Source organism: Helianthus annuus, chromosome 3 (assembly GCF_002127325.2).
Source record: "Helianthus annuus cultivar XRQ/B chromosome 3, HanXRQr2.0-SUNRISE, whole genome shotgun sequence".
NCBI classification, from domain to species: Eukaryota; Viridiplantae; Streptophyta; class Magnoliopsida; order Asterales; family Asteraceae; genus Helianthus; species Helianthus annuus.
In genome coordinates, this window is record NC_035435.2 from 11,662,136 (window position 1) to 11,734,224 (window position 72,089).

The 72,089-nt window shown below is 36.1% G+C and overlaps 4 protein-coding genes, 1 long non-coding RNA gene, 3 other non-coding genes and 1 pseudogene across 13 annotated transcripts in view; all 9 read left to right on the forward strand.

The window, feature by feature from the left end:
- The first annotated feature begins 1,801 nt into the window (after positions 1-1,801).
- Positions 1,802-4,871, forward strand: LOC110927534. Its single transcript, XM_022171112.2, has 2 exons — positions 1,802-2,438; positions 4,685-4,871. Exons 1-2 carry the CDS (start codon positions 1,905-1,907, stop codon positions 4,847-4,849), a joined length of 699 nt encoding a protein of 232 aa, XP_022026804.1. The 5' UTR covers positions 1,802-1,904; the 3' UTR covers positions 4,850-4,871.
- A 4,080-nt stretch (positions 4,872-8,951) lies between these two features.
- Positions 8,952-13,337, forward strand: LOC110928634. Of its 3 annotated transcripts, none has more exons than XM_022171660.2 (4): positions 8,952-9,751; positions 11,768-11,932; positions 12,847-12,898; positions 12,979-13,337. In XM_022171660.2, exons 1-4 carry the CDS (start codon positions 9,504-9,506, stop codon positions 13,183-13,185), a joined length of 672 nt encoding a protein of 223 aa, XP_022027352.1. In that variant the 5' UTR covers positions 8,952-9,503; the 3' UTR covers positions 13,186-13,337. The 3 variants fall into 3 exon arrangements, with proteins under 3 accessions (XP_022027352.1, XP_022027353.1, XP_022027354.1); XM_022171661.2 differs by having other exon boundaries at positions 12,989-13,337; XM_022171662.2 differs by lacking the exon at positions 11,768-11,932.
- On the forward strand, positions 13,221-19,321 carry LOC110928635 (uncharacterized protein At2g34160). The gene is made up of 5 exons (XM_022171663.2): positions 13,221-15,986; positions 16,080-16,128; positions 18,739-18,801; positions 18,901-18,965; positions 19,030-19,321. The coding sequence occupies exons 1-5, from the start codon at positions 15,867-15,869 to the stop codon at positions 19,123-19,125; spliced, it is 393 nt and encodes a 130-aa protein (XP_022027355.1). The 5' UTR covers positions 13,221-15,866; the 3' UTR covers positions 19,126-19,321.
- A 4,134-nt stretch (positions 19,322-23,455) lies between these two features.
- TRNAS-AGA lies at positions 23,456-23,537 on the forward strand. The gene has a single exon. It is a non-coding gene; the product is annotated as a tRNA-Ser (tRNA).
- On the forward strand, positions 23,496-25,267 carry LOC110931214 (annotated as a pseudogene).
- Positions 25,268-26,057: 790 nt separating this feature from the next.
- TRNAS-AGA lies at positions 26,058-26,139 on the forward strand. The gene has a single exon. It is a non-coding gene; the product is annotated as a tRNA-Ser (tRNA).
- A 789-nt stretch (positions 26,140-26,928) lies between these two features.
- On the forward strand, positions 26,929-30,259 carry LOC110928636. Of its 2 annotated transcripts, XR_004888233.1 has the most exons (4): positions 26,929-27,324; positions 27,370-27,457; positions 27,777-29,696; positions 29,811-30,259. It is a non-coding gene; the product is annotated as an uncharacterized LOC110928636 (long non-coding RNA). The 2 variants fall into 2 exon arrangements; XR_002586519.2 differs by having other exon boundaries at positions 26,936-27,324; positions 27,777-30,259.
- Positions 30,260-31,330: 1,071 nt separating this feature from the next.
- TRNAS-AGA lies at positions 31,331-31,412 on the forward strand. The gene has a single exon. It is a non-coding gene; the product is annotated as a tRNA-Ser (tRNA).
- A 36,154-nt stretch (positions 31,413-67,566) lies between these two features.
- LOC110928637 (zinc finger CCCH domain-containing protein 11) overlaps positions 67,567-72,089 on the forward strand; it is a 7,283-nt gene continuing 2,760 nt past the window's right edge. The window contains exons 1-11 of one of the 3 annotated variants that reach the window (XM_022171665.2): positions 67,567-67,673; positions 67,780-67,849; positions 67,976-68,096; positions 68,786-69,078; positions 69,291-69,431; positions 69,544-69,632; positions 69,904-70,092; positions 70,686-70,789; positions 70,909-71,061; positions 71,154-71,207; positions 71,775-72,089. The exon at positions 71,775-72,089 is cut by the window's right edge and continues 2,760 nt beyond it. In XM_022171665.2, the coding sequence (XP_022027357.1) occupies positions 69,054-69,078; positions 69,291-69,431; positions 69,544-69,632; positions 69,904-70,092; positions 70,686-70,789; positions 70,909-70,930 (570 nt within the window). In that variant the 5' untranslated portion in view covers positions 67,567-67,673; positions 67,780-67,849; positions 67,976-68,096; positions 68,786-69,053 and the 3' untranslated portion in view covers positions 70,931-71,061; positions 71,154-71,207; positions 71,775-72,089. The remainder of the gene's footprint in view (positions 67,674-67,779; positions 67,850-67,975; positions 68,097-68,785; positions 69,079-69,290; positions 69,432-69,543; positions 69,633-69,903; positions 70,093-70,685; positions 70,790-70,908; positions 71,062-71,153; positions 71,208-71,774) is intronic. The other 2 variants (XM_035987379.1, XM_022171664.2) reach the window with 2 other exon arrangements.

Consider the following 72,089-nt stretch of genomic DNA (forward strand, 5'->3'; position numbering starts at 1 on the left):
TTTTCTTATGATACTCCTGACCTTGTTTTTTTAATTTACTTTTACCTTGAAAACTTATTTTACTTAAAACAACCCTAGAAAACATTACTTGAATGATTGCTAATATTATACAAGCAATATACATATATGGGTAAGTATTAAGCATTATTTTAGCATGTCCTTTACAAAGTTACTCAAATCCTAGTACGACGAAGAAGACTGAGACTTGAAGGTTCGTCAAATTAAACTACGGAAATGGTAAGAGTTGATCGTTATGAATATATGACGATGATCATGATGATCAAGCTTTTTAATACATCAGATGTTCGATAATGATGACTACGTTCTTGAAAACATAATAGCCCCGCTTGCGGTATGCGTATATAACGTATATATGCGTGGGCGCTCGGGTGACAAAAATGAAAGTGCACTAATTCTAACGTTATTTTACTAATTTCGTGAAAATAACGTTAAAAGAGGCGGATGGTTAATCATGCATCATGTGGTGGCGTTGATAGCCGATGCCGAAAGACAAGGGGTACATGCACTAATTGGCATTTGTCTCAATTGCTTGCTGAGTGTTATGTGCTTTATGTCTAAGGCTTGATGCAAAATTACTATCGAGCCCGGGGTCTCACTGGAAGCAGCATCTCTATTCCTATGGGGTAGAGGTAAGGCTGTCTACATCTTACCCTCCTCAGACTTTATCTTAGCTTTGCTATTGGTGGGATTTACTGAGTATGATGATGATGATGATGATGTTCTTGAAAACATAAGTAATATGTGACCACATCGCTTATGAATTACTAAAGATTATGACAAACACGACAATACCATTGTTCCCATGTGCATTAAAAATGCTAATTTTGTAAATTAATTGCGCTTGAACTACTAAACGCAATCGACGTTCATGTTTTGTCTCTAACTTTTTAGTTTAGCGTGAAATTTCCAACTAAATATAAAGTATAAGCTTATCATTGCTCCTAAAGAATTATAAAGTTACACATATGCTAACATATGAACCCACTCAAGTTGATCTTAGGGTGGCCGGGGCACTTCACGGGTAGAAGTGTGCAAGTAAGGTACCCGCATGGTAGCACCACCGCCAGCCCCTAGGGTAGGCCATACGGGTTCCGGTCACGGGTTTACTTACTCGCGCTAGAAAGGGTAAGGGTTTGAGGGTTGAGGTGTTTAAGGTTGTGTGAATGTTGGTAGAGTAAAAGAGTAGAGTCGAGTGTTTTGTGGTTCTAGGTTATCTTGGATGTAGAGTTGACATGGCAATGCGGGATTGGTGTGAGCTTAGGTAGTACCTTTGAGTGTCTCTTCATCCCTTAGAACAAATTTATTTAGTTAAACTACTGAATGGGTTTGACACCAAGCTTGACCAAACTCGTTTAGGCTGGAGTACTTGACCAAAACTTACGACTATTTTGTTAGATTCGTGTAACTAACATAACCTCGTTTTTGTTTTTTTATGACAAATATTACTCCTATACACCAAAAATTCTAAATTATTCTTCATTACCCAGGTATGCACCTAAAACCTCCCTTTAAAAGACATATACATCTATGACGTGGGCTACCCCGCATTGACCGCTACACCCCGTTTTATCTACTCACCAACTATCAACCCATAAAAAAAGATATTATGAGATTCATCATGTTCCCGCAATCTATAAAATATAAATATAAATATAAGTATAAATATAAATATTAAAGTTAAAATTATTAGATCATTACTTATTTATTTGACTCAATAGTGTATCAAGTCAAATATTTCATTTTTATTCTATAACATGTTATGGACACTTCTATAGTTCTATATTAAATTTGTCCATTTGTAAAATATATATAAAACAATTCTCTCTTCTAACCATCACATTCCACATTCTACAAACTCTCCCCTTACATTTTGTGCATCCAAAATGACAACCCACAAAAAAGGAGTAATGTATGTCTACAAACTCGACACCGGAAACCACCAACCGGAGCCTCATCACCACCCATCACCGCCGCCACGAACCGCCACCGCAAAGAAAACCATTACACATACCTTGGGAGCATTGTTCAATAGATCCAAAACCTACCAGGAAACCAATCACCATCACAACTCAAACAAACAAGACACACAAAAGGTCGTTTTCGACGGAGGCAGGCGGTCGGTTCCGGCGGTCCAAGAGGGCGAAAAATTGGTTTCAATGATCGAAAAAGGGCGAAAAACGGTTTCGGGGACGGGTGTGGGGAGAAAACCGGCGGTGGCAGGGCGGAGATCGGCGGAGAACAGGGCGGAGATGGTGATGGTTGATGTGGGGATGGTGGCGGAGTTGCTAGGGGTGAGGAGGGTGTTGGTGACGGACATGCCGGGGTTCATGCAAGTGCATGCATTCCGGTGTGCTAGACAAAGTTTGGGTAGTTTGGAAAAATTTAGCCCCAAACAAGTTGCTTTTAACATTAAAAAGGTATGTACTTTTTTTATGTCACACGTACAACTATTAATGCATAATGTACAACAATGTACTTATTTTTTCTCTAGAGTTAAATCTAGTTATTGTGGTTTGAATCATTTATTTTATAGTTTAATTCAAAGGTTTTATTTTTTGTTTGTGGGTCTAAAAAGTTTCACCATTGTCATTTTAGTATATTGGGTTAACTTCATTTATTTTTTCTGTTAATGAGAAGGGTAATTCGGTCCTCGCCGTCCGACGACCTCCCTCTTCTCCTCCGACCAGTTTTCCGGCAAACCGACCTCCCTCCTCGCCGTCCGACGACCTCCCTCCTCATCTGATCAATTTTCTGGCGACCTCCCTCTTCTCTTCGCCGTCTAATGACCTCCCTCTTCTCCTTCGACATCCCTCTTCTCCTTGCAGACAGTAAAAAAACAAACAATCTTATATTTTCAGCTTGCAGAGCTTCAGACCACATCTGTAGTTGCAAACATGAAAACAAATGAAATCACTTACTCTAAAATGTAAAACATAATTAAATAGTAATCAAGTTAATAACCGGTTTATTTGCATTTAGTTTTATAACTTTATACGTTTATTATTTTAAGATAAAAATAAAAACTAGAATTCAAAAAAATAAATTATATACATTATATGTTTATTTATGTGAAAAAAGAGTTGTAATATCATGGCGATTTGGTGGCATGTGCATCAGATTTGTTTAGATGTTAAGGTTCAATTTTATATATTATGCCTAAAAATAATTTCGTACGGTACCTTTGGTTTTTAGCTAGTTTTACAAATACGTATGAATATTAATCTACTTTTATAAAGTGATTTATTAGATAATTAAAAACAAAGAATCTTAAATACCATTAGAAATTCAGAAGAATTGTGCGAAGGGGCCATCAACAGGTAGAAAAAGCCCGGGATATTTAGAATAAAAGTTTTCGATTAAAAAAACTAATTTATTTAGCTTGATTGGGTGGGTCGATTTCAAACGGTATTACCCAAGTATAGAAAAAATAAGTTAATGATAAAAATACAATACCGAAACTTTTAGAAAGGTTTGAAGTGCTTTTAATTGAGCAACTATGAAAGTTGATTATTGTAAACGACAATTTTCTTATTGTTTACAATTTATAACTTATATGAATTTGTTGCAACTCTATTTCGCGACAAGAATGATTTAATTAGCTAGGATTAATCTCATTTAATGACTATACAAGACTAATCTAGTATTAGCCTAAAACATGAATTCAAAGAGTACAACATATATGATCATTTTTGCTTTGAATGCATAGTCATCAAACCTATTTTAAGGCTAAATACGTATTCATAGTCTTTTCAGTCATTTTTTTACAAATATGTTTGTCAGTCTTCTGACAAAGATTGAACATTGGTCTCCTCACAAAAAGTAATTCCTCTTTTAACACCAGGCGAGAGCCTAAATAATTGCTCATCATATTAAAATGCTAAATTTGCTTAGGTGTATAAAAGAGTATTGGTAGGCTTCCCATCTAATCTATAATCATGTGACATATGATTCAAACCTTGCTTTTTGAACAACCCATCCCATGTTATAATTTATATAAAAATATTTTATATAAGTTATTTGTTTTAAAAAGAAGCTAAAGAAAACATGAGAAATAAGGATCGTAGGTATGAGAGAAATACCTATAAAGTAAAAAATGTGTAAAAAAATGAAAATTAACAGCCATTGTTAACTTTTATTTATTTAATCTACTTTCATCAGTTTTTTAAACTCAAATAACCTTTACATACATCAATATCATTAAAAATGTTGATGTAATATACGTCTAAAATAGTTACAATGTGTCAATGTTGCTTCTTAAAAGTCCAGTTACAACAAACTTGATCCATCTAATGTTACAACCATACATCCAAATTTGTCCGAGGTGCATGAACGTATTGTGTGATTATAATGATAGGCTCAAATAATTAAATTGTATGTCTTAACGGATACATGTGTTTCTCCCTAAAAAAAACATGTGTTACGTCTCTATCAATGTGTACGCTTCACATGCAAAGTCACTTTTTACGAACTGGACTCTTATTAAATATACACACTTGCGTGTAAATATGTAAATATAACGTCAACTTAATATGTTTGATCTTTGATGTAATTTGATCCGATTTTTATTTCTACATTTAAATTGTATTTATTTTTTTAGCTAATTGTAATGTTAATTAAATAAATTTAGTTTAATATTTGTATTTAATACTTTTTTTCCTGGCAGGAATTTGACAAGGTATATGGGCCAGCATGGCATTGCATTGTGGGCTCAAGTTTTGGGTCATTTGTGACCCATGCAACCGGTTGTTTTCTTTATTTCTCGATGGAAAAATTATATATTTTAGTTTTCAAGACAAAAGTTCAGAAAACTGTGAAGTTTTCTCCTTAATAATAAGAACTAGATTTGTTGACGTCGCGTGTCGCCGCGAAAAAAAGTAATGATAATGTAAAACAAACGCTATTAGAAAATGAGGCATGTTGTTTAGAAAACCAAACCGTTAGAATCAGTTTAATTTATCATCATGCCGTTTTACACCATCAAATAAATAGTCTATTTTTAATACAACTTCATTTCAACAAAACTTGGAATGTTAAGAATAAAAATTTTAAACACAACCACGTACTTAAGTTTTTAAAAAAAAAAATTAACGAACTTAAGTTATTAGAGAAATTTCAAATTATGTGATAAAGGAAATATGATTTAAAAAAATAAAAAAAAAAGAATTATTAAAAACAAAAAATAATTGATAAAATATGGTTTTAAAAAAGTAAAAAAAATAATAAAAATATTTAAAACCTAAAAGTAAATATAATAATAAACTATTATAATATTAAATAATAAAATATATAAAAAAAACTATATATTATTATAAAAATAAAGTTATTATTTATGATCCTTCGATAACAATATATGTATATATATATATATATATATATATATATATATATATATATATATATATATATAGAGAGAGAGAGAGAGAGTAAGGTTAACATACAAAAAGCCTTATCATACATCACGTAGGAGACAATGGTAACCGTTGGATCAGGGGTATAATCACGCATGGGACCACATAATCACGCATGGGACCACATAATCACGCATGAGACTATAATCACGCACGTTCTATGATAATAACGCACGTTATATTTTTTGTCATGTATGTTAATGTAGGTTAAGCCCTGAAGTACATTATATTTTCTCTCTCTCTCTCTCTCTCTCTCTATATATATATATATATATATATAGATGAAAGGATAGCTCATAGTTTTTCTATACTAATAAATAAAAATCTTTTTTTGACACGTGTCAATCTCTGGTGCCTCCTTATCTTATTTTTCAATTTCTTTTTCCATTAAACGATAATTTAACTAAATATAATTTGGATAAAAATAATAACCTTTTTATCAAACTTTTAATTAATAATCTCCTTATCTTATTTTTCAATTTTTTACTATTAAACAATATTTAATTGAATATAATTTAGATAAGAATAATAACTTTTCAAGTTTTTATTATCATTTAAAATAGATTTAGTTTTTTAATATTATTGATATTTAATATTTAATAGGATACATAAATAAGAATATTATATTATATCACAAACTTCATGGATCTCTCTTATTTATTTACTATTTATTTTATTTTTTCCGTTTATTAATAATCATCTAATATTTCATTGGTTCTATCACATGTAATACACATTTTTCTAACCTAATAATAAATAAAAAATTAATTAACAATTTAATAAGTAAATAGTACATCGAATTTATAATTTAAATACATATCCTGACGACCATACGTGTTAATCGATTACATTATATTTAATTAACTCGTACAATATATGGGTATTTTACAAATATAACTATAATGTTTATTATATAAAATTAAATTTAAGCAACCCGTGTATAACACGGGGTTCTAAGCTAGTAAAGGAATATATATATAAATATAGTTAGCGTTGCTTTTCTTATTGTTTTAATTTGTTTATGATTAGGGATGACAATCAAACCCGAACCCGACACATTTGGGACGGGTTTGTGGTCGGTTAATTGGGTTTGGGACGGGTTTGGGAATAGTTTTTATTTTTTTTCGCGGGTTTGGGACGGGTTTGGGATTTAGTGATATACCTGTTTACCCGACCAATTATCCGATAAAGTGTAACCGTTTACCCGATTGTATACCCGATATAATTTCTTTTATATTATTAAATATGTATATATATGATAAATCCATTTTTTACACATAGAGATATAGAGATATTCTATTCCTGATACATTGTAGTTATTTGATATATATTTTTATAATGATAATAGAAAATGTAACCGGTTAGTAGTTATCCGATAGATACCCAATGGGTTTTGACATGAGTATATCCAACGAGTAATCTTTTTAAATTAACGGGTTTACCCGAAACCCGCGGGTATACCCGATACCCGATGGGTATTTACCCGCTAGAAACCCGACGGGTTTTTGGACGGGTTTGGGACAAGCTTATCTAACCAGGTTTGGGTTTGGGATTATTTAAACCCGTCCCAAACCCGACCCATTGCCATCCTTATTTATGATAGTGTATTTGTTATCAAGAAAGCGTAAAAGCATACACAATTACACACAGTGGTGGACCCAATAATTATTTTTTAGGGGTGCATATGAGGTGTTTAACCATATTTTCAAAGGGTACGGTCAGGTTTTTAACCTATAATATACACTATTTTTTTCAAGGGGTGCGGCCGTCCACCTTGGCCAAAGAGTGGGTCATTACACATGAAGAAAAAAAATAACAAGACAGTCATTTTTAGGTGTGTTAATACGTCAAGTCGACGATGCCTATGTTCGATAAGTTTTACATCTAACTAAGGTCATGGAATAGACATCTGTATATCATAATAAAAAGTATATATCTAAACATACAAACAATACCCCTATTTATTGTTTAGATGTTAATTTTGTTTCAAGTGTCTATTTTTAAGTGCATCTACTTTCCATGGATCTACTTTTCGAACATGTATCTCTAGCGTATTTACTTCTTTTTATAAAAAAAAGTCAACTTTATACATTTTAAAACATTCATGATGATACCTAAACAGATAGTGGATAACAAATTTATTTATGTTTTCCATCTTTATAGAAGCAAGATGTTCAGTGGCGGATCTAGGATTCACACCAAGCCGTAACGTGTTATAAATAAGCCGTAACGAAATCGAAAAAACATTAAATTTTTTCAAAATTTACACTAAAAACGTCAAATTTTTTCGAGCCAAGCCATAGCAGAGGTTACCCCCGGTTAAGGCTAGGTCCGCCCCTGAAGATGTTCTTTGACATGAACAATGGTGTGTAGATACTAAAAAACCAAATGTGTGAGTCGGGTTAAACTTAAAACCGTACCACGCCAAACTAAACCCAAAATTTCTAAAAAATTCAAAATTAACAACGAGACCGATATATGAACAGCACATAAAATTTAAAGTGTCTCATATTCAATCTATACCCAAACCGAATTCAAATTCACCCCAAAAAACAAAACCGATGATCAAACCGAATATGCTTAATCGATCAAGCCTCAAATTAGTTCAAGGTTAGGTATTCGGATTACCCGGTCCGACCAAATCCCGCTTAGTCTTCTTAGGGGCTGTTTGTTTAGCTCTTAATGGTTTAGACCTCTTACGGGTTCAGCAATTAAGCGTTCAGACTGTTTGTTTTGCGAGCAGATGTCCGAATGGTTCAGATATTTGCCTCTGAATGGTTAAGCATTATACTGAGTCTGAATGGTTAAGACCTCTAATCTGAATTGGTCAGACATTTGTCTCTGAACGGTTAAGCATTATACTGACTCTTAATGGTTCAGATCTCTTAATGATTTAACACTTAACCATTTAAAAGTTGCAAAGAGAGCTTAGTCTCTCTATTAAACAAATAAATTGTTTGGAAAAGTTAAACAAGCGTATTGAACACTTGACAAATTCGTAATTGAGTAAACTGCCAAAATGGTCGCTAAGGTTTGGTCACTTTTGCCACTTTAGTAAAAAATTCAAACCTTTTGAATATGGGTCCCTGTGGTTCTAATTTTGTTGCTATTTTCATCCAAAATCAAAATCTTGTCAAATTTTTCAGTTAACATTAAGTTTTTTTTTTTTTGTTATTTTCATCCCTTTTAATGAAGGGCAAAATGATCAGATTTTTTAATTTGTTATAATAAAACGTTAAAAAACCATTTTGCCCTTCATTAAAAGAGAGAAAAAAGACAAAAAAAACTGGATTTTAATTGAAAAATCTGACCAAATTTTAATTTTGAATGAAAATGACAACAAAATTGAAACCACAGACATCCAAATTCAAAAGGTTTAATTTTTGTATTAAAGTAAGAAAAGTGACCAAATCTTGTTAGAGACCATTTTAACAGATTTACTAGAAAAAAAGAAATTAATAATGGTGTTTTCTGTCCAATAAAGAACATTCTTTTACCCAAAACAAAAAGAAAAAACAAATCTGGTTGTGTAGTGTATGCACCAAACTGCAAAATCTACCTCTTTCTTTCTTTCCATCAGCCGTCGTCACACATAGACAGATCCCCTCTCTAATTTCTTCTCCATTATCATTATCATCTTTCAACATTTTACACCTTCAATTTTACAAAAATTAATCAAATCTTTTACTCAATTTCGACATTCAGGGCTGTTTAATCCTCAAAACCCATCTGGGTTTTGTTTTGTTTTTATCGACAAGACACCCAAATGATGGGTTTTTAGTTCACTTTTGTTTTTATCAAAGTTTTTGAATTTTATATGGGTTTCTTAAGTTGGATTCATTAGGTTAAAATCTTGGATTGATTCTTGAATTTCAAATCTCAAGATTGGGTTTTTAGCATTTTAGTTAATTTTAGCTTTTTTTTTTTTTTTTTTTTTTTTTTTGATACTGCTCCATTAGCTTCAACTAGAGTTCAAGATTTCAAGTTTTTTGGAGCAGTTGAATTAATATTTAATATTTAATATTAATATAATATCATTATATATTTATTATATATATAAGAAAAAAGAGAAATATGTCTGGTGGAACACCAACTGCTGGTGGGCTTATGAGGCAGAGGCATAGTCAAGGGTATGCTTCAAGTGGTGATGATCTTGAAGATGATGCTTGTTCGAGAATTCGGCCGAAATTTCCGGAAACAAGAACATGGACTGAGGTTTTAGAGAATGTGCTTTGGTTTGTTTCTGCAAGTTTGATAATATATTTGGGAGATTGGCATTCCAACTTGATTTATATCTTGTTTCATGATGCCAGGATTAGAAGGTAAGTAAGTTATCTCATATCATTATGTTTTATTATACAAAATTCTGATTTATTTTTATTTTTTTATTGCTCATTTTTATGCTTTATGACAATATGTGCCTGTGTTGGTGAATTTTGTTTCTATATGGTTTATGTTAGTTGGACTCTAGTTTAGTGTTTAAGATAATTGACACAAATAGATCATAGGTTATCTAGGGAAAGTCATGCACATGAATTTAACATAGGTTCTCTCGGTGAGATATCGGTGATTTTAATAAAATGCAGAATTTATATATATAGCAATTTAACACTAATAATTCAGTGATATATCGGTGAATGTGATATATTGGTCAAATATCGGTTATATCGGTCAATATCGCCGATAATATCAGTACCGATATTTTGACTGATATCTGAGACCGATATTTTACTAAGGGACTGATATGACCGATATAACTGATATATCACCGATATTAAGTGCATAGATAGAAAGGAGTCATTCTTAATGCTATAATTGAAGGAACCTTGGTTTTAAAATGGCGTGATGCGCCCATTGCGCTAGCTCGAGCACATCGCAACACCTGATGCGTTGCGTTTACATGATGCGATGATATTGCGACAATTTCGCATAATGCGTAAGTCGTAAAATGCGCAATTATGCACGCAATATGTTTTTTTTGGAACACGATTATCTAATTTTTAAATTTATAAAAGGCGTGAGGCGTTTAGCAGTTTAGGGTCCGGAAAAATGAGGTGGGAGACGAAGTTGCTAGCCTCGCGTATGCGAGGTGTGGTGTGTTAAATTATGTATAGCCGAATAAGGAATAGTTGGTCAATGGTCACTTCCTATTGGTTGAAAGGGGAGGTTGATTGAAAGTTCGAAGTTATAATTATTAGTTATATAGAAGTGTTTGGCGGAAATTGTTGTAGTTCTAAGAGGCCTATAGTTGAACAATATAAAACGACATAAAAAACTGTAATATTTTGGAATCTTTTAGCACGCTTATAAATTATCATCCTTCTCGTGAACACACACATAGGGGTACACACGTTTCAAAACCGATAATATGTTGAGAACCACAAAATACACTTGTACATAATGCATAAAAGAGAATTAGAAGCGGTGGGGCCGAGACAATGAGACACAGACATTCAAAGTAGATGCGGTTCTCAACATATAATTGGTTCTGAAACGAACGAAGGTAGAAAATTTTAGCTTTGTAAAGCTAAGGGGGCGCTTGGGATTGCTTATTGAAAATAGCTTATTTCACCTTAAGGGTAAATTGTAATTTTAAATTCATAAAAAAGCTTATTGGAAAAAAAAAAAAAAAAACTTATTTCACGCTAAAATAAGCGGAGAATCATAAACACTCTTCTTTATCCAAACACATTCTAAAGTGTTTATCTACTTTTAAAAAAGCGATAAGCAGATAAGCTGTTCAAGAAAGGAATCTTAAGCACCCTAAAATCTTGAATCTTTTCAAACCATGAAATGCATAATTGAAATTGCTGAATGTAGTAAAAGTTGAACTATCGAATGTTTTTTTTTTTTTTTTTTGGAAAAATTACAAGTTTTGTCCTTTATCTTAATACCACTTATCAAGCGGTGTCCTTTTTAACGAATTTTGACAAGTTTTCCCCTTTACAAGGAATTTTGTTGCACGTTTTGTCCTTTAGACTTAACCAAGTTAGATTTTCTTGTTAAATCTTGTCACCCAAGGGTATTTTAGTCTTTTACCCATTTATTTCAATTTTCAAGAGTCAACCCTAAAAATATTTTGTTTTATTCTTTTAAATAATATTAAATAAATGGGTAAAAAGACTAAAATACCCTTGGGTGACAAGATTTAACAAGAAAATCTAACTTGGTTAAGCCTAAAGGACAAAACGTGCAACAAAATTCCTTGTAAAGGGCAAAACTTGTCAAAATTCGTTAAAAAGGACACCGCCTGATAAGTGGTATTAAGATAAAGGACAAAAATTGTAATTTTTCCTTTTTTTTTTCTGGTTGACATATTGCTTATATATTTTATGCAGAATACCGTTGTATCTGGGGCTATTTGGTGTCAGCTTAAATGTTGTCTATTTCGTGTATACAAGTATGTTAGTATGGGGTGTCAGAAAGTCGAGTGAGAGGTGGGAATTATCAAGTACAGACGCCCTACCGTATGTTACCGTAGTCGGACTCGTATCTTTTTGTTTGTAAGACAGCTTCCCCTAAAACCCTTTTTTATTTATATTTTGTTTTGTCTAACGTGTGTGTTTTGGATGTTTTTTTCAAACCGATCATTGCGATGATTTTATGATTTCTTATCATTTGTCATACTAGTAAGATTTGGATAGTTAAGTAAGGGGTTGCTGTAAGATACTTGATTATTGAGATTAATGTGAAATTACCAAACTACCCCTAACTGTTGGCATCTGATTTCATATTTGAATATTTATGTTAAATTGCCTTCTTGATTTTCTATTTATTAGGGTAAAAAATTATTCATATTTGAATATTTATGTTAGGAGTTTATGAAAGAAACATCATTATGTAAAATTGTTCATATTTGAATAATTTTCATTTAAATACGTGTGAAATTACAAAAATACCCTTACCTATAAGCACTTTTTCTACTTATTTAGGGTCAAAATATCAGATTTACATTCATGCAAGCAAGGGCGTAGCTTTGTGAGGGCGGGAGGGGGCGGCCGATCCCCCCGAACTTTTCGCTCAGTAGTGGAGAGTATGTAGTTTTCGTATAGAAATTTTTGGGTATATACGTTTCTGACTCCCCGGTTTTATAGAAATTTTTGGTATATACGTTTTCGACCCCCCAGTCGGAAACCTCAAGCTTCGCCACTGCATGCAAGGATGGAAAACTGACTGTTGAATTAAGTGTGAAATTACTAAAATACCCTTAACTCTAAGCACCTCATTTCGGTTTTCTAGTTATTCAGGGTCAAAACAATCAGATTTGGATAATGACTTAAAAGAGTTTCTGTAGCAAAACCGATTATTCAGACAGATGTGAAATTACCTAACTAACCCTGCTTATTGAGCAAGTGATTATCTGATTCTGATTATTCAAATAAAAATAGTCACTTTAAATTTTCATGTTACTTTGCAGCTTCTGTTTTGCTTTGTGGCCAATTTGGAGTTTCTTGACCCTCCCACTTGTGGTAAACAAACATGATCTCACACGTTCCACGTCTAAAATAATGTGAAGTTACCAAACTACCCTTAACGAGAGTTTTCTAAGTTCTTTGCAGTTCACATTATTTATGGCATGCATGGTCATACTCCCATACATGGTTCTCGGGACATTCAAGCAGCAACCATCAGACATGTTTCGTATCGATTGAAACCCTTTGTTAATATTCACATTGTTTTGAGCATTTTGCATGCGATTAAAGGTTTGTTTGTTTTTTTTTCCCTTTTATCCGGTAATTATAGTTTTAGTTTGTAAGCGATGAATCAGTCAGCCAGCCTTGTTCCCTTTTTTTTTTTTTTTTTTTTTTTTTTAGATTCTATTTTTTTGTTTGTTAAAGTTGAAGAGATCTCAGGTCAGATAGAAATGAAACAAGTCTCATAGTGATTGATTGATAGTTTCTTGTGGTATTTGTTTATTTGCATTTCTTTAAGTAGATAGTCATTTATGCATTGGCACGATCAAAACTTATATGTCGGGGTCCTCATAAAGCTCTCTTCTGTATCGTTCACCTCATGCTTTTTCTTAAAGTAAAATATATATTTATTTAAAATAAAAATCTGACAAATTTCGGTGGCAGCGGACCCACTTGGTTCCTCCTATGATTGTTTATGATGAATATACATGCATAAATGGATGTGTGTGTATAGCTATAGATACAGATACATACGTTTTGTATATACATGTATACGAATATTTCATGGTTTTACTTTTATGATGGCAATCGGGATGAATGTACTATATTTATGCTAAAAGGCACGATTTGCGTAGCCTTTGGATTGTCACAAAGCATCTCATATTTCTATACAACTTCAGTTTTTTTGATGTGTAACTCATACAATACTTTTAACATAGCATACCTTGTTTTATTTTGTTTATTACCTTATGTATACATAGGAATACATTAAAAATTTAAGCTTGTAAAAGATATAAAACATACGTTTATAAGAATAAAAATAAAAATAGCTCTTAATTGATGAAAATTAACAAAATGGTTTATAAATGTGCTGTGAAATTTTAATTAGATTTGTAACATTAATATAAGAATTAAAATCTGGTTTCATCAATGTGCCTTTAAAATTTTTTTCATGATCTTCTCATTTTTCCACTTTAACCTCCTAAACTCTTTTGATCCCTACCACTTTATACAATTGTCACATTTAGTCCCCCAACAAATATAATAAATAAAAGAAAAGATAACGGATCACTCTCTCTTGCCGTCTTACTTTTCTCTCTCTCTCAGATCTCAACATACACATAAGAAAATACGAAAACGTGGCATGCAATTGGCAACACGTGGCAACTAATCCTAAATGAAAATGGACGGTTGTGATTAAATAACTATTCATTTCGATTTCTCTATTATTAGGTAATAGGTAAAGATTGTATGTTTTCTTACACTTTGAAGATCATGAGTTTTATAAGTTTGTTTATTTTTTCACGTGGTTTAAAACTTCAGTGGTAACAAGAACCCTCCAAGGATACAAATTCATTCACTAGGTCGTTTTGCGATAGCAATAATGTTGCTTACAAGTCGATCTCAAGCAAGGCAAGACAAGCTCTAACCTAATCTCGAAATGAGTCGGATTGGTTTGAGTTGATATACTCAACGACTCGACTTGAGTTGGTTTGGTTACCTCTTTTGATTCGTGTTCAAGTAAGATACTTGAGTTTTTATTTATTGAGGACAAAACCTTTAAGTTGCATGAAATCATCTTTTTGAGACTAGCATATATAGTGAGAAACGAGGATTGGAAGGGATGTAGGATAGCAATGCTATCGCGCTTCAAATTTCCAACCTCTTAGGATTTGAAAATAATTTTTCCCCAATTCCTTGAAGAGATGGTTAGTACCGATATTACTCGATAAAAAATTTCAATATCCTATTTAGATAGATTATACAAGCCAACGAGCAAACTCTCTTCAACTTGAGATTCGAATAAACTAATTTAAAGCAATTTCAAACTACCAACTATCTATCTGATCACAACAACACAAAACAATTAATAATTATAAGAGTAAATTGTAGTTTCCTCGCGTTAATAGGTTTTGTTCATCCTTAACACCTTTCGCCCTTAACGTTTGATCTTTTCACACTTTATATCCTTGGACCTTAACATTGTTAGTTTTTTTGATAGTTTTTGTGTGAATTAGGGATGAGCAAATCGTTCCTGGTACCGGTACCGAATTTACCGAACCGGGTACTTTTTCGGTACCGACTTTTAGCATTTTCGGTATCGGTATTTACCGGTTTTTACCCTCAAATACCGGTACCGAACCGTACCGAACCGGGTATATTCGGTACTGGTACCCACTTTTAAGGATTTTCGGTACCGGTACCTGTTCGGTACCGGACGGTACCAAGCTCATCCCTTGTGTGAATCATTGATATACCCTTAATTCCATCTTCTTCTTCTTCAACACATGTCTCAATCCACCCACCACCACCAAGCGCCATTGCCACCTGACCTCACTACCACCCGCCACCGCCCTCTTATCTTCTTGTCCCAGTTTTTATCTGGTTGTCGATAGTGTACCCGATTTTCGGGTCATCGCAGAAATTTGGGTCATGCAAGTCGTACTGAAGGTTTAACCCATTTATTGTATGTATGACAGAAACAAAAGGATTTATGGTCTGAGACATATGTTGAAAAAGAATATGAAGTTAAGGCTATATCAGTATTTTTCACAAAAAAGGTTGAACATTATTAAGGTCCAAGAACATAAAGTGCGAAAAGATCAAACGTTAGGGACGAGAAGTGTTACAGATGAATAAAACCTGTTAATTCGAGGAAACCACGTAAAACGAAAACTTTATAAACAACAAGTTAAAAGTAAAGGGGCTTAAAACAAAAATATATATAAGTGGTTGCTTATAACAACTGTGCGTGTATCTATCTCTATCTAGGGTTAGGGTTCGAGCAAACAAACAAACAACAATGGAGGAGATAACAGAAGCAGTTCAGAACATTAGTATCTCAAACGATTCACAGAAGAAGAATCGCATTCAAGTTTCCAACACGAAGAAGCCTCTCTTCTTCTACGTTAATCTCGCCAAGGTATAAATCTATAATCGCCGTTTTTTTGTGTTTTTGTTCTTCGTGATTTTTGAAATTTGTGTTCGGAGATTGATGATTTGTGGTTCATTTCAGAGGTACATGCAACAGCATAATGATGTTGAGCTTTCTGCGTTAGGAATGGGTGAGTTTGTTATTACTCTTCGTTCGTAACATAATATTTGTGTTGATACATTTACACTAGGAAGACGATTAAACAAAAAAGGAAATATGATTTGTGTTGGATTTTATGTGCATCTGTATTAAGAGATTCATGTGTTTTGTTAAGTAATTGCATGCTCTAAGTTTGCTGATTATTTCCTGAAATATGAAGTTTGTGCATTGTAGTTTTAGATTTGTGTATCTTATATTCTTATTGATTGCTACGCCCCGTTTGCGGTTTTCGCATATAATGTATATATGTGTAGGCCATCGTGGGGCAAAAGTGAAAGTGCACTAATTTTAACGTTATTTTACTAATTTCGTGAAAATAATGTTAAAAGTGGAGGACAGTTAATCATGCATCATGTGGTAGCGTTGATAGCTGAAAGACAAAAGGGTACATGCACTAATCGGTCTTTGTCCGGATTGCTGAGTGTTATGTGCCTTATGTCCAAGGCTTGATGCAAAACTACTATCGAGCCGGGGGTCTCACTGGAAGCAGACTCTCTATTCCTACGGGGTAGAGGTAAAGCTGTCTACATCTTACCCTACTCAGACCCTACCTTTGCTTTGCTATTGGTGGGATTTACCGAGTATGATGATGATGATATTCTAATTGATTACACACTTCTGACTTGGGCTTTGTTGTCTGCATTTGCATTGAGATTTTACTTTTATTTGCCTTAATTTGACAGTGCTTTGTTTTCTTCACTTTTGCAAAAATGAGTATTCTCTTTTAGTGTATTCCAAGAAGCTTATTGTTTGGAATATTGGTTTAAAAAAGCGCCTGAGGCGCGCCTAGGCGCAAGGTGGTCACAGTAGCAAGGGTCATCGCTTCAGCCTACATAAGGCGCGAGGCTTACAGGAAGCGCAGGTGAGACTGAGGTGTGCGTTTGGGCAAAAAATTGGCATAAGGCGACCTAGAGGCGCGCTTGTCATGTACATGACGTATTTTTATGCAGCAGAGTTTTGTACAACAGGCTTTTTAGGTTGTACATGACTACATGTAGGTAGTTTATCTATTAAAACATCTATAAAGCTTATTTGTGTCTAAATATTGGGTAAATGATGTTAGAAACCTATAAGAAACATAACAAATTGCACCTCAAAGTGGCGCGCTTTTAAACTTGGGGCTTCACGTCTCGGTTTTAGACCCTATCGCTATTGTGCGCCTCATGCTTTTTAAAACCAAAATTGGAAGCCTGATTGACTAAGAACAAATAGCATAGCATTGTGACAAAAGGGTAGATTGATGTTCCAGTTTTATGCTGTAGTCATCTTATAGAAGTAACTAGCTTTAAATATTAATGCTTTATTGCTTTTGCTTTACAGATTGTTTCTGGACAATGATTCATGAAGGCTTTGCATTATAGTTTTCGATATATGTAGCCTATTGAGTGTTGTTTATGTATGTCAGGAGTAAATGGTTTCTCTCTGTTAATATATGCTAAGATGGTTAAATAAGCCATTCTGTGAAAATATTAGGGGATTTATGCATGTATACTGGATATTTGCTTGGTTTGCTGTCGGTTTTGTTGTCTACATTTGCACTCAAGGTTTAAAAGAACGGAAACGAGTTTCGAGGCGGTTTTCCTTCGCCTCACGAGGCGTAAGGCCGAGGCGGTATTAATAAATAATATAAAAATTATATATACTTGTATAGAGTAAAATGCACGGATAGTCCCTGTGGTTTGGTGAAATTTCACCTTTAGTCCTTAACTTTTCGAAATTACACTCTTAGTCCCTGTGGTTTTACAAGTTGTTACTCGGATAGTCCGCAAAGCGGATAGAGGTTAGTTTTTCTGGTTAAGTGGGTGTGAAATGACAAGGACTATCCGAGTAACAACTTGTCAAACCACAGGGACTATCCGAGTATAACCTTCATCCGCTTTGGGGACTATCCGAGTAACAACTTGTCAAACCACAGAGACTAAGAGTGTAATTTTGAAAAGTTGGGAACTAAAGTAAAGGTGAAATTTCTCCAAACCACATGGGACTATCCGTGCATTTTACTCTTATATATATTATAAAAATATTAATACTAACTAATTTCATTGTCAGATTCATCAAAATCATCAAAAACACACTTAAAAAAGACATGAAATGCTTGAAATTGACACAAAAAGTCAAAAACAACTATCAAAATCCCTGAGGCTCACCTTTCTTAGCGCCTCAGCCCCTCTGAGGCGCATATACATTAAAAACACCGTGAGACGCGCCTCAGACTCATTTTTTGGCCGTTTCACCTCGAGGCGCGCACCTCAAACGTTTTTTAAAACCATGTTTGCACTTAAAAATGTTTCTTTTTTTAAAATCTTGTGCCTGAATTATACCATGTTCTGTACTTCTGTTTTTTTCACTTTCTAAAAGAAACAGAGTATATTTTTTAGTATGATTTTAAGGAGCCCCTTGGTTTTTAGCCGTGAACATGTAACACTAAAAACTTAGGATATTATTCTGTCTTTTAGTTTTGTTTTTCTTTCAGTTACTAGAGAAGGCATCGTTGGCATTTTTGTTGCAACAATATTTAGTAGCATATGTGCTGCTTATACATTCTTATATTACTGATAATTTATGTTGGTTATATCTGCAGCTATTGCCACTGTTGTCACAATTGCAGAGATTCTCAAGAACAGTGGATTTGCCGTTGAGAAGAGTAAGAATGTTTATGACTGTTATTCGGTATAATTCTAGCATGGGATGTGTGAATTGTATGTATTATTTATATTTATGTTGTTTCAAAAACTAATTGCAGAGATTATGACATCTACTGTTGACATAAAAGATGAATCTAGAGGACGAACTATTCAAAAAGCCAAGGTAAATTAATATATAGTTACACGTCAATGATTCAGAAAGTGATAATATGATGTTTGTTGTTTAGATCGAGATAGTATTGGGGAAGACGGAAAAGTTTGACGAACTGATGGCTGCTGCTGAGGAGGAAAGGGAGCTTGCAAACGGTGAAGAGCAGAGCTAAATGAGGTTTTTGCAAGTGTCGAAAACCGTTTGCTTTTGCCTGCTGTGTTTTGTTTTATGATAAAAGTGGTAGCTTTAAGAACAAATGTTTTAGTTAGAGATCTTGTCACATTACTTCTGTCTCTACCTGTTTGATGTTATTTTACTATGCTTTGTTTCTACTTTAGTAGCTTGGACCGAATTGGTGCTAAACTAGACAAGATTGGTACTGAAATTTTGAAAATAAAAGACTAATATCTAATTTTTGAATAGAATAGGACCGAATTGGTGCTAAACTAGACAACAAACAGATTTTTTTTTAAACTATGATGTGAGCACTGAACGGTCATTACTGGTCTGGTCCTGTGCGGTTCGAGTTCGACTGCTATAACAGTATAACCAGACCGGACCGTATTTGATGAAGATTATATATATTAAGAACTAGGTAATGGACTATGTGTATTACATGGGTTTTGAATAAAGGAATTATGTTACACAAGTAAAAGATGATAAATAATATAAAATAATTGCTTAAAACCACCCATAATTAGAAAATGTCAAATTCTTTGAAATTTAAAGAAAGCTAAATAAATTAAAATAATTTAAGATGCTAATATATGATAATTATTGTTATTTAACAATAAATACGTAAGAGTATTAAAACTTACAATTTATACAACTTGAATTATGAATAATTTGAAATGAAAAGCTACACATGATAAGTCTTCTAGTACACCTTAAAGAGTGTACGTTTCAGAGAATGAAATAGAATCTTGATGGAATTGGAATGTCAATTTCTCTTTATTTTGTTGATTTCAGCAAAAAAATGAATTGAAATTGAAGAACACAAGGAAATGAATCTACATTCAAATTTCATTCAATTTTGCAAAATAAACACACCTAAGTTATCACAAGATTTTGATACTTTAAATTTTAACGATTTTATTTCATTGGTTTTTTCTTTAGGTTGCTATACCGAGTGCCTGTATCGTAACAATCAAATTAATACCAATTGAAGCTGAATTCCTACCACATTGTGCGAGGGATTCCACTATTTATAACTTTAAATTATATATTTGTTATTGTTAAAAACCAGAAAAAGTAAACTCATCCCATTATTTTATCTCACTAATCAAATGTAAATTCAAGATGCTATGTAAATAGCTTCCACAATAATGAAAAATAACTTATACATGTGACTAATCAATATTAAATTATATTACAACAATAATTTAAATAGAAAATAACAATATAAAATTAAATAGTTTAAACCCGTGCGAATTAGATCAATATCCTGTATTATATTATATTATAGAGTGAATTTCAAAGATTGTTCTTTATCTTTATACCCATTTTCAGGCGCTGTCCTTTATATTTAAAATTGACGAGTTTTATCCTTTATGTTTTCATATCATACACGTTTTGTCCTTTAGGCCTAACCCAGTTAGTTTTTCCAGTTAAATTTGGTCATGTGCTTTGCACATAAGGGCATTTTTGTCAATTCAAAGGTTGCAGAAGCTTTGAGCTGTAAATCTGCCGTTGAACATACCTTTGAATTGATAAAAATGCCCTCATGTGCAAAGCATATGACCAAATTTAACTGAAAAAAACTAACTAGGTTAGGCCTAAAGGACAAAACGTGTATGATATGAAAACATAAAGGACAAAACTCGTCAATTTTGAACATAAAGGACAATGACTGAAAATGAGTATAAAAATAAAGGACAATCCTTAAAATTCACTCTATATTATATTACAACAAAGTATAATTTCCGTCCATGTGGTTTACACCCGTAGTCACATATAGACGCTATTCGTAAAAAAAAGTCATTCCAGTCTCTCTGTGGTTGTCAATTGGAATCAATCAAGTCCGTGGTAACATTTGATGTTAGTCAACTGTTAGTTGACCGAGGCATGTATGTCTTTTTACTTATATTTTGGAGGGCAATTTGGTCATTACGCTCTTTATATCCCCAAATGCACTTCCATATCTGCACATCTTCAATCTTTATACCTTCTTCATCTTTAGATCTTCAATCTTTATACCTTCATCACCAAATCTCACCATATCATCTTCAACACAACCATCCTCCAATCACAGCAACAAATTCGAACAAGGGAGTTGTCAAAATTAAAGGCTTTCACAACAACAAAATGGGCAAAAGTTATAGCTGAAAAGGATTATACTTCATAGCCGGATTACCCCTGGCTGTGAAGTACAATCCTTTACTATCCGATCTTCGGATTAAAGGGTTTGTAGAAGAAACCCAAAGAATTTCTACAAAGACAAAAGAAAGGTCCATCAAAATGGGCAGAAGTTATACCTGAAAAGTCTAATGCTCTATGACGAACATAATGAAGAATTTGATAGTCAATAAACAGCTATGGATGATGATTCTGCTGTTAGACTATCTCCAATGCATCCTTAACACCCTTCTTCTTAGAAGTCCTTACATGCCCTTACTATTGGAGCAATGGTGCCCTTTGAAGCTTTTAACAATGAAGCCCTTAATTATGGATGCATGTTTGTATTGGTTTTGGTGATAAGGTGGACCCATACTAAAAAATTAAAAACTTTTATTTAAGAATTGTGTGTAGTGAGTACGTGATGAGATGGAAATTTAGAAGAGTAAGGATATTTGTAGGGTTGGAGATAAAATGAAGGTTTTTAAGGATTTGTAAGGATATGATGTGGCAGATGATGTGACAGCTAAGGATGCTTAAGGGCACCCGTAGCGTTGGAGATAGTCTTATGGATGAATATGTGTCATCTTTCCCAAATTTTCGTTTTACATTTCATTCTAAACTTTGCGAGTTAACATGGCGTAACGTGCGTTACGTTTCGTTCTAAATCTTGCGAGTTTACGCAATGCAATGTGCGTGTGTGGTTTAACATTTTTACGTCTATTTTTTCCTGTTTGACAGGTTCGTCGCAACTCGTAGATCGACTTAGTTTTTCTTTTCTATGTTTTACGTGTCAGTCTAATTTCTTCGCATTAACATGACGCAACTTCAGTGTAAATAATCGCTGACGGTGATATGTTAATTGAAACTATTTGACACGGTTTACACCCCGTCGGGGTTTGATACTGATTTAAGAAAACACATTGAACATTACCTATTGAGTTAACTTCCATTTTGCTCCTTGTGATTTGGTCATTTTAATGGTTTTGCCCCAATAGTCTAAAAATAGTCATTATCCTCCCTGATTTTTCTAACTTATCGTCATTTTGCTTCCCGCCTCTAACCCCATCCAAAAAATCCATTAACTAGAAGGGTATTTTGGTAATTTTATAGATAAAAGTAAGGGCATGTAAGTCTTTTCACCTAAATAAACTTATAACTTGTTTCTGTACATGTATATAGTAATTCTTTTCTGACCCCCATCTTTCCAACCACTCTTTCTACCAGCCACCACCATCCACAACCATCCACCACCTGCAACTACCACCTGCCGACCACGACTACCACGACTTTTAACTAAACGTTTTAATTGAGTTAGAGCCAGGGAGTAAACTACCGAAATACCCCTACTTTTAATTGAATGTTTTAAGTAAGTTAGAGCCAGGGAGCAAACTGGCAACAAACTAGAAAGATCAAGAAGGAAAATGACTATTTTTAAACTACTGGAGCAAAACCGTTAAAATGAACAAACCACGCGGAGCAAAACGAAAGTTAACTAAAGTATTATTAATATCATACATTTTAATAATAACAACCATCATCACCCTGAGAATAATATACCCTTCCCACAATCTTCAACTTCTAGTTCAATTTCATCGAAACTCCCTCTCAAAATCCGATCATAACTCCAATTTTTCATCAATCAATCAATCTCAGGTAACTTCACTTATTTAACAAACCTACCTTTTTTCAATCACAATATTCAACTCAACATATGGACGGTAACAAAGATGAAGCCTTTAAATGTTTACAAATGAAAGGAGGGGTTAGACTATCCGCATCAGTGAAAGGCTATCCTTTCTACAAACGGCCTAATCAGCATGTCACATGAGCTTTTCACTTATTCTTCCCACAAACACTTTTTACCCACAACAATAACATATATATCCTTCCCACAAACAACCTTATTATAATTATTTTATTAAATTTAAACTAAATAAAAAAAAAGAAAGGACCCACCATTCCTCATTCTTCACCATTCTTCCCCAAGAATCCGTAAGAACGAACACCCTCCATGTCATCCTCTACAACACCCACTAATCCATCCCTCTCACAAATGCCCTCTACATAGGCCAAGAATCACCTACAAACATCCTTGATGTGGATAGTCTTATGATTATTACATTGAAAAACAACATAAACTAAATCTACTAGATTTTAACAAAGATGTGGACGTGCCGGAGTGGTTATCGGGCATGACTAGAAATCATGTGGGCTCTGCCCGCGCAGGTTCGAATCCTGCCGTCCACGTTTTTTAACTCCTTTTTTTTCTGTTAATGTAAAGAAATTTGACAATGAAGATGACCCTGTATAAGAGTCATCTCAAAAGTCAAAACAATCCAATAAGTCTGTGCTTGACATATGCCTAAGAAAACCAGAGCTGACCTAGTTTAATTTTATACCGGTTCAGTGTTTTCGACCGGTTTTGATGCCTGTATAGTGGATGGAACCAAGTGCTCAACTTATGTGCTCCTGGAACTAGTCCCTCGCCTCGCCTGCCCCGCTTGAGCCCCTAGGCGTGCACCTGGCTTGCCTTTGGCTGCATAGATTTCACCTATTTTTTGTGTTGGTGACATCTCGGTTTGTCATATGCACTTTAAGTGAGAAGCATACAGTTTACTACAGTAGCTAGGGGGACAATAAGTGACACAACCTAACACACAAATAATGAGATTTTGGCACAACTTTAAGCACCATATCGTATTCAAGTGGACCTGTTAAATTAAAAGGTTGTGCTTGAGATGACCTCTTTAATCCAATTGAGTAAAATGACTTGTCAACCCGTTTACAACCCATTTTATTACAACCTGCCTGCCCATTTAACATGTTTACAATTTGATTACGGCTCAATTACAACCGGTCAAGCCATTTACAAAATGCCAACCCGTCTTCCCGTTTCAATAAACGGGTTAGCTAAAAAGATTATACGACTTAAAGGACAAGGTATGTTATAATATGCATACTAAATCTAATTGTCTACACAATTTGCACGTACTATACAAAAATTTGCCCATGATTTAGGATTTCAAACATGGTATAGAATCAATATAGGTAACAAACTGTAGACAAAGACTATGCATATAAAAAAAAATAAAAAAAAATGAATAAACTCATAGTTTTAAATTAAGTGAAAATTTCTTACATATCTCTTCAAACTTTCTGGATATCATATATGTCCAAACTAATTCTAAATAGATTAAAGAGTAAAATGCACGGATGCTCCCTGTGGTTTGGTAAAATTTCACCTGTAGTCCCCAACTTTTGGAAATTACACTCTTGCTCCCTGTGGTTTGCTCGATTGTTACACAGGAGCAGATAACAATTGTGAGTGAAATTAGAAGGAAAAAAAGATTATTATGATGTTTTAGGGGTGGAAAGAAGCTGTAGTTTTGATGATGTTAAAAATGCTTATAGGAAACTGTAATTGAAAGTTCATTCTGATAAGAATAAGGCCCTCGGGTCAGACGAGGCGTTTAAGAAGGTTTCGAAAGCGTTTAAGTGTTTAAGCGATGAGGAGAGTCGAAAACAGTATGATCTTTACGGGTTTGGTAACGGGTCAGGGTCGGATGGGCTTGTTTACGAGAAAGAGAGTTGGCGTCGGGATGTTGGTCGAGGGTTCGGTAACGGGTTTTATTACGAAGGTGATGTTGACGCGGAGGAGATTTTTAGGAGCTTTTTTTTCGGTGGGGTGAACCCGTGGGCTGCAACACAGTTTAGTGCGGGTCATAATGGGTCGGATGGGTTTGATATGAGGACTTTGATTACGTTGTTACCGGTGCTTGTGATGCTTTTTGCCCTAGAACGAGCTTGTGTATTCGCTTTCTAGAACTTATGTTTATGATCACCGTTTGGTTACGCAAAATGGGGTTCCTTTTTTTGTGAAATCGCGTGACTTTGAGCCGAATTATCCGTTGAATAGTGAAGAAAGGTTGAGGTGGAACACGTGTGTTAGCGGTTGGTTAATGGGTCAAAATGGTTAACTTTATGTGTAGGTCGAAATGGGCTGGGTTAAAATGGGTTTGTTATGCTTACATAAGTTTATAAATATGGTATTTTTTAATATTTCAAAATTAGATATATTACAAATGATATCTTGTGTCATTTTATCATACACAATGACAATTCATAATTACAAGACACAAACAATTAACGTTAGGGCTAGTGAAACGTCATAGATAACAGTATAACCACAACTGGCCCATTTATTGTAGATGTTCAAGGTTTATTATCACTAAAACTTTGATATGTGGGAGTCGGTGATACAGACGGGTTGGGTAATGGGTCAAACTGAGTATTTTATAGTACGGGTCAAAACACATCAAATAATCATCGTGTTAAATACGATCATAAATATATCTCACTATACAATATAGTAATATAAAGGCTTTAGGAAGCTTTTTTCGTTATTTTACAATTCAGGCGACTTTCAATCATTTAACTCGTTTCCTTTTACTAATGTCTTTGATTTTCCGCATTCGACTAATTTGTAAGTTAACAAGTCAATCTATTCAATCTTAATCACTTTAATCTGGCCTAAATTTGAATGTTTATTTATTGTTTTTAAATTCCGTCATTATAGAAGTTGTTGCTTAATCCGAATCGAAAATTCGAAACATTAGAACCGAGAATAACACAGTGTGACATTCTCAATTGGTCTCATCTCTAAATTGAAACAACTAAATGGGCATAGAAAACTTGAATGAAAAGAGGGGTTAAGATTATCACATTGAAAAACAACATAAAATAAATCTGCTAGATTCTTACAAAGACGTGGACGTGCCGGAGTGGTTATCGGGCATGACTAGAAATCATGTGGGCTCTGCCCGCGCAGGTTCGAATCCTGCCGTCCACGTTTTTTTACTCTTTATTTTCTGTTAATGTTTCAAGACTTTTATAAAGCAAACATCTAACAAAAAGTTCATTCAGGTTATTTTACAATATGCAAAAGTTGAGGGATGTGAAAGATCAACTTATGTGCTCCTGGAACTAGTCCCTTGCCTCACCTGCACCGCTTGAGCCGCTAGGCGTGCGCCTGGCTTGCCTTTGGCTGCATAGATTTCAACTATTCTTGTGTTGGTGACATCTCGGTTTGTCATATGCACTTTAAGTGAGAAGCATACAATTTACTACAGTAGTTACGGGGATTTTGAAAGTAGTAATGGCAACAGATGCTGAACCTTTTGAAATTATATATTATATAATACTCTAATTTACAACAATTCTGTGCATTATAGGTTCTCCATTTTGCTTCCAATGTTGTACGGTGGTTTTGAGAAAACCATAGGCTACTGGCCAGTATGTGTTCTTTACTTCTGTATCTCGCTTCACCCTCATCACCACTCAGACACCACCCCTTCACCCCACATCAGCAATAACACTCATCCCTTCCCTTCATCCTCAACGACCTCTTATCTGCGATACAAAACCCGGCGAAGGAGAGAGAGAACCATGTTTGAAGAGATAGAGCGCCGCGAGAGTAGATGTAGAAAGAGGGAGCCAACGATCGATGATTAAGAAGGTCACAACGGTGGTTCTGTGTTCTGGCGATGACAGTGACTTCAAGAAACGAAGACCCGATTAGGTTGATTTTTCCTCGGTAATCTCTCGACCCCTTTGCATGTTCTCGTCATTGGGTGATTAAAAATATCGTCTTTTTGATTATTTATCACTGCACGAATCGGTTTCAAACAATATTGTAGGCAGGCATTTGCTGCAATCTTCCGTTATTATGTGCTGGTGGGGTTTATTTTAGTTTGGAATCAAAAAGGTTTTTCTTTTTCATATATAAGTTGATGATTGAACAATGGTTTAGTTTGTATTATACATGAATAAGCTTTTTTGTTATTTATGCTAGCGGATGATTTGAGTATATCTACAGGTTACTAATTTCAGTAGTTGGACTTTGAAACTCTAGCCTTTATCTGATTCTTATTGTATCGTTGTTTATCATGCTTGCAACTTCAATTCTTTATGGTGATATACCCTATGATTGAACCCTTAAACGAATGATCAATGATCCACTTCATATGTTTCAAGGGTAGGCTCATAGGCTTGAATCCTTTAATACTTTTGTAATATATAGATGCAGCCTCCTGTAGTAGCTACTTGTATAGAGGATGAAATGTCGGATGTCATGCAATATCCAAATCACTTTGCTATGAGTTATAATGGTGAGTGATATTCCTGCCTTCATTTAACACAACTTATTTAATGCTATGGGTATCCCTTTTAAGTGTTGAAGCTAACAGGGGCTCATTTACATAATGCCTACTTGATGTGAAGAAAATTGTAAACGGACCGTGTATGATGGATAAAATTAAATAGATGAATACAACATAAACTTTTGCATATTCTTTCACTCGCTTTCTTTATATACCTGCTTCATGTTAATGACATTCTTAAATTTATTTCTCTTTATAGAAAGAAGTTTTATGTATATTGGTAAATTAACATGGTTGGTTGGTTGGTTCATGTCTTCGTGAATGACAGAATTCACAACTATGGTTGGAGCTCAGAAGGTGTTTGCATGATCCTGTTAGTGTTATTTATAAAGAAAAAATTCGTGTTGTCATACCTGATATAACTAACACTTGCCGAAAGGAATCAAGCAATCACGTAAGAAGATCACCAGGTGGTTCTTCGTCAAGAGCTAAGTGCCTATACGAAAGCCGTATAAGATGTGATACTATATCATTTATTAATGTGCAGGTTTGCTTTTCAAGTATTATCGACGATTTACAATTTCAATGGTTAAGTTGAAACCCATACCGATAGAAAATTTCTATTTGGTATTGTTGTCAGTTAACCTATATATAAGTTATGAGCCAAAACGAGTTTATTCAGGTTCATGAGGCCTAACGGGTTTCTGCGACAAATTTTAAATTTATAAAGAGCTGACCATGTATGTACAGTGGACAAACCCGTCCTGCGACATTATGTTGACCATATTTCTGGGACATTTAGGACAGGATGTTACAACCAGAGATATATGTATTACATTTAGGACAAAATTTTGAGTTTACGAAGTAAAATACACAACAAATCAGTTGCGTAAAATTGCTGCAAAATAGTTTCCCTAGCCAGTTGGTCAATTTAAACAACATGGTAAGTTTTTAAAAACGAGCACCAACACTTTTTTATTTCATCATTTTAATCTTATGCTTAAAAACTTTTTTATTCGTGAGCTGCATTGTTTTTAAAATTCTACTAAATGGGTCAAAGTAGCCAACTTTTTAGAACGTGGCAATCGATTCGTTTTATTAAGTAGGTCACGCAGGTCCCTTTCATTGTACAAGTAAAACAATCATATTTTCAGAAATGGGTCTAATGTCATTAAATGGCCAGGTTTCTTACACGGGTTAGCTTGGTCACCTTTAATAAGCTGATGAGATGTTGGGTCAAACGAGTCTAGCTTTATAGAACCAGCCAATCGATTTGTTTTTTTAGATGGCTCAAGCAGATCAATTTTATTAAAAAGGTAAGTAAAACACTCATCTTTTCTTAAATGAGTCGCGTGGGTTATTTTCATTAAACGGACAGTTTTTTACAAGGGCCAACTGGGTCAATTTTAATAGGCTGATGAGTTTTTATAAAAGAGTATTTTTTTTAACGAAGCTCGAACCAGTGACAGGTCAGTTTTAAGCTGGTACATTTTTATTAGTGGTCACTAACACTTTTGATTTATTCCATCATTTTTTGTGTCTGTGCCGCATAGTTCTTAAGTTTTTATTACATGGGTCGAACGGGTCAGCTTTATAGAATAGGTCAACTGATTCGCTTTTATTAAAAGGCTCAAGTGGGCCAGTTTTATTAAATGGGTTGGAAGATCATTTTCTCTTAAACGTCGAATGGGTTTCTATAAACCGGGTCAACAGGGAAAGTTTTCCTACACAGGCCAACTAGATCAGTTTCTGTAACTTGGTGGGTTTTTATAAACGTCTAGAGTAGTTTTAAGATTGAGGGCATCCAAGCACCTACGCGATTGCGTAAAATACAAATGAATTATGGTTAATAAACATTGAATTAGATAATGGTTGCTATTAGTTTTTTTTTTTTGTTGGGAATTGCTAATGCATAGAGAAGGTGGGATAGACTTGATTCTGAGGTACATGAAATCATTGTTGGGTGTTCGATCTATATCTACTAGGCTTAAATTTATTTATATCAAAATCAACATACACTCAAGGAGCCTTGAGATGATTTATTGTTTATTCTTGAGATAATATGGTAGTTGTTCGTTTTGCATGATGTTTTTTGTTTTGCAGGAAACGTCTCTTAGACACTAAAGGCATGGCGATATTTAGCTTTTCGTTTTAAATGTGTTTGTGTAGGATGTTATCTAAATTAATCAGTCCCGATGCAACCAATTTATGTATCAAAGGTGTCGCTTGCGGCTGGGAGTTACATCATGTAACTGATCTATCTTCTCATTGGCTATTATTTGTTCAACCGTCTATTTTCCAACCACTATTGCAGCAGCCCTATGAACAACAATTTTATTCACAAATCCAATGATTCCTTCAGACAATTTGTACCGGAGAAGAACATGTGGAACAACAACTTTAAGCTTCATTGAGGCATATGGTCGCATACTGTGCAGCTTAATATCTCCGATTTCAACTTGTATTAGAATAGAAGATTTGCCCAAATACAATAGATCAACAATAAATCGCAAGCTCAAAAGCTTTTACAAGCACATATAGCTTCAATGAGCAACAACAGTCAATGAGGGAGCACGACGTAATATTAAGGTAAAGCTTGCGTATCATCAGTTACAACAACTACGGCAGAAAGAAGAAACAACTTAGGTGACTTTAATTCATTTCACTTGGATGTGGTGCTAATATGCCTTTGCAGATGATTTAGTTTCTTGTGTTTCTTTTCCTTTTTGCTTCCCTTGGTGTATTGTGGCGAGCTTCTGGCTTGTAGCTTTTTATGGGTTAATAAAAATGGTGTTTTGTTTGCCAAACGTAGCGGGCAATACATGTGGCCCCGACCGCAACGCGGCGGGTGCTATTTCTAGTTCTTCTCCATTTTCCACTTCTTGTTGGTCGGGTAACAAGTCAAAATGAGTAACTATAGAGTTGGTCATGTTGGGTTAGGCCCATCTAAGCTAGTTTTTTTTTTTTATTTCATAAATACTTGATTTCTTGAATATGATTACAAGAATCATATTATTGCAAAAAAAATTCTGACATTTTAACAAACATGATTTAGATGGTTTTATGCATTTGGAAACACCTGTGATGACTCTTGACCCGTTTGTCCCATTTAATCCGTTTTCATTCTAGTGAAGCGTCATAGATAAAAATATAATCCAAACCGACCCATTTATTCATAGATGTATTGATACATCCTAATGTTCTAGGTTGTTTTACATAAACATGTTTAGTGTTTTCATGGCATGCAGTTTGATGTTCTTATGTATGCAACTATGATGTTTTCAATGAAGTCAACTTAGATCACAAATCCAACACCTGAAGGTCTATTATCACCAATAACTTTGATATTATTTAGAGATGGCAAAATGGACGCGTTGAGTAATAGATCAGAATGGGCAAGTTGTTTCTAGAACGGGTCAAAATGGACTGGGAACATTTTATCCAAACATGTTAAATTTTCGTAAACAATCATTTTATCAAAGATGATTTTAAATACATACAATAATAATATAAATGGTTAAGGAAGTTTTCCTAGTTAAAAATACATTTTGGGTGACTTTACGATCACTTCACTCTTTTCCTTTTATTGGTATTTTTTGTTCTATCAATTTTAATTGATTCATAAGTAACTAAGACAATCTGTTCAACTCAAATGACTATAATAGTGACTTTATTTATTTCTTGATTTTAAATTCTAATCTCTATAACTTTCAGAATGCCATTGTTGCTTAATCCGATTCGAAAACTTGAAAAATATTTGAATCGAGAACGGGACAATATGTATATGTAAGGTATCACTAATACTATAAAAACGGACTCAAGAAATGTGGTTAAACAGACCAAACTTTTTTTATCGTAAACATACAACTTATAAACAAAACAGTGGACGTGCCGGAGTGGTTATCGGGCATGACTAGAAATCATGTGGGCTTTGCCCCCGCAGGTTCGAATCCTGCCGTCCACGGTTTAATTTTTAGTATGATTGATGACATAAATTTTAACAAAAATTTCTGCTGAAAATGATGATAAAATATCTGTAATAAAAAGAGTAGTAATGAAGTGAGTTTAAAAAGTAAGTGAATAGATAGTTTTGAAAAGAGTAATTATTATTTTGGGTAGTTTTATTACTTTTACCCCCTTTTTTTTTTTAACAGTTGAGTCTACAACGTCTTTTTTTTCTAACCCTTTTGGCCCCTAACACTAACCCATCCATTAAATGTTAGAGGCCCAAAGGGTTAGAAAAAAAGACGTTGAGGGCTTAGATGTTAAAAAAAATTCTTTTTTGTGCTAAAATGGTAAAAGTGATATAACCACAGGGGCCAAAATCGTAATTTACTCTTTTGAAAATTATTAGAGTAAATTGCCATTTTAGTCCCTGAGTTTTTGTCCAAATTGTCATTTTAGTCCAAATAGTTTTTTCTTTCTCCTTTGGGTTCCAGACTTTTCCTTTTTCTTGCCATTTTGATCAAATCGTATAACTTAGTCTAAAAACCAGGTTATAATCAGAGATATTTTTGGCATTAAATTATTATGAGATTTATAAATTATGTTGTAAACTACCCCTGGTTATCACTACACAACATTTATGCCAAAAATACCCCTGGTTATAACCAGATTTTTAGACTGAGTTAGGCAATGATTAAAATGGCAAGAAAATAGAAAAGTCAGGGACTCAGATGAGAAAAAAAAATTATTTGGACTAAAATGACAATTTGGACTAAACCTCAGGGACTAAATGACAATTTATTCAAATTATAAAGGTAATATTATATTATGAGATTTTTTTTTCAAATAATAAAACATATTAGAAGAGTTAGGGGCTGTTTGTTTAGCTCTTAATAGGCTCTTAATAGTTCAGATCTCTTACTGGTTCAGCACTTAATGGTTCAGACTGTTTGTTTCGTTAGCAGATGTCTGAATGGTTAAGACATTTGCCTCTGATTGATTAAGCATTATACTGAGTCGAATGGTTATGACATCTAATCTGAATTGGTCAGACATTTGCCTCTGAACGATTGAGCATTATACTGGCTCTTAATGGTTCAGACCTCTTACTGGTTCACCACTTAACCATTCAGATGTTGCCAAACAACCCCTAAATTTCTGTTTTCGTCTTTGATGTTTGTCCATTTTAACTAATCTAGTCCAAATATCTAATTTATAACAAAACCAGCCCCGAGGTTTGCATTTCTTAATGTTTTTCATCAAAATGGCTAACTTGGTTTGCTTTTTCTATTAATTCTTGGCTAATTGACCATCGTACCCACAAGGACTGAAATGGAGGTTAATTCTTATATATATATAGGGTGGGGTTCGGCTACAATGTCCATTTTTCCTACCAAGTGTACAAAGTCATAAAACACTACAATTTCAGCCATAAAACACACTCAAAACCCATAAATAACATAGCGAAGATCACTAAAACACAATATCCAAACCATAACAATTCTTAAATACTTCAAACACACCATCATACAACTATGAATATAAAACACAACATGATAATCAACACAAATCACACTAATGTTAGTTATTCGATAATCAAAGCCTTATCATCCAAAACATAACACAAAACCCACAAATATGGTGTTTTCGTAATCTCCACTATGTTATTTGTGGGTTTTGAGTGTGTTTTATGGTTGACATTATGGTGTTTTATGTCTTTTTACACTTTGTAAGAAAAATGAACTTTGTAGCCAACTCCCATCCTATATATATACACACACATATATTAAAAATTATATACATATTTAAATTGTATCACGTTTGATGTTTAAAATTCTTATATATATATATATATATATATATATATATATATATATAGTTTATTATTTAATGTTTAAAGTTTTTGAGATGTTACAAACTTCACATAATCTAACCTCAAAAAAATATTATATGTATATATATGCATGCGTAAAATAGTTACGCATATATATAAAATGCTACGGTTAAGGTAAAATAGTTACGCAACTAATATATATAATTACACACAATAATTACACACTCATAAAAAATAATTACATATAAAAATTACACAACTTATAAAAATATAATTTGCATATGGTATTTCTATGGTTTATTTTTTATAATTTAAATAATACATGATTATACACTTTACGGTGTTTGTGTGTTGTGTTCTCCGCCGTATCGTACCAAATTGATTAATGAGCAATTACACAAATTGAATACACAACTATCATAACCACTCATTTGAATACCATGTTTGATCATGAACTCATCAAACCTTTTATATCATTTTCATACAATGCCTTGGGATTGTTTTGGTACATCTATTTAGAGGTTAGATTATTTAAATTTAGTAAAATCCTAACATCTTAAACATTAAACAATTTTAAAGATATATAATATTTTTAGAGTAAAATGTCATTTTAGTCCCTGAGGTTTGACCAAAATTGTCATTTTAGTCCAAATAGTTTTTTCTTGCCATTTTAGTCCAAATAGTTTTGTTTTTTTTTGCCATTTTAATCCCTGACTTTTGTCATTTTTTGCCATTTTCATCGACCACCACCACCCACCCCATCACAACCTTCTATCATCGCCACCACCTGCCTGCACCGTTACTACCCACCCACCCCACCACCTTCACCACCCATCATTTCCACCACCACCGACCACTTTTCCGCCACCTATGTCATCAACCAATACCATCGCCATCATCATAGAACCAACAACCACCGCCATCATCTTCACTGTAAACCGGCACAACACCATCCCCATACTACGCACCTGCAAAAAAGAAAGAAAAATGTGGTTTGACCAAAATTCAGCAAAGTTAACTAAATTTTTTGAATGGAGTTAGTGGGTTGGATGAAAATGGTAAAAAAATGACAAAAGTCAAGGACTAAAATGGCAGAAAACAAAACTATTTGGACTAAAATGACAAGAAAAAAACTATTTGGACTAAAGTAGCAATTTTGGTCAAACCATAGGGACTAAATGGGCAATTTACTCATCTATTTATCTAATAAATGGGGATTAAGGCTGATGTCATAAGGCAGCTCTCCCCCAATCATAGGCAGGTATTTTAAAATGGGTGATGTCATCTTTTTTCTAAAACACATACATGACCAGATACATGCACACATACATACATAAGTTAACTAATTAAATGATTTTATATTTAAAATTAAAATTATAATTACTTTTAATTAATACCAATTCCTGCATTTAATTGGGCCAACCCTTCTTGTCACACCCCCAAAATCCACACGCGGATTACCACCGCTTGGGGGCGTGACATGACCAGGATCAAGCCATCAATCATATCAAACATAGTGTATAATAGTTTAAGTTATTCATAAAACCCAATTCAATACGATTGATGTTCAAACCAACTTTGTTTAAGTAGCGGAAGCATGTAAGTAAAACCCAACGTAAATAATAATGTATGAAATGTCATAAGTGTTTAGCAAGCATTCTCGATCCACTGCCCACAACGACCTGCTCCTTCCCAGTGCAAGCTCCATAAGTACCTAAGGTCCTGCAAGGCATGCAGCAGAGAGTCAACAACTAGTTGAGCGAGTTCACAGTTAATAGTTCGGTAATAGTATAGTGTGAGTGGTAGTATGTTCGTTCGTTATGTCAGGTATCGTATTAGTTTCCATCGCGGCCTCCTAGGCAGGTATGCGAAGACATTAGGGGATGTTCTTCCCAAGTATTCTAGACTAGGTTTATTTGTATCACGGCCTCCCAGGCAGGTGTGCGAAGATTAGTAAATTTAGTTCGCGGCCTTCCTATGGCAGGTGTGCGAAGTCAGTCATAATATCGCGGCCAACCCTTGGCAGGTGTGCGAAGATCAGTTCAATAAGTGTTACTAGTCTAGCAGTGTCTTATCGTGAGGTTCTACCATCTGATTATATACAATAAGTCATCCAATCCCATTCCCACCCGGGAACCCCATGCCTTGGCTGTGTGAACTCACCTTGGTTTGCTCGGCAGATACACAAAGTTCGGTTAGGCTATATAGTGATCAACCACGTCCTAGCATGGTTATTATACAAGTCAGGTTCGTATTCAAGTATAACGCATATGTTCTACACATATTGTACACAAGTATAATCATGGCATGCACAAGTATGTCATAGCAGTCCAATAGCAGGCACGGAAACAAGTCCAAGTATCCGGCCCAATCAGTTGGGCTCGTGACAGTGAAAGTCCAATAGGGTGCAAGTGTTCACGGTCTCGAGTCGAGACTAGAGATCTCGAGTCGAGACTAGGCGGTCTCGAGTTGTACTGGTTTCGGGGTCTCGAGTCGCAACAAGGAGGTCTCGAGTTGTCATGGTCTGGTCGAGACTACACGGTCTCGAGTCGCAACCGGACCCGCAACCGTGGTCTCGGTTTGTGCTGTCTGTGTTGGTAAGGTGGTCTCGAGTCGAGACTAAGGGTTCTCGACTCGCAACCCTGGTCGAGACAAAGTGCAACAGATTTCCTTAATTATTAGTAACAATCATTCCGTAATTTCAGCTAACAAGTTAGGCAGTTTCGAATCAGATCAATCAACCATTTTCACAGTTTCAAATCATCTTCAAACATGTTCATATTATCATCATCATCATACGAAGCATAAACCGCAACATATAACTATCATGTAATCGGACTCTAGACTAATCATGCCATCCTAACCCGAAATCCTAATATCATAGCCGGTTTAACAAGCATATATTCGGACCAATTATCATATTGCCAATCATACATACAACCGATTTCATATATATTCATAATCAATATGCACATGAGCCGATTAGCAAGAACACAATCAATCATGTAACACTAGCCCTAGATTATCATGCAAGAAACATCATCAAACATGAAATCATATAACAACAGACACTTAAAACACTAACCGGCTTAGGGATGAAACCCGTGAGGTCTCGAGTCCAGGTGATGTTGTCGCCGGCTTCAAGAGGAAACAAGAGAGAGAGAAGGAGTTCTAGGGTTTTGTATAACTTGTGTGTTTGTAACAAATGAGAGAAGGTTACTAACACCCTATGTGTTATGCGTGTACATGAAGTGGGCCGACCCCATCATTGGGTTGTCTTTGGTCTCGAGTCGGCCAAACATACATGGGCCGATTGGGTTTGTGTAGTTGGATCATGCAACTATATAAACAAACATTCACAATTTCACACAAGGCACGTATAGCACGTTATTAAAATAGAGTTCACATAATCACGTAACGTTACACAAAAGTAGGTTCGAAATACGAGTTGTCATATTATCCCCAACTAAAAAGAAATTTCGTCCCGAAATTTGGTACGCACTCACTGGGGAAGCTAGGTAAGTTGTATCGTTCACTGGTTTTCCTGGGGTGTCACATCCTCCCCCCGTTGATCTGGAATTTCGTCCCGAAATTCCGTAGTAGTAGCTTCAGCCTCAGTAGTGGTTGCATTGGTTCCGAATAACTGGGGATACTTTTTTGTCATCTGGTCTTCGCGTTCCCAGGTGTACTCTGGGCCACGACGGGAGTTCCAACGAACTCGAACAAGATGGATTCTCTTGTTTTTGAGGACCTTAACATCCCGGTCCGTGATTTCAACTGGCTCCTCGACGAACTGCAACCGCTCGTCGATAGTGAGTTCCTTAAAAGGAACTATGAGGGTCTCATCTGACAGGCACTTCTTGAGATTCGACACGTGAAAAACATTGTGAACTGCACCGAGTTCAGCTGGTAGGTTTAGCTTGTAGGCCACTTTGCCTATTTTCTCAATGATTTCAAATGGTCCGACGTACCGTGGATTTAGTTTGCCCCGTTTGCCAAAACGTATCACACCCTTCCAGGGTGAGACTTTAAGTAAAACCCGGTCCCCGACCTGAAATTCCAATGGCTTCCTACGCTTATCCGCGTAGGCTTTCTGACGGTCGCGTGCTGCCGTCATGCGTTGTCGTATCTGCGCAATCTTTTCCGTGGCGTCCACTACAATCTCTGGACCCGTGATCTGACTATCCCCCACCTCTGCCCAACAGAGAGGTGACCGACGTTTACGCCCGTATAATGCCTCGAATGGAGCGGCTTGTATGCTGGTGTGATAACTGTTATTATACGAAAACTCCACCAAAGGGAGATGCTTTTCCCAGCCGTTGCCGAAATCAATAACACATGCCCGAAGCATGTCTTCAAGAGTCTGGATCGTTCGCTCAGACTGCCCATCCGTCTGAGGATGATATGCTGTGCTCATGTCTAACCGTGAGCCAAAAGATTTGTGCATCGCTTGCCATAGCTCTGACGTGAATCGTGCATCCCGATCCGAAATGATGGAGGTGGGCACCCCGTGCCTCGAAACGACTTCTTTAAGATAAACGTCTGCGAGAGTGGAGAACTTATCCGTTTCCTTAATAGCCAGGAAGTGTGCAGACTTGGTGAGTCGATCCACGATCACCCATATAGTATCATTCCCACGCTGGGATCTGGGTAGGCCTGTAACAAAATCCATGGAAATTTCTTCCCATTTCCATTGTGGTATCCTGGGTTGTTGAAGTAGGCCCGCCGGTTTCTGATACTCCACTTTGACTTTTACACATGTCAAACACTTGCCAACGTAGGTCGCTATGTGGGCTTTCATGCTAGGCCACCAATATGTTGTTTTGAGATCGTGGTACATTTTATCCGACCCTGGATGTACCGAGTAGCGAGACTTGTGAGCTTCATCCATCACAAGCTCTCGTAAACCGCCATAAAGTGGGACCGAAATACGCCCTGTTACATAGTAGGCGCCGTCTTCCTTTTGTTCCATTTGTTGCCTTGAGCCGCGTAAGGCTTCAGCCTTGACGTTTTCGGGTTTCAATGCTTCTATCTGAGCGGTTCGTATCTGTGCAGGAAGACTGGACTGAATGGTGAGTTGCAAAGCTCGTACACGCCTAGGTAAAGTGTCTTTCCGACTGAGGGCATCAGCCACAACGTTGGCCTTGCCTGGATGGTACTTGATGGCGCATTCGTAATCATTCAGAAGTTCAACCCATCTTCGTTGACGCATGTTCAAATCCTTTTGCTTAAGGATATGCTCGAGACTCCTGTGATCGGTGTAAATAGTGCACTTGGTACCGTACAGGTAGTGTCGCCATATCTTAAGCGCGAAAACAATAGCTCCCAGCTCTAAATCGTGTGTCGTGTAGTTCCGTTCGTGAACCTTGAGTTGGTGCGAAGCGTAAGCAATGACCTTGTCGCGCTGCATTAATACACATCCAAGACCCTGAATGGATGCATCACAGTAAACCACGAAGTCGTCTGTGCCCTCTGGCAATGAGAGGATAGGTGCACTGCAAAGTCTATCCTTTAAGTGCTGAAAAACAGTTTCCTGAGTATTACCCCAACGGTAGGTGACACCCTTCTGTGTCAGTAGTGTAAGCGGCTGAGCAATCTTTGAGAAATCCTTGATGAACCGTCTGTAGTATCCCGCCAAACCCAAGAATTGGCGTATTTCCGTTGGTGTACGCGGTGCAGGCCAGTTTCTGATCGAATCTACCTTGGATGGATCGACATGGATCCCATCCTTGTTTACTACATGGCCTAGAAAGTGGACTTCACGAAGCCAGAAGTCACATTTCGAAAACTTCGCGTACAGCTATTCCTTTCGTAGGAGTTCCAAAATAAGTCGTAGATGCTGCTCGTGCTCCTCCTGACTCTTGGAGTAGATCAGGATGTCGTCAATAAACACTATCACAAATCTGTCCAAGTACGGCTTGCACACCCTGTTCATCAGATCCATAAATACGGCAGGCGCATTCGTTAACCCAAATGGCATGACAAGAAACTCGTAGTGACCGTAGCGAGTTCTGAATGCGGTTTTGGAGACGTCCTCATCCCGGACTCTCAGCTGATGATACCCTGACCTCAAGTCTATCTTGGAGTAGTAACTCGACCCCTGCAACTGGTCGAATAAGTCGTCTATACGCGGAAGAGGATAACGGTTCTTCACCGTCACCTTGTTGAGTTCACGGTAGTCGATGCACATCCTGAAAGTGCCATCCTTTTTTTTCACGAAAAGTACCGGAGCTCCCCAAGGCGATGAGCTTGGACGAATAAAGCCCTTTTCCAAGAGCTCTTGTAGCTGCTTCGACAGTTCTTCCAGTTCGGTTGGAGCTAAACGATACGGTGCGCGGGCTATTGGTGCTGCTCCAGGAGCTAACTCAATCTGGAATTCGACTTGGCGGTGAGGCGGTAAACCGGGTAAATCTTCAGGAAACACCTGAGGAAAGTCACGTACAACTGGAATATCCTCCAGCTTCTTTTCCTTTGCTGATGCGTCAGTGACAAGTGCCAGAATTGCAGTGTGCCCCTTTCGTAAACATTTCTGCGCCTTCAAGAAAGAGATGATGCCAACCACAGCACCACTCTTGTCGCCTTGAACTTCGAGAGGTTCTTGACCAGAACGGGGAATACGAATGATCTTCTCGCTGCATAAGATTTCTGCCTGATGTTGGGATAACCAATCCATCCCTATAACGATATCGAAACTACCCAAAACTATGGGAATAAGGTCGATGGAGAAAGCTTGACCAGCTAAGACAATACTACAACCCTTGACTACCTGCGTGGCTTCTAGGCTCTTACCATTAGCTAGTTCTACTACATGCTTGGTGTTTAGGGGTGTTGGTGCACGTTTTAACAATTTACTGGCTTTCACAGATATATAACTTGTATCCGCACCCGAATCAAATAAAACAGTAACATAAATATCGTCGAGGAGAAACTTACCCATAACCACATTGGGATCGTTCATTGCGTCTCCTCGCCCCAGCACGAAAGCTCGACCCCTTGCCTCGTTGCCATTGTTGTTGTTGTTTCCCCCGTTGTTGTTGTTCCCGTTGCCCTGATTATTGTTGTTGTTGCGATTCTGGTTCTGGTTCAATTGAGGGCAATCACGTTTGTAGTGGCCTTCAGCACCACACTGGAAACATCCCCGGTTTCCACGCTGTGGCTGCTGCTGCTGGTTCTGTGGAGCTGGCGGTGGGAGTTGCTGGTTCTGGTTTGCTGGCCGTGAGCTTCTACAATCCTTAGCCTCATGACCCATCTTGAGGCATCTTTGACAACGTTCCCTGCGACATCTTCCACTGTGGTGTTTGTTGCACCTACTACACCATGGGTGAATTCCCCGATATCCACCCTGTCCCTGACTGCCTGATGATTGCTGATTCGGACTCTGGTAATCATTTGTCTTGCGCTGCTGTGCTTGAGACTGAACAGAAACTGATCCCTTGCTGGAATCCCCCTCCCATTTTCTCTTGTTGTCACTGGGAGTAGCAGAAGTAGTGACAGCAGTAGTGGTAGCACTGATGCGTTTGGGCAGCTTGTTCTGTTCCACCGCCTGATCCGTAAGGCGATGAGCAAGACGCTGAATGTCTTGGATATTGTCGAGGTTTGCCGATGTAACATGGCTCTGAATTTCTGATGCTAGACCCTTGAGGTACAACTCGATACGCTTGATTGGAGGGTCCACCATGGTTGGACACAAGATGGCCAGTTCGTTCGATCGTTTCGTGTAGGCTTCAATTTCTGACCCCGTCATCTTCAGATGGTAAAACTCATCTTCCAGCTTGTGGATGTTATCCCGCGTGCAGTATTCCCGTTTGATGAGTTCCTTAAAATCGTTCCAAGGGGTGGCGTTAGCAGCTGCCGACCCTAGAATCTGAACTTGCGCGTTCCACCAGGTTAGCGCGATTCCTTCCAACGTACCAGTGGCGTACTTGACCCTGCGAGCCTCAGGGCATTCATACATCTCGAACACTGACTCGAGCTTCTCAAACCAATGGAGTAGTCCCACTGCTCCTTCCGTGCCACTGAACGTACTTGGACGACAGTCCATGAAGTTCTTGAATGTGCAGACAGGTTGCTGTGTGGGTTGACCTATTGTGTACGAATATGACAAAGTTTAAATACGAGAGTTGGTTTAGGAGTGTAGGATCTAAAGACCCTAGTGTGTGCTAAGACTACAGGATATACCTCCTACTTGTGCGGCTGCAAGTGCCGCAGCAACTTGTTCGTTAATGAGAGCCGTCAACTGGGCTTGAGTCATGTTAATTCGTCCAGACATGATCTTCATAGTAAAAGTAGCGTAAGTGAGAATGGTTCGCGAGTAGTGTGATGACAGAAAAGTGTAAGCGCATAGGTATTCTCATGTAATAGAGTCATGTGTATCTAAGCGTACTACGAGCAAAGTTCTATGCATTTCTAGCAAACAGGTAATAAACATAAACCATATTACCTAAGATGTCGAGTCTTGCATGTGGAGCGAAGCGTCGTTGTGGATCGTTGAGAGCACTGTTCTGGTTATAGTCTGGTTTTAATAAAAACGTTTTCCCCATATTAAAACCAAGTTCTCTATAACCAATGGCTCTGATACCAATCTGTCACACCCCCAAAATCCACACGCGGAGTACCACCGCTTGGAGGCGTGACATGACCAGGATCAAGCCATCAATCATATCAAACATAGTGTATAATAGTTTAAGTTATTCATAAAACCCAATTCAATACGATTGATGTTCAAACCAACTTTGTTTAAGTAGCGGAAGCATGTAAGTAAAACCCAACGTAAATAATAATGTATGAAATGTCATAAGTGTTTAGCAAGCATTCTCGATCCACTGCCCACAACGACCTGCTCCTTCCCAGTGCAAGCTCCATAAGTACCTAAGGTCCTGCAAGGCATGCAGCAGAGAGTCAACAACTAGTTGAGCGAGTTCACAGTTAATAGTTCGGTAATAGTATAGTGTGAGTGGTAGTATGTTCGTTCGTTATGTCAGGTATCGTATTAGTTTCCATCGCGGCCTCCCAGGCAGGTATGCGAAGACATTAGGGGATGTTCTTCCCAAGTATTCTAGACTAGGTTTATTTGTATCGCGGCCTCCCAGACAGGTGTGCGAAGATTAGTAAATTTAGTTCGCGGCCTTCCTATGGCAGGTGTGCGAAGTCAGTCATAATATCGCGGCCAACCCTTGGCAGGTGTGCGAAGATCAGTTCAATAAGTGTTACTAGTCTAGCAGTGTCTTATCGTGAGGTTCCACCATCTGAGTATATACAATAAGTCATCCAATCCCATTCCTACCCGGGAACCCCATGCCTTGGCTGTGTGAACTCACCTTGGTTTGCTCGGCAGATACACAAAGTTCGGTTAGGCTATATAGTGATCAACCACGTCCTAGCATGGTTATTATACAAGTCAGGTTCGTATTCAAGTATAGCGCGTATGTTCTACACATATTGTACACAAGTATAATCATGGCATGCACAAGTATGTCATAGCAGTCCAATAGCAGGCACGGAAACAAGTCCAAGTATCCGGCCCAATCAGTTGGACTCGTGACAGTGAAAGTCCAATAGGGTGCAAGTGTTCACGGTCTCGAGTCGAGACTAGAGATCTCGAGTCGAGACTAGGCGGTCTCGAGTTGTACTGGTTTTGGGGTCTCAAGTCGCAACAAGGAGGTCTCGAGTTGTCATGGTCTGGTCGAGACTACACGGTCTCGAGTCGCAACCGGACCCGCAACCGTGGTCTCGGTTTGTGCTGTCTGTGTTGGTAAGGTGGTCTCGAGTCGAGACTAAGGGTTCTCGACTCGCAACCCTGGTCGAGACAAAGTGCAACAGATTTCCTTAATTATTAGTAACAATCATTCCGTAATTTCAGCTAACAAGTTAGGCAGTTTCGAATCAGATCAATCAACCATTTTCACAGTTTCAAATCATCTTCAAACATGTTCATATTATCATCATCATCATACGAAGCATAAACCACAACATATAACTATCATGTAATCGGACTCTAGACTAATCATGCCATCCTAACCCGAAATCGTAATATCACAGCCGGTTTAACAAGCATATATTCGGACCAATTATCATATTGCCAATCATACATACAGCCGATTTCATATATATTCATACTCAATATGCACATGAGCCGATTAGCAAGAACACAATCAATCATGTAACACTAGCCCTAGATTATCATGCAAGAAACATCATCAAACATGAAATCATATAACAACAGACACTTAAAACACTAACCGGCTTAGGGATGAAACCCGTGAGGTCTCGAGTCCAGGTGATGTTGTCGCCGGCTTCAAGAGGAAACAAGAGAGAGAGAAGGAGTTCTAGGGTTTTGTATAACTTGTGTGTTTGTAACAAATGAGAGAAGGTTACTAACACCCTATGTGTTATGCGTGTACATGAAGTGGGCTGACCCCATCATTGGGTTGTCTTTGGTCTCGAGTCGGCCAAACATACATGGGCCGATTGGGTTTGTGTAGTTGGATCCTGCAACTATATAAACAAACATTCACAATTTCACACAAGGCACGTATAGCATGTTATTAAAATAGAGTTCACATAATCACGTAACGTTACACAAAAGTAGGTTCGAAATACGAGTTGTCACACTTCTCCCCCAATTAAACCCTGGTTCCTTTGCACGCCTTCTCTTCTCGAAATCCAAACGGCGCATGGAAAAATGCAGGCTATATCCACTCTTCTTTTACCACTTTCTTATTAATTAGTTATTAGTTATATTGTGTCTACATCTTCTTCTTCTTCATTAATCTTATTCACACTTCAATTTTTCTTGACTTTTCTCCAAATTCAACATCTTGCGTGCAAAACTGCAAACCCTAAGGTTTTGTAACATTAATCTTATTCACACTTCAATTCTTCTTGATAATCAAATGTTAATTTTGTTTTTTTGAAGTTAATTGTTGTTTTTTTTATACTTGATTCACTCAGATGAATATTATTGATTATTCAGAAGTAACTGAAACGGATTTGTGTTCTCTGATCAGAAAATATGGAGGATATATTTGTAGCAATCCTTTCAATGCTTCTTCTTGTTGCGTTGATTCCACTTTATCTATGGAAACGCCGTCAAGTTCCGCAGTCACGTGACGAACATGATGAACAACCACAGGTTAGGGTTTTGTAACAACTGATGTATCAAAATTATTATCGATTATTAGTTATAATTTGAAAGCTGTTGATTGTGATGTTTTATAATGTTGTATATTAGCAGATTCAGGAGAGAGAAGCTGTTGTAAGACCTACTGGTGCTCGAAGTCGGATGCGCAGACAACATACGTCTGTAGGTAGCTCATCTTCTACTCTGCAAACTGTTGAAGGTTTTTGATGCTTTCGTGTTATCATGATTGATATTATCACTGCCTCATTATGAATATGTAGATGATGATTCTTTTTGGTTTGCAACAAAACCCTAGAGTTCATCAACATCCCTGTTATGGTTGAAGACATTGATCATGTAGACAATGATTCTTTTTGAAATGTTTTGCCTTGTGGTACATTTTTTTTGGATATGTAATAGCTTTTTTTTTTCTTTTGAATATTTGAAACCCTAATCCTAAATATGTTCGTTGGACTGCTAGACACTAGAATCGGTGTTTATCAGTGACTTTTTAGTTTCAACAACCCTAAACATCTACAATGGCGATTGGAAACAGTCAAGCAACCAGGTTACTGTTGGATTCTGTATGCCCAAGACACATATTAGATTGATGTGGCTAGTACGTTATGATCGAAGTCGAGTCATACCCAAATACAAGCTAGACAAACACTTAGAATATTTATTTGTGATATGATCAAACAAATAAATATTAACACCTAAAATATTTAGAAATTGGGTTTCTAAATAATTGCACTTGACAAACTAATAAATTATATGGATAATATATTTTGAGAGAATATTTTATTTTGTTATTTAATGGGTTAAATAACATAACAAAAGTTGTATAAGTCTTATAACATATGTTATTATATTTTTTAAAAGATATAAAATATACATAAGACTTGTAATTTATAAAAGAAAAATTTTGAATTTTTTTAAATACATAAAGCTAGGCCGCCCCCTCTCATGGGAACTCACAAAATGTTTTGGTGCAATGAGGTTTCATGCATTTGCATGTGTCTTGATTGGGTGGTCTTCCCAAGCACTTTTGGTCCAATAGCATTACATGCAAATGCATGTGTTAGATGGCATTTGATTGGTTGGTGTGGGTGGCAACCTTCTCTCACTCTTTTAATTATTTTGTATGACAAAATTAAATGGATGGAACAAGATGAACTTGAAAAACTTAGAGAATTCTCTCTACAAAAATCGGCCAACACAGTGCCAATTTTGGAGATGATTTTCAAGTGTAAGAACTTGTTAAAAGACTCTCTAATTTTCGGCCAACATGTGGTTGATCAAGAAGGTTTTTCAAGGTTGAAAATCAAGTGCAAGAACTCTAAAAGGAGCCCTTATATTTTCGGCCAAGGTGGTTGTCAAGAGGGTTTTTTCTTAGTGAGTTCATAAGTGTAGAAATCCTAGCTAAACATAAGGTGTTTGTTGGAAGGCTTGGGGTATACAAGCTTGAGGTCTTCTACACTTGAAGGCAACCGTTCAAGAAGCATCATCTTCTTCATATCCATTACTCCTTGGAAGGTAGTATTCTAAACACCCTATGGTTGTGTTTTTGATAGCATGCATGTTCGTATATGGATCCGGGGATTGGGTTTTGCATATAAAATGAGTTTTACATCTTGAATAGTAACATGTTTTAAATCCTTTTTCCGCTGCGTTTTTATTTTATAAGGATAAAATACTTTGATAAACATGTGAAAAACCCAATAACGGCATCTAGAGCCGCTTATATGAGTGCATGCTTCAGAGGATATGAAATTTTCGGGTTTCGGGTTTGGTTAAACCCTATGGCCGAAATTTTATATATGGTTATCCTTTTGCTTTTTCAAGATTAATTTCCTACATGCATAAAAGTATCTTGAAAAATTATGTCATTTGGATGACTTGTTTGTTTGGACAAAATCCCACTTTTTCGGTTTTTTCATTCTTGACCGAAAAAGTAGGTTGTAAAAAGGAAACCATTTTTGCTTCTTGAATTTTATATATGTGGATATATATTTTGTTGTTCATAACCTAGCCATGACCTTGTGTGAATATGTTGAATGTTTGTGTTTGTGATTTATATTTAATTATTTCAAAGGTTGTAATAATTAATTATTTTTGTTCTTCCATTTGTAAAGTTATGTAATTTATTTATTTTCTTTTGGTATGTAAAATAAATAGATTAGGTGCATTTCATTTTACTAGAAAAATGTATTAGGATATTTTTTTTGTAAAAGAAGATGCACATAAAAATGCGTTTTTGGTTTTGGCTAATTTCGGGCCTAAAGGACTTCATAGTTTTAACGGGATTTTAGCCCGATAACCAAAACACATTTTTGAGGTCCAAAGGAGTTTGGAGCTGAATTAAAAGACATTTTGGAAGCCCAAAGAAAGTGAAGGAATCACAACACAAAAGGAAGACTTGAAGCATTTGGATGCGGGATCAAGTGGGTGTTCAACGACACATTATTTGTGTCAATATTCACCCTTTAGGAAGGACCTTTTGACACACTTGTTTCGGTCAACAAGTGTGGTCTAAATAGTTGGTGTCACACCCCGAATTTCCACGTGTCAACCGGTGGGCACGGTGGGGAGTATCGTGACGTAGTTGATATCATCATAATCAAACAACACAATATTTAAATGCACAACGGAAGCAAAAGATATATATATATATATATATATATATATATATATATATATATATATATATATATATTACAATCCGAATAAAAAGTAATATCCAAGTATTACAACGGAAAGTAAGGGATCCACAGGCGGATCTATAAACATTGTTCTACAGACTTTAGACGCCTAGAACTTGCAAGATTCCTTATTAACGTCCTGAGCAGCTTCCAGCCTATTACGTACTTGTACCTGTCACTTAGACTTTTGAAAATACGTCAGTTTTCACTGGTAAATACACTCAACTGACTCATTTGAGAAGAGTTTAGGAAAATTAATTTAGATGCACCAGGCACAAATTATTTTGACACTTTGATTAAAATGCATAGAGGCAAAATTAATCTTTTATAACTTGAGACAATCATATTTATAATCTTGTATACAGATTTACATGTTCGTTGTACGTTCAGGGCCCGATATAGAAACCGAGTCAGATTAACGGAAACGCCACAAGTATAGGCCCACAAGAGTGTGAGATACCGTTATTACTTAAACAACTGTCAGGTGTATGCCTACACCCCGTGCTTAAGACGTGGCCATTTTATAATACAATGATGTCAAGGATATCCGGGACATGGTCATTAACCCCTAAAGGCTTTTATTTCAAACAATACAGATCAAACCGGGTTACCTCAATAATTTAATCACAATCCAATTAAATATTCAATACCCGACCAAGCGGTATCATTATACCGTATCCCAAGCCCGTATAGGGAAAATAAGTTAAGAGTATTTACCTGAGCTAGCTCCTGTCTTAAATAGCAAGAATATTAACTCAGTCGTATTCACTTAAGTAAGCGTAGGTACAATTTACCGGAAGGCTCTAATCTGGAATGATGGTATAAATAACCAATTAGAATGCTAACGGGTCTTTAATTAAGCCTAAGCTTAGACCGGTTAGTCTTAAAGAAATATACGGTTCGGACGCATAATTAGGCGAAGACCGGATAGAATGTGATTTAAACTTGACAAGTTCAGAGACTTGTTTACTATGGGTATTCCATACACATTCTGGATTTTGAGACAAAACCATTAAGGTTTGACTTGTTTCGGCTAATTTATGTAAACTTGTTACACAAACCGAACCGTACTCGTAATAAGCGTGACGGGTAATCATGAGAGCCATATACAGGTTTCCTAAGTTAATTATGCCTCAAGTATGTTGTGACATCAGTGAGATGTCTTTCATTATGCCCAAAATGAATTTAAATACAAACTATGCCCCGTAGAGGTATTTTGGTAATTTCACGTATGCCGAAAAGCTCAAAACTGAAGTCTGAGTTTATCAACTTTTGCTTACTGTTAAAATATTATAATTTTCCTCAAATATCAGTAGGTATCAACCCTTGTATGTTTAAAATGGTTTTAGTCCATACTATGCGTTAAAACGCTTAATAAGGCGATTAGAAGCCATTCCCGGGTTCGATACTTAAAGCTGATATTTTTATTATTCCAGAAGGCTTAAAATAATTTATTTATCATGTGTGATCAGTAGCAAAAGGTTTGGAGTTGTTTAGATATGTAAAACTCATTTTATGGCCCGTAAGGGCAAAACCGACAATTACCGGATTAAGCCTACGACTATAAGTTATGCTCAGCCTAAAATTTATTAAAAATCTTTAAAAATCCCAAAATAATATATTACATCAGCGGGTAATAAGTTTGATATCAAAAAGTAGGCTTAGATAGGCCATACGCTAATTATGTCGTTTAATTAACATAAAGCTTTCAATTTACGCTAACGAGCATAACTCTTAAACTACACCACAAACTGATGTCAAACTTTGCGTACAAGTTTATATATCAGTGACTAAGGTTTCTGCCTTTTTATATTTTCAAAAATCACGCCTTAAGGTGAAAAGGGCATAATGGTCAACATATGAGCAATTAACGGAATCATGCTTATAAATAGGTTAACCAAAGAACCATGGTGTATAATCACAGGGGGTTATACTAGCATGTTACCTGGTCCAAACGAAGCTCTAAGGTATTTCTAAATCATACCAAAACGGGTCAGAACTGAAGTCAAAGCAAAAGTCAAAGCTTTGCGACTTTTGTTTCCGAACCGGGTCTAAACAATAAATTGTCGGATCAACAAGCTTAGATCAGTTCTTAAACTTATTACCAAGCTATATGAGTGACAAAATAGGTTATACGCCTTCTATATTGCTACTTATTACCACAATCTTTCTACAAGTGTCCCTAAGTGTCTAGGGGTTGATTAGGGGTCTCTTGGAAGGGTTTAAAGGCATAACTTGACGTTTAGAAGGCTGAACAGGCTGCTGTGTGATGTTTCTGTTACTGGACGTCTGACGCGGCCCGCATGGGTTTTTAGCCAACCTTTACGCGGGCCGCATGGCCCTTCTGATCAGCTTTTATATTTTTAAATTTCCACATCTTTGTCCCTTGGCTCTTCGAAAGGGCAACGAAGCTTATTTCTTGCAATTTGGCCCCTTCTTATTTACTCACAAGGGCTTAAAGACTTGTACTTACTTTGCCAAGTCCCTGGACACCTCCGGTTAACCCGAAAAGTCCTAACTTTCAATGTTAACACTTTAACCCCTCTCGTACGAATTTGATCATAACTTTCTCATACGATTACGAAACTTTATGAAATTTATATCGTGCATTCTAGTGAGCATTATTAACCGTTACAAAGCTTCGGGTTTGTCAAAAGGTCACTCAGAGGTATAACTTAAACATGTTGACACATTTAACCCCTATAGTTCGTAATCTCTCACTTTTTGCTTCGCATGATCCATGATTTATTCGTTTGATGACATGAACCTCATGTAGGGTTATTATAAAGTATATTTACTCACTATTGACATTTAGAACCCGTATTTTCACATACTTTCCATGATTGTCAATTTTAGTCCTTTCAGCACATTCTTTCACACGTCCAATTTATGACACGTGTCAACGCATTATAGGACGTGAATTTTCGAGGTGTTACATCCTCACCCCCTTAAAAGAAATCTCGACCTCGAGATTTGTTAAGGTAAGGGAAGTATCTTCTACCTTATATTGGGCTTAATCTTCCCCAGTACCTGTGAGCCTCTAAGGAACTACAATTGACCTTAATAATAGGCACATGCATCTTTTTGGAGCTTCTAATCCTATCGATCCTTAATCAAAACAGGTTGCTCATACTATCATAGTCCTGCATATAATTATGTGATAGCGTTTTTCGATTTATTGGTGACACGTCGCTAAATCATTAGTGTGGATCACATTGTGCGTTCCACCAAGCCCCTTAATTAGGTCTCAGCTCGTAAGCTATTTGATCTTGATACATTCGATTTCCTTCGAATGATTCTATATACTCGGAGCTTAACTAGCCCGATGACTTAACAATTTGGCACACCCTACCTGGGTGATATCTCTTGTTGAACCTTATTCCTTAACAGGAATTAGTTCTAAATTTTCTGCCGAACACTGGCATCTTACAGATGATTATGAATTTGCGTGATCTTATTGGTCGTTTCTAATACAACTTTCAGATCCTGATGATCGGACTTACCAATCTATTGTCCTATCAATGGACGTTTAATATTCCATCTATACAAGGTCTTCAAAGGAGCAGCCTTGATGCTTATATATCAACTATTATAGAAAGTTTATCTTAAGGTGAGAGGGTTATTCCAACCATTTCTTAGAACTATTCTTAAGGGATAGCTAATCCTTATAGCTAGTTGGATAACTCGACGATCCTGAGTAGCTGATGGGAATTCTAAATCATTGCCTAATCAAGGTTGCGGCAATAATGCATAAGCAAAATGAACCGTCTTTCGTAATTAACTGTATCGAATTCACAGAATATTAAATTAGGCTATATGAATCCCTTATCTTAAAATTTACTCAATCAGGTCTTTGGTTATTCCATAATTAGCGTGGAGTCCTTACCACATTCTAACCCTAGGCGGGATGTTAATCTTAACTCTACTTGCCTCTTCGGAGGTGAACAGGGTATTCAAGATACAAGGAGGTTACAGAGATTTTCCGAATCCCAGGCTCCAGTTCATCCATCCTTTCTTGTGTCAAATGAGTGACTCATGTACGAGTCCACAAATTTAATCAAAGACACTTACTTGAAAAGAAAATTTTCCACTTTCTAGATATCCTCTTTGAATACTACTGGTTGACTTTGGTACCATGTGCTTATTTGAATATCCTTGTGGTCCCAAGCATTAAACCCCCATACTGATCAGGCATGGAAGCAATCTATGGAACATATTAAGATACACGAATCCTCATATGGCGCTTTCGTCATACCATTTGGTATTCGAAATCAATGGAGACCAAAGGGATATGAATTTTATAGGATGTTGTACTTTTATCTAGAGAGAGGGTACATTAGGACATTATGATTGAAGATCTCCGACAGGAATAGAAGGAATGGTTCCTGTTAATTTTCTACCCGTAGGTTTTACCTTATGCTTAATATATATAGGGTTTTATGAAACTTTTTTTTTAAAGCTTGCTATACCTATCGTTTATGAAGGATTCATTGGTATCCAATCCAAAATAAAACTCTTAGCATTTAAATTTCTGATAAAAAGTTAGGGAAAGTACATGAGGCCATTATTTATGAACTAGCTCAGGTATTTAGGCGCTTTCATTCTTTAGGCTTTCCTTCTTTAGCCGCATTTCCATTGACATATTTAGGGCACGTGGTCTTGATGTGGCCTTTCTCATTACAGCCAAAGCAGACTACATTCTCCATGCCTTCACAGTCCATCGTTTTATGTTCCCAAGATTTGCAGATCCCACAAACCCTTGGTTGTGATTGGGACCTTAGTTCGAACCTGCACTTTCCATAATGGTGTTTCTTGCAGGTCTTGCATACTGGTTGGACTTTTGTTTGTTCTTCTTTTTAGAGCTCTGGGAGTTATTTTCCTCCCTTTTCCTTTTTAGCTTATCTTTTGCATTTGAGGTATGAACAAGGTCCTCCTTATGAGTAAGGAAATGTGGTCCTAGATAAAATTGGGCGCGAGTAGCCTGGGGCTCCTTGAACTTTTTCACAGCCTCCTTCACAGCCTTCCCAACAGCTGCGTTTATCATTGTTTGAAGAACATCTTCGGAAATTCTAAGGCTCACAATCGTAGCATCATCGGCATGTGTCACATCATTCATAACACGATCGACGGCTGTCCCATCTGAGTTTGCCATTTTCGATATTGGTCCCTAACACCAATAAAATAATTTCTTAGCTGCAATCCAACAACTGCTATTCTTTATGCTGATGGCCTTAATATATACTAACCATGGTATTTATAGACCATATAGGCTAATATAGTACTAACATTCTCAATGAATGTTATTTAATATATATTCATTATGTTTAGCCTAGGTCACGAAAGACCATCAACGGCATTTTAGGTTCGGGCCGAATTCATCATCTTCTTGACAGGGGATCAAAACGTCACATCTGTCTTTATTATATTGATGAATTTTGGATAGCTTGAAAGCTTGCCATAAGGATATCAGAAAAGAGTGATTCCTAATAGATACAAACATCAATCTAGGATTTGTTGGAGCGTTTTCTTAAGTATCAACGACAAATTTCCATCTCGTATTAAATGATCGGAGTCCTAAACAGGCGGAGACAACAGTTCTCAACAATTATGATTCATTATAGAATTATATGTGCCAATTGTAACTAATTTCTGCATAACTGCTTGATAAGGAAGGTACCTGCTATATATTTATCATACTGCACCATCTCCTGGGCGTTCATCCTGAAGACTCATGCGTTTGTTCTCTTGGCTTCTTCGGGCTTCTTCTGATTCCTAGGGCAGTTTGTCTTGATATGCCCCTTCTCGTTACAACCATAACAGGTTGCATCTTTTAGCTTCTTGCAATCCAGGGTTTTATGTTCCTGAGACTTGCAAATTCCACACGGTAGAGGCTGAGATTCAAATCTGCACTTCCCGAGGTGGTATTTCCTACAGGTTTCGCACTTGGTCTTCTCAACCGACTGCTAGCTGTCTCTTTTAAACCCGGAAATCTTCTTATCGGAGCGATGAGAATTCTCATCCTCCCTTTTTCTCTTTCCATCTTTAGAGGCCTTGGCAGCCTTATCTCTAACCACATCGAGTGTGAGAGATAGCGACAGATCTGCCGTTGACCTGAATGTAGTAGGTCTTGAAGCCTTAACAGTGGCTTTGATTTCTGGGGCTAAACCCCCAATGAAGCAAGCAATCCTCTTGGGTTCTGGTGTTACTAGGTAAGGAACCAGTCTGGACAGGGTATTGAAATTGGTAAGGTAAGCTTGACAATCTAAGTTTGTCATAACCAATGATAAGAAATCTGACTCGATCCTCTCTACCTCGTGTTACGGGCAGTAGTTCTCCATAATGAGAGCAACAAACTGTTCCCATGACATGCTGTAAAGTGGGATCTTCCCAGCGACATGAATGAGAGCTTTCCACCATGCTAGTGCCTCTCCTTTGAACGATTGGGATACATACTTCACTACATCCCTTTCAGCACAACCGCTGATGTCAACCACCGTGTCCATTTCGTCCAACCAGACCATACAATCTACTGCTCCTTTCTCCCCAGTGAAGTCCCGAGGTTTGCAGGAAACAAAGTATTTATAGGTACAGGACTTGGTATGCGGTTTATTACCGAACACTATCCCCTTGGATGGAACACTGTGTTGACCAGATGAATGTCGATCATCTTCCCTCTTTGGTTTTTCTTCCTTAGGGGGCGGTGGCTTGCTGTGAGCCTCCGAATAAGTCTTAGGGTCAGACTTAGAGTGAGGTATAGATGAGGCTTTACTATTAGTCTCACTATACTCCCTAAATCGCTCCTCTATAGCTTTAGATACCGCTGAATCAATCAATGTACGAAGCTCTCCTCTGGTTATATTAATCCTTTCATCATCGCGGTTTTCCAGAGGGTGACTGTTCTCTTCCTTTGACCTAGCCATGTAGCTTTATATGCTACATAAAATCAACAAGGGCAAGGTTTATACGGAAGCTCTTACAGTTTTATCGTTTTAAACGATTTATTAACCATGGTAATATAAACCACATTGGTTAATTTGTTAGTTATATTTAATTAGCATTTTCATTATAATTTATCCTAGTTATAAAACATCAAGGATATTAAGGTGGCGCAAAGGGCCTAGTCACAAGGACAGTTTCAAATTTACAAGCCATGATTTCAGAGAATCAAGGCCTTTAGGTTTGAATCAAAGTTCATTACCTTTTCCTTGACAGGGAGTTGTAGGCTACCACTGTCTTTTGTCCTTTAAGACAATAAGTATGGCCCGTAGGCATTTCATCACTTATGGATGTTCGTAATATGATCATCTTCATTTGATGATATTAGTCAGGATTGCATTGATCATACAAACTATCATGCTTGGACGTAGTCCAACATCTTTAGACGGGGGTCAGAGACCACCACGGTCGTTGTTTTATCTGACAACAGTTTATCCCGTAGGCACTTCATCACTAATGGATGATTATTTCGAATAAGGGAATTTAGACCTACCCCCTTTTTAAAAGATGGCCTGTGTGACTTTAATGACTCACAGTTTACAAAAAATGTTAACGTACTTACGGATGTTAACAGGGATTGGAATCCTAGGTTTTACCGTCTTGGCCATGTCTGCAATAATATTTAGGCTAGATTTTACCATCTTGGCCATATCTGCATTGATATTTAGGCTAGGTTTTACCTCTAAGATTCCTTTAATACTTAACGCTGGTCAATCCTGAATTGAAATGTTTAACAAGGATCTAAATCTAATTGAGGAACTTCCATCTTGGCCGGTCTTAATATGACCCGAAGCTAGGCCTTGTCCTTTTTAGATTTTGCCATTTTATTATAACGGTAGATCTTTGCAAAAAGGAATGTTATTTTCTATTTATTTAATATTTCTTGTTTAGAATGAAAGTTCAAACTTAATCATTCCACTATATAAAAATAAAAGTATAAGGTTGCCCTAAGCGGGATTTGAAAGGAATAATGTTGTCCTTGCGGGGACTGAAAGATAATTGCGTCCTTATAAGGACTTATTAAGGAAACGATCTTCAGCAGGAGGAGTTTCTTCTTCATTCATTTCCTGAATGCTTTCTCCTTGGTTGCACGTTTTACCCTGGCCGCGGTACGAAGCTCAGCATTTCAAGGCTCCGGATGTGGAGAATCCCTATTACAGCTTCTTCGCTTGGCGACGTATATAAAAAAATTGGAAGCAAAATTTCCATATTAGGATTGAGATTATTCCTGTGTTAGGTCTAGACTCAAGTATGTGCAATTGTGTCATTGAGATTAAACACAAAAGGCTAGTGTTTAATTCACTCAATGTTGGCTCTGATACCAACCTGTCACACCCCGAATTTCCACGTGTCAACCGGTGGGCCCGGTGGGGAGTATCGTGACGTAGTTGATATCATCATAGTCAAACAACACAATATTTAAATGCACAGCGGAAGCAAAAGATATATATATATTACAATCCGAATAAAAAGTAATATCCAAGTATTACAACGCAAAGTAAGGGATCCACAGGCGGATCTATAAACATTGTTCTATAGACTTTAGACGCCTAGAACTTGCAAGATTCCTTATTAACGTCCTGAGCAGCTTCCAGCCTATTACGTACTTGTACCTGTCACTTAGACTTTTGAAAATACGTCAGTGTTCACTGGTAAATACACTCAACTGACTCATTTGAGAAGAGTTTAGGAAAATTGATTTAGATGCACCAGGCACAAATTATTTTGACACTTTGATTAAAATGCACTGAGGCAAAATTAATCTTTTATAACTTGAGACAATCATATTTATAATCTTGTATACAGATTTACATGTTCGTTGTACGTTTAGGGCCCGATATAGAAACCGAGTCAGATTAACGGACACGCCACAAGTATAGGCCCACAAGAGTGTGAGATACCGTTATTACTTAAACAACTGTCAGGTGTATGCCTACACCCCGTGCTTAAGACGTGGCCATTTTATAATACAATGATGTCAAGGATATCCGGGACATGGTCATTAACCCCTAAAGGCTTTTATTTCAAACAATACAGATCAAACCGGGTTACCTCAATAATTTAATCACAATCCGATTAAATATTCAATACCCGACCAAGCGGTATCATTATACCGTATCCCAAGCCCGTATAGGGAAAATAAGTTAAGAGTATTTACCTGAGCTAGCTCCTGTCTTAAATAGCAAGAATATTAACTCAGTCGTATTCACTTAAGTAAGCGTAGGTACAATTTACCGGAAGGCTCTAATCTGGAATGATGGTATAAATAACCAATTAGAATGCTAACGGGTCTTTAATTAAGCCTAAGCTTAGACCGGTTAGTCTTAAAGAAATATACGGTTCGGACGCATAATTAGGCGAAGACCGGATAGAATGTGATTTAAACTTGACAAGTTCAGAGACTTGTTTACTATGGGTATTCCATACACATTCTGGATTTTGAGACAAAACCATTAAGGTTTGACTTGTTTCGGCTAATTTATGTAAACTTGTTACACAAACCGAACCGTACTCGTAATAAGCGTGACGGGTAATCATGAGAGCCATATACAGGTTTCCTAAGTTAATTATGCCTCAAGTATGTTGTGACATCAGTGAGATGTCTTTCATTATGCCCGAAATGAATTTAAATACAAACTATGCCCCGTAGAGGTATTTTGGTAATTTCACGTATGCCGAAAAGCTCAAAACTGAAGTCTGAGTTTATCAACTTTTGCTTACTGTTAAAATATTATAATTTGCCTCAAATATCAGTAGGTATCAACCCTTGTATGTTTAAAATGGTTTTAGTCCATACTATGCGTTAAAACGCTTAATAAGGCGATTAGAAGCCATTCCCGGGTTCAATACTTAAAGCTGATATTTTTATTATTCCAGAAGGCTTAAGATAATTTATTTATCATGTGTGATCAGTAGCAAAAGGTTTGGAGTTGTTTAGATATGTAAAACTCATTTTATGGCCCGTAAGGGCAAAACCGACAATTACCGGATTAAGCCTACGACTATAAGTTATGCTCAGCCTAAAATTTATTAAAAATCTTTAAAAATCCCAAAATAATATATTACATCAGCGGGTAATAAGTTTGATATCAAAAAGTAGGCTTAGATAGGCCATACGCTAATTATGTCGTTTAATTAACATAAAGCTTTCAATTTACGCTAACAAGCATAACTCTTAAACTACACCGCAAACTGATGTCAAACTTTGCGTACAAGTTTATATATCAGCGACTAAGGTTTCTACCTTTTTATATTTTCAAAAATCACGCTTTAAGGTGAAAAGGGCATAATGGTCAACATATGAGCAATTAACGGAATCATGCTTATAAATAGGTTAACCAAAGAACCATGGTGTATAATCACAGGGGGTTATACTAGCATGTTACCTGGTCCAAACGAAGCTCTAAGGTATTTCTAAATCATACCAAAACAGGTCAGAACTGAAGTCAAAGCAAAAGTCAAAGCTTTGCGACTTTTGTTTCCGAACCGGGTCTAAACAATAAATTGTCGGATCAACAAGCTTAGATCAGTTCTTAAACTTATTACCAAGCTATATGAGTGACAAAATAGGTTATACGCCTTCTAGATTGCTACTTATGCGTTAAATCGAAAATCTAGCTTCTGTTGACTTTTTATAAACAACTTTGACCCGACATTCGACCTAGATAGAGTGGGAATCAGAGGGTGCCCTTTTAAGGGTTTATAGCCCACATGATTACCAACTTATAACTACCTTTGATTCAACAAATCACTGGACCAATAGTGATTAATCATTAAGTCAACCGTTAATTACGACGGTTTGACTTCTAGGCTATAACTAAGCGAAAACTCAACAAGAAAAGGTCAAGCATGCTTACCAAGGTCCTATGCACGAAATGAGAAGACTTGAGCCTGCTTGGGAGCTCCAAGAATGACCAGAAGTGCAAATGAAGGTGTGAAGAACAATATTGCATCTTCATGGCCTTTTATAGTGGATTTTGATCCACAAATTGTTGACAACTAAGTCTACTACTGACCACAATCTTTCTACAAGTGTCCCTAAGTGTCTAGGGGTTGATTAGGGGTCTCTTGGAAGGGTTTAAAGGCATAACTTGACGTGTAGAAGGCTGAACAGGCTGCTGTGTGATGTTTCTGTTACTGGACGTCTGACGCGGCCCGCATGGGTTTTTAGCCAACCTTTACGCGGGCCGCATGGCCCTTCTGATCAGCTTTTATATTTTTAAATTTCCACATCTTTGTCCCTTGGCTCTTCGAAAGGGCAACGAAGCTTATTTCTTGCAATTTGGCCCCTTCTTATTTACTCACAAGGGCTTAAAGACTTGTACCTACTTTGCCAAGTCCCTGGACACCTCCGGTTAACCCGAAAAGTCCTAACTTTCAATGTTAACGCTTTAACCCCTCTCGTACGAATTTGATCATAACTTTCTCATACGATTACGAAACTTTATGAAATTTATATCGTGCATTCTAGTGAGCATAATTAACCGTTACAAAGCTTCGGGTTTGTCAAAAGGTCACTTAGAGGTATAACTTAAACATGTTGACACATTTAACCCCTATAGTTCATAATCTCTCACTTTTTGCTTCGCATGATCCATGATTTATTCGTTTGATGACATGAACCTCATGTAGGGTTATTATGAAGTATATTTACTCACTATTGACATTTAGAACCCGTATTTTCACATACTTTCCATGATTGTCAATTTTAGTCCTTTCAGCACATTCTTTCACACGTCCAATTTATGACACGTGTCAACGCATTATAGGACGTGAATTTTCGAGGTGTTACAGTTGGCTATGGTTATGCACCTATTGTTATGTATGTTGTGCTTGTGTGGTTGCTTATTTATATTGTTTTGATGATATTTGGATATGCATGCTTAACAAACTAATAATCAACAACAAGCTTAAAATTGGTTCTTTAAAAAATCATTAAAATTGGTTAATAAAAGGTTATTAAAAATTAATGATTTTATAATAAAATGGGTTTTATTAAAAAGAACCTTGAAAATTTGTTTTCACAAAAGTACCAAGGATTTGAATGCATGCAAATGTATGGTACATAAAGTTTTCTAAACTAGAATTTTGAAAACGCAAAATCCCTTTTATAAAACAAGTCAAACACCATCCTTTTATACAACACTCGAATCACTTGGGAACTCTTTTGTGGGATAAAGGTCACCTAACCACATTTGAGGGAACTTGTATGTTTGAGGTGGGGTTACAATGTTTGTGGGATAAAGGTCACCTAACCACTTATATGTGTAAACTCACACGTGTGTGTAAGTTGGGCGACTTGATTTGGAAACCATGAACTTAGGGTCACCGAAGCATGGGGAACAAAGGTGTTGATGGGATTAAACATGCCAACTAAAAATAAAGATGTTTAACCGATCCCATATGGCTAGAAGTTGCAAAGGGTTGCAATCGTCAAACGTTGACTACCTTGTTAATTTAAATAATGGGATAAAGGTCACCTAACCAATATTTAAATGTAACGTTGGATTCTAGATTTTAACTATTAATTGTCTATGAGACATAAAAGGGTATTAATAATTAAATATAATAATATCGAAAATTCTAAAATTGAACTTTGTAAAATTTTGTAGATGGTCGCTAACAATATTACCCAAACCGTCCGTAACCTATCAATGAAAACGATCCTAATCCCGATGAACATCTTATGGATGATAAGGTTGCCTATAACGATTGGATTAAGTATACCGAGGATACTATGCAAGCCTCTTGCCTCATATTAGGAATTATGATTCCCAAGATTCAAAAGGATTTTTGAACATCATGAACATACGACATGATTACCCAATTATAGGAAATGTTCCTAAGGGTAGAACGCGTCGAAACGCTTTGAGCACTTCATACATTTCGAATGGAGGAAACCAATCGATATCATCTTATATCTTTAAGATGACAAGCCACATTGATCACCTCGAAAGGCTCAATATGGATAAAAGGGCTTTATCCATTCTAACGATCAATGAGGATGGCAACAAGAAAGGGCATCACCCCAACACCAAAGCAAATGTTACAAATGGTAACGGGAAATTCAAAGGGAAAAAGAAAAGAAAGACTAAATCGAAACCACCAAAACCAAAAGAAAAGAAGGCAAAGGTTGTCTTGAACAATCCATGCTTTGTGTATGGAGAGATAGGACATTTAAATAGGAATTGTCCAACCTATCTCAAGGAGTTGAAAAACAAGAGGGATGCTAGGCAAACCTCAGGTACAATCTTTATGATACATATTGACCTTAATGTTATTTCTTCTAACACATGGGTATTAGATACCGGATGTGGGACTTATGTTTGCAATTTGTTGCAAAAGGTTCAAAAGAAATAAGCATTACAAGAAAGGAGACTATATTTTGAAACTTCCAAATGGTTTGGAAATTGTTTTAAAATGTTTTGAATGCTCCTAGTTTGACTAAGAACATTATTCAAGTTTCCCTTATAAGACAATATGTTTTGATTCAAAGTTTGTAAACAATGACATTTATATTTCGATGAATGACATGTTTTACTTTAAAGATATGCTTTCAAATGGTATTTATGAATTGGTTCATAATAATACATCATTTGATAGTTCAATGTACCAAGCAATCACCAAGAAACTCAAAATGGATTTGAGTGAGACCTATCTTTGGCATTATCGCCTTGGTCATATAAACAGATGTCGCATGTAAACACTTCGAAAGAATTGTCCTTTTGAAACAAATGAAATTGGTTCATTTGATATATGCGAATCTTGTTTAAAAGGTAATATGACCAAGAAACCCTTTAGTGGTACCAACTGAAGGGCAAAAGATTTATTAGATATCATATATTCAGATGTATGTGATCCTTTTAAGCCAATGACTAGGAATGGTGAAAGATACTTCATTACCTTTTACCAACGACTATAGTAGTTATGGTTATGTGTACTTGACACAAAGTTGAAGTTTTGAAATGTTCAAAGCCTTCATTAGGTGAAGTACAAAATCAACTCGATCAAAGTTCTTCATTTCGATAGAGGAGGAATCGAACTCTATTTGGATATGGTTCGATCTATGATGGCTAGGAGCACATTATCTCTATCATTTTGGTGTTACGCTTTGCTCTCCACGGCCCGTATGGCCCCAACCAAGAAAGTGGATAAGACACCTTTTGAAATATGGCATGGAAGGGCTCCATCATTATCATATTTGAAGGTATGGGTTGTAAAGCTTATATGAAGCAATACACCCCAAACAAATTAAAAGTACGATCCACTAAGTGTATCTTTGTAGGATATCCTAAAGATGGTATAGGATATTATTTCTACGATCCAACAGAGCAAAAGGTATTTGTTGCTCGAAAGGCTGAGTTCTTGGAAGCTAAGTTCCTTGTGTAAGGAATTAGTAGAACAGTGGAACTTGATGAGGATCAGGAACCAGAAGCCGATACACGTTAGTTAAAACTAGCACTCAACAAGTGGTTGTTGAAAACGATCAAGTGGTTGATCAAAGCACACAAAAACGTTCGCAGATCTGGTAGAATTAGTAGTCCACCTGAAAGATATGGATTTTTCAAGGATGGATGCTACGTGGTAGATTCAGATGAACCAACCACATACCATGATGCAATGTCAAAATCCGATTATGACAAATGGCTTAAAGCCATGAACATAGAGATGCAATCCATGTATGACAACCAAGTATGGGAATTGGTTATGCTACCTCTTAACTCCAAAGTAGTTGGAAGTAAGTGAGGTTTTCATGAAGAAAACCAATATGCATGGTAACTTGGATACTTATAAAGCGAGACTTATAGCAATAGGTTTCAATCAAACTCAAGGGATTGATTATGATGAGACCTTCTCGCCAGTGGCGATGCTAAAGTCAATTAGGATATTATTTGCCATACCTGAATAATATGATTATGAGATTTGGCAAATGGATGTCAAAACGGCTTTCCTTAATGGATATCTTGAGGAAGATGTCTATATGGTTAAGCCTGAAGGTTTTGTCGATCCAAAACATCCTAACATAGTATGCAAGTTAAAGAAATCAATCTATGGATTGAAACAACCATCTAGGAGTTGGAATCACCGTTTTGATGAAGAGATTAGGGAATATGGATTCATCAAGAATGGCGATGAAGCTTGTGTGTATAAGAAGGCTAGTGGGAGCATTATTACTTTCTTAGTATTAAATGTCGATGACATTCTACTATTTGAAAATGGCATTCCAACCATGGAAGGTGAAGAAACCTGGCTTGAAAGTTGTTTTTCCATTAAGGAATTTTGTGAAGTCGCCTATATTTTGGAATAAAGATCTATAGGGATAGATCAAGGCGCTTGATAGGTTTAAACTAAAGTGCATACATTGACAAAGTCTTGAAAAGATTCAAGATAGAGAACTCTATGAAAGGTTTGGTACCTGTTCAAAAAGAGGACAATATTGAGTGCGTCTCAATGTCCAAGCTCAAAGAATGAGCAAGAAAGAATGAAAGGAATCCCATATGCGTCTGCTATAGGATCCATTATGTATGTAATGATATGCACTAGACGGACATGTCATGCGCTTTAAGCATGACGAGAAGATACCAACGAAATCCAAGTAACGGTCATTGGGTGACTGTTAAAATATACTGAAATACCTTAGAAGGACTAAGGATATATTTCTAATATATGGATCTGGTGAAGAAGAACTCGTTGTAAAGGGTTACAGGGATGCGAGTTTCGGAATTCGTTGTAAAAGGTTACATGGATACGAGTTTCCAAACTGATCGAGATGGTTCTCGATCACAATCAGGGTAGCATTGTCCACTACAGAATCAGAATACATCGCCGCTTCATTGATCGAGATGATTCATGTGGATCTGCCACTTGAATTATTGCCGATCTAGGGGTAGTCCCTACCATTCAGGACCCCTAGAGATCTTTGTGATAACGATGGTGCGATTGCTTAAATCAAGGAACCTCGTGTACATCAAAAGACTAGGCACATTGAGCGGAGTTTCAACTATATAAGGGATGAAGTTGAAAAGGGAAAAGATATGTATTCACAAAGTTCACAATGATCAAAATATTGCGGATCCACTCACAAAGCTCCTTGAAAGGCCAAAGCATGAGAGGGTCATACTTGTGCCTTAGGACTTCGATATTCTAGTGATTGGATTTGATCTATTTTGTATTTGGATATTGGAACAATTGTTTTTATAACTCTTTATGGTATATTGAGTTATGTTCCATTTTAGCATGTTTAAATCCGTGAATAAGTTACTTATTCTAAATGTCCGTAGTCGATCATACTTGTGGGAACAAATATGAATGTAAGACTATTATGGACTTGGATTGGTGGATATTCATGAGGTATGAATATAGAGCAAAGTGTTGCTGCCAAGGTTCATAGATATTTGTGGGATACAAATATTGGACTGACTCGCTCTCGAATATTATTGCATGGAATCATTTGTGATTGATCATAAGTAAATTTGAGTAAAGGAGAATATCATAGTATCCTCAGACCTGAGATACATATTGGGTCTTGATATTCACCAAATATTGTACCTTGACTTATTTCTTCGCTATTAGTAATATGACAGTACATAAGGCTAAGCTCAGGTGTGGTACAAGGTGATTGTGAGAGACGTATGTAGTCAAGAAGGGATTTGTTCCTCTTATTCGTTGAGAGTAAGATGTCTAAGGCCTGCTAAAGTTAAATCAACAGAGAGTGATCACTCTATGTCTCTGGATTTGACATGACATCTGCAACAAAGGGATAAATGATAGATTCACCTAAATCATGTTCAAGTAAGGGACATGAAGGGGTTGATGTTATTGAATGGGACATATAGTCATACGTATTAGGGGTAGTAAACTGTAGTTAGGTGGTCTTTACTACTTGCATCAATCTTCTATATATCTTATGCAAGTGGGAGATTGTTGGATTCTGTATGCCCAAGACACATATTAGATTGATGTGGCTAGTACGTTATGATCCAAGTCGAGTCATACCCAAATACAAGCTAGACAAACACTTAGAATATTTATTTGTGATATGATCAAATAAATAAATATTAACACCTAAAATATTTAGAAATTGGGTTTCTAAATAATTGCACTTGACAAACTAATAAATTATATGGATAATATATTTTGAGAGAATATTTTATTTTGTTACTTAATGGGTTAAATAACATAATAAAAGTTGCATAAGTCTTATAACATATGTTGTTATATTTTGTAAAAGATATAAAATATACATAAGACTTATAATTTATAAAAGAAAATTTTTGAATTTTTTTTAAATAAATAAAGCTAGGCCGCCCCCCCCTCATGGGAATTCACAAAATGTTTTGGTCCAATGAGGTTTCATGCTTTTGCATGTGTCTTGATTGGGTGGTCTTCCCAAGCACTTTTGGTCCAATAGCATTACATGCAAATACATGTGTTAGATAGCATTTGATTGGTTGGTGTGGGTGGCCACCTTCTCTCACTCTTTTAATTATTTTGTATGACAAAATTAAATGGATGGAACAAGATGAACTTGAAAAACTTAGAGAATTCTCTCTACAAAAATCGGCCAACATAGTGCCAATTTTGGAGATGATTTTCAAGTGTAAGAACTTGTTAAAAGACTCTCTAATTTTCGGCCAACATGTGGTTGATCAAGAAGGTTTTTCAAGGTTGAAAATCAAGTGCAAGAACTTTAAAAGGAGCCCTTATATTTTCGGCCAAGGTGGTTGTCAAGAGGGGGTTTTCTTAGTGAGTTCATAAGTGTAGAAATCCTAGCTAAACATAAGGTGTTTGTTGGAAGGCTTGGGGTATACAAGCTTGAGGTCTTCTACACTTGAAGGCAACCGTTCAAGAAGCATCATCTTCTTCATATCCATTACTCCTTGGAAGGTAGTATTCTAAACACCCTATGGTTGTGTTTTTTATAGCATGCATGTTCGTATATGGATCCGGGGATTGGGTTTTGCATATAAAATGAGTTTTACATCTTGAATAGTAACATGTTTTAAATCCTTTTTCCGCTGCGTTTTTATTTTATAAGGATAAAATACTTTGATAAACATGTGAAAAACACAACAGTTACTTCTTCTCTCCATCTATAATCTTCTAAACATAACTTTGTTTAATCTACTAAAATAAAATTTATATGTTTTTGATCTTATTTTTTAACAGGTTCCTCATTGGAGGCCTCATCTTACAACACCAAAAACACCACCTCTACAGACGTTACTAAGAGCAAGACCTCCTAAGGTCAAAAGTACTGAAGAACTTGAAAAAGAAGAGTTAGAAAAAGCTCCCAAGTTCAAAGCAAGACCTTTGAACAAGAAGGTATTGATGGATGAGAAGGTGTTTTGATTATTACAAGTTCTTATCTTTATGTTTTGTATGTTTTTGCTTATACTGCTACATGTTTTTGGAAGTTGAATTGCTGAAGATTGAAGAAGAATGATGTTAACTCAAAACGAAAAAGCACTAAGGAAAACATGGTGAGCATCCATACTTTTTTATTCACTTTGAATGCAACTTATCATTATTACGGTTTGATTTGATTTAAATATTACTTATTTTTATATTTATTTCTAAAGTTCTTCTTTTTTTTTTTGGATATTTATCTTGATTTGGTGTAGATAATTGACAAGTGTCTTGATGACTGGTAATGGTGGCAGGGATGAAAAGTTTAAATAATCGAACGATGTGAACATCAAACTACAAAACAAGTTTAAATAATCAAGTGATGTGAAAAGCTTGGAACAAAGTATATTGTACCTCAGATTGCTTTCTATAAAGGCAATATAAGTTCCCTTGCATTTTCAAATCAATCAGTTATAATTTGTTAAACTTTAGAAATTATATATTTCGGTTTCGTTAGCTGCATGAAGTTTGAAGTAAGGAATTGCATATCATTTTTAAATAGCTATTGAGGTTCTTATGGCAGAATAGTTTTACACCGAGAATAACTAAAGAAAAACAAACAAGTCTCTAAGCTTAATAGTTATGTTTTGAGTATAATCTCGAGAGATAGTTTTTTTTTTTTAAATTGTATTGATGTTTGAATATAATGAATGATATGCAACCGATTAAAGCCATAGTTCAAGATAACACAGCTCGGGCCACTATATCCAATATTGAAACTCTGAATGTTCGGCTAGAAAACCAGGTTTTCATTTTTTAAAACATTTTACCATCCCTCAAGAAAACTAATTATAGCAATTGAATCTGAGTTCATATACGACAATTGCAGGTTGGTTCATCTGAAATTCTTCCAGCATGAAGAAGAAATGCAAAGAGAAATGGAAGAAAGAAGGAGGTTGGAGAAGGAAGAAGCAAGGATGGGAATGTTTAAAGCACAGCCGATATTGAAAGAGTAAGACAAAAACAACCGCTTTTAACGATAATAACTTCTGTTATGATTTTAAATCAGCCTAGATTATGTTGATATTTGGTCATTTGGTCAAATTTGTAGGGATCCCATTCCGGTTTCTAAGAAAGTTCGCATACCTCTAACGGAAGTTAGAGAAATTGATTTGTATGTCGAACACCAAGCTGCGGATAGAGGAGAAATTGACAAAAAAAGTCAAAGAGAAAGAGATGATGTATAAAAGATACCCAGATGAAGCTGAATCCGTCAAAATGCTATTGGGATTCTTAAAAAAAGTAACTAAATACGGAGTAGGTTTATTATTATTATTATTATTATTATTATTATTATTATTATTATTATATGTTAATAATAAACAAGTTTAATACATGTTGCCTAATGTACGGTCTAAAACATCCCCGTGTAATACACGGGGCATAAGCTAGTATTTTTATATATAAGAGTTAACTTCCATTTCAGTCACTGAGGGTATTCTAGTCAATTAGCCAAAAAGGTTTAAAAAGGGACAATGTAATGAATTCTAGACTTAAAACTTAAAACATCATGTCAAGAACCTTAAGTAGTGTGTTTTAAGTGTTAAGTAGTGTGTTTTAGTTGTGTATTAAATTTCACGCCCATAATGCGTTGCCTTATGTTTTAAATTGTTATGTTTGGTGTTTTTCTTCCCAAAACAAACCAAAACATCATGGCTAATTTCAAAACATGATGCCTACATGTCAATTTCTATGTCTTCTTACACTTCTCACGAAAAAGAACCTTTTTACAGGAACCTCACCCTATATATATATATATATATATATATATATATATATATATATATATATAGGAGAAGGATCCGTTATGAACCACTTTTTATTGCGAGAACCAATGTGAACACATGAACCCTAACCTATATATGTATATTTATTGCGAGAACCAATGTGAACACATGAACCCTAACCTATATATATATATATATATATATAAATGAGATGGATTTGGGCTAGGTGACATTTGTATTTGGCCATCTTGGCTGATGTGGCAATGTAGTTTAGGAGGGAAATTAGATTTTGCTTCTACGTTCACCATTTTAACACAAAAGAGGCGGGATCCGGATTTGATTCGGGTCACCCATCTCTCAAATTCGGATAGTATATATTCTCTTTCTCATACCACACAACGTATTACATCCTCACTTTCCTGAAACCCTAAAATCCCAAAATACCGATTCTCCTTCAATTGTTCTTCGTCAATTCATCATTCTCAATGGCCAGGTATGAGTATTTATATGATTATTTATTGTAATGTTTAATCTATTGTATCTTCTTCAGATCTGATCATCTCGATTCACTGATTTTTTATCGTTGGAGACTGAAACAGTCAGCGCTAGGGTTACGTCGTGAACCCTTGATGACGACGGAATTGCATGCTACAGAACAGCCAATCGAAGGTAAGATCTGTTTTAGCAGCAAAAAAATTTACAATCGTATTCTTCTCTTCTTAGTTTCTTACTCTTATCACACCAAATCAAATCAGTCTTTGGATTCTTTTACAAAATCTCTATTTCCATATATAGGATGTCATTTCCATTACAACTTTATTCATATCACAAACCCTATAGCTGAATTTGTGAGATTCATTTTTCAAACATCGACGATCTGTGGATGGTTTTGGTTTCTGTAACGACTTCTGAAGAGGTAATTTTCTTTTAACAGTCCATTGTATTGTAGATTGTAGATTGTATATATAGATTTATTGTAGATCTTGAATCGATTGGTAGTGTTTAGGGTTTTCCATCAGATCTGTTAACCTAATAACCTAACGTTTGACGTTTGTTTGTTAATAAAAATCTCCGATATGAGGTTGTTTGTTTAAATCGTTAAGTATAATTTGGGGATTTTAAATAATTCTTAAACCCTTAACATTGATTTGGGCGGATTTCTATAAATTCGTATGCTTAATATAATTTCACTGGGGGTGCTGAATTTCGGTAATAATTTTGAAATATTGCTTTTGGAGTCATGTTTAAAAGTTCCTTCCCTTTGTTTGAAGCTATTTCACGTATCTCATAGAGTCATAGACAATATATTATGTCAATGTCTTCTACCTTCTCGAATACACTACCATGTTTAAAAGTTCCTTCCCTTTGTTTGAAGCTTTTGGAGTCATAGACAATATATTATGTCAATGTCTTCTACCTTCTCGAATACACTACCATTTCATTTTATTTCCACTATGAAATAAGTACAACTTCTATTGTTTTGTTTTTAGTTTTCTTTAAGTTGATAATTATTATTCTGTACAACTGTTTTTAAATTCTATATTAGTGTAATTCTTGATAAAGTGTATTACTTCTACTGAATTCGAATGTATATTCTTCTGCCAGATGTGAAAGGAAGAGAAGAAATACTGACAATTCATAGCAAAAACAAGAAGCTCGACAAGAACGTGTCACTAAATGTGATCACGATGCGAACTTGTAGGTTAAACTGTATGAGCTGGCAAATCTGATGAACGATACAACCATCTTGATGGCAGAAGAGGCAAGGGTAAGATTAGTTTGAAAAAGATTGATGACTTGATTGATAGAATCATTGTAGGAACCGAAGGAACTCAGATGACAGATGGAAAGAACAAGATGTTAGTAGCCTATCATGAAACCGGTCATGCAGTCTGCGAGTAAGTATTCACTCTACTCATCAATTTAACATAATGTGATGCAGTTTGGTCTAAATTTAAGGAGTGGTTTATGATTGGAAAATACAGTATTATTGGGCTGTAAAAAATGGGACTATTATGTTGTGGCTTATGTGCGAGTTAAGAACATATTTGTGAATCAAGTTAAGTTTGCCAATACGATTTATCATCTCATAAGTTATCGTTATGGTCAGGGGTGGATCCGAAGTCTATATTGTGCGAGTTTTTCAAGGCTGGTCAATGTGCGAAAGGTTTCAAATGCAAGTTTTCTCATGACTTGAATGTACAAAGGAAGGGTGAAAAGTCTGACATTTTCAGTGATAAGCGTGATGAAGGTGATGCAGTAACATCTTTATTTATTTATTTTTATTTTATTTGGTTGGTTTACCTTTTTTTCTTTGTGTCCTTTGATATGGAGTATAATCAATTTCTACATGTGTATCTTAGGAACAATGGACGACTGGGATTTGGAGACGTTGGAAAAAGTTGTGAAATCAAAAGGAAAAGAGTACAACCAGAATAAACCAACCGACATCGTATACTTTCTTAAGCTCTTACTTTATTACATATCAAGTCTTTATATCATATAGGTGGATTATATTGGCTCTGTATCTAGCGCTAAAAAGACGATGCATGATAATTGAAATAAATTATTACTGCCAGTGCACGGGTGTTCTCCCACATTTTTTCTTTTGTTTTTTTTTTCAATCAAGTCATCTTAAAGTATAATGTCGGTTTATGATACATTTTTGGGAATTTGATTTTTCAAAAAATCTTTCATTTGACTCGTGGGGACTACTTTTGTAGGTTTGTAAACACTTGCTCGATGCAGTGGAGAAAAAGCAATATGGTTGGTTCTGGGTATGTCCAAACGGTAATAAAGAGTGCCATTACAGACACGCTCTCCCTCCCGGATACATCTTGAAATCTCAAATGAAAGCTCTTTTAGAAGAAGAGGCTAACAAGCTAGCTATCGAGGATGAGATTGAGAATCAGGTTATTATCTTTTTCACTAATGCACCTTTTTTTCTTTTACTCAACTGCATAAATCCATAACCAACGTTGTTTAGATTTCTGTTTTGGTTAACCATCACTTTGGGCCGAGAAATTATCATTAAACTTTTTATTATATCAAGTCTTAGGTGATAGGCTACCATGTGAAAGATGATGAGTTTGAAGATTACCTTAAATTTTACACTGATGTCCCTATAGTTTACGAAAATTTTGGATTTGGTCCTTAGCTTTCATAAAATTCACAGATGGTCCCTGTGGTTTGCACTTTGTAGCGCATTTAGTCCCTAACTTGGGCATGCTCCAGTGAGGTTGAAGTGAAAGGAATGGCGAAGCTTGATTATCTTGACAATTTGCAGAACATGACACATTGAAATCAGTGGATCTAACATTCACATTCAAGAAAAAAAAAGTTTTCTAAATTTTGCGATGGGTCAAAACCAGTTTGGATTAATCAGTTTAACCTGTTTCTTTAAGAAAAAAAAGTTTCTAAATTTTGCTGCCTGATCCGTTTGGGAATATAATATACCCATGATTAGTTAGCCATGTCCCATTAATATATGCATATACGTATGTAGGTTAAAGCAGTTTGTGGTCGTCTTCGTTCGAATTCACGTAGCTATATGCTTGCTGAAGAGAAAACTCTTTATCTTTTACTGAAAAACTATGAGCAAATCGGAAGGTAAAATGTGTTCTTTTATAGTTATTGTTTGATCATCTACACTTTCTTGCTTGTGATTTCTGTATAAACATTTTTTTATTTGCAGCTACTAATATTGAACAAAATTGCTACAATAAAAGATGGCGATACAATAGAATTTGAGGTACCTGGAGATGCTGAACTGAAAGCTTTGGGGGGGGGGGGGGGTTGTGGATGTGGGGAAGTTTATGGAGCATGCAATGAAGACCCCATCGACTCATCACGCGGCTCCGCCCAGCGGTTTAGGGGTCCAGGTACGGGCAACATGTTCTTTGTTCCAAATTGCGTATTATTTCTTGATTTCGCCTGGAGTCTGAACCGCAACATATGGTTGTGGTTTGTGTAGGGTTGTGTTTGAAGAAAATATATCTAAAGAAGGCTTACAAAATAACTATCTCAGGTACTTACAGAGTATTTAATTTTAGTATGACAATTAATTAACACACCGAAGGATTATAGCAAAGTGTTTTGAGGAGAAGAAGACTCATATCTAAGCTAAAGTTCTTTAAATCTATGAGGCTTCAAGTGCTGACCTGATATTAAGGTTTTGTTTAACGGGAAAAAAAACTTATAATATATATTTATTGTTTAATTTTAAAATTTGATAGCTGAAAACCAAATAGATTGGAGGGGTAGACTTTTGTTATGGAGATCAAACTCTGACATAAAATGCTTTGCTTCTTACTATCAAGACATTCTAACATGTTGCCCTCATAATCAAACATACCCAGATGCTTAGTTATCAACAAGATCATACATTTAGTAATCAAATCTAATATAAAGAATCACAGGGGAGACAAATATTAAAATCAATGAAAACAATAATACGGCATAGAGGAGAGATGGACACCATTGGGGGCTGGGAAGATGGGATTCGTGATTAAATGGAGCCCAATTTTTGAGCTGCTATAGTGCTATTTTTTCTGTTTGCAACTTAATAACCAGGATGCTAACTTTTGGGCTGCAGTTAATTAGTGGGCTACAATCAAATTTGAGTTCTTAAACTTTTGGGCTTATGCAGTGTGTATTTTATCTTCTCGTAAAGAAGTAAGCGGAACAGACTAACTGCCAATCTCAGAACAACAACAAAGCCAACTGAAATCCAACCTAAAACTCCTACAGTGCAGTTAGTGAAACGAACTGTTCAAGCTGACAGGTATATTCCTTCTCAAATTTATGACAAATTGGATCTGTGAGGGTATCGTAGTTTGGATCTGGAGATGAGCCTGAGACACATTTTGGCCTTTTTTCTCTAAATCAACAGCCCAAGTATCAACTAAGT

Excerpts from the sequence above, each read along its gene's own strand:
- LOC110928635 (XM_022171663.2), top strand. The coding sequence starts at position 15,867 with ATGGAGGAGATAACAGAAGCAGTTCAGAACATTAGTATCTCAAACGAT. Across the intron at positions 15,987-16,079 it reads TCTACGTTAATCTCGCCAAG|AGGTACATGCAACAGCATAA; the intron begins GTATAAATCTAT and ends GGTTCATTTCAG. Across the intron at positions 18,802-18,900 it reads TGGATTTGCCGTTGAGAAGA|AGATTATGACATCTACTGTT; the intron begins GTAAGAATGTTT and ends AACTAATTGCAG.
- LOC110927534 (XM_022171112.2), top strand. The coding sequence starts at position 1,905 with ATGACAACCCACAAAAAAGGAGTAATGTATGTCTACAAACTCGACACC. Across the intron at positions 2,439-4,684 it reads TTGCTTTTAACATTAAAAAG|GAATTTGACAAGGTATATGG; the intron begins GTATGTACTTTT and ends TTTTCCTGGCAG.
- LOC110928634 (XM_022171660.2), top strand. The coding sequence starts at position 9,504 with ATGTCTGGTGGAACACCAACTGCTGGTGGGCTTATGAGGCAGAGGCAT. Across the intron at positions 9,752-11,767 it reads CATGATGCCAGGATTAGAAG|AATACCGTTGTATCTGGGGC; the intron begins GTAAGTAAGTTA and ends TATTTTATGCAG. Across the intron at positions 11,933-12,846 it reads GGACTCGTATCTTTTTGTTT|CTTCTGTTTTGCTTTGTGGC; the intron begins GTAAGACAGCTT and ends GTTACTTTGCAG.